Genomic DNA, 60,948 nt, shown 5'->3' on the forward strand with positions numbered 1-60,948 from the left:
TCGAGTATCACCCAGGCTGACAATGGAGCATCGAGTACCACCCGGGCTGACAATGTAAAATCTCGATTAAAATATCTCTCAGTTGTTTTCCAAAAACCGACCGTGACATGAAGAGGGGGCAAAACACTTACCCTCAAACAACGTCTCGTCCACCACATGTAGACAGGCAGATTCTCTCGTATTTGGTATCACAATACTGTTCCAGCATGCTAAAGAGGTTGTTATTCGTGCTGTCAAGTAATATTTCTTTTCTGCAAAATCAATCTGATGCCTTTTCCTTTAATGTACAAATTTTGTAGCCTTTGGCTTCTACTTGCCACATACTTCTGTGTCATTAAACATTTTTATGATGAACCCTCAAATAAAGTCAAAATAATAGACCTCAGTTGGGTACAAATTGCATCGTCAGTTTTTATCCTCACACAACAATACCAAATCTTTTTTACTTTATTTACTTCCATGTCTGGTTGTAGGATGGTTGTAGGATGGTAAGCAGTACATTCTGTGGGGAATCTTTCCTCCCATAAAGAGAACTCCACACTGCTCAGGTCTGGGTTTTCTCTGGTGCTTGCTCTCCAGATTCCACAAACTTAAAAGTGGATGGAATTGTCCCAGGTTACTTACTGGGTTTAGAGCTTTCTCCTCTTGAATTAGCTTTTTGAAAAATCTGTTTGTAGAGTCGAGTCATCCTTATGAGAACACTCTCATAGGACGACAGTGCATATTCGAGAGTGGTGACCTCACCACATAGCCCACAATTGTCTGAAACTGCCAGGTCTCATCGAGAAAAGTTACTTGGAATTAGCAAGAGGTCTTATATTAGTCTTAACTGAAAACTGGTTTTCCATAGCTCATCTCATGTTATATTTCTTTCCTCGACACTCTTGCATCGTTCCAGACTCTTTGTTGTGATTGACTGACTGAAACATTTACACGTTATTAATCTTTCACATGTCCGACCCTCTTAACCATCATCCTTCTCTTCCATTTAAAAATTATCAATGTTTTCTCAACTAAAACTTATACCTAATTGTACCTTCCGTCAGCCATGGCATCATAGTATTTTTGTCAATCTCATTGTTAGTGGATAAATAGTAACCAAATAGTTGGCAGTGGGTGATGTTGATCTACTTCCCTCACTCTTGTCTATCACTTCAAAATTAGGGATGACAAGCGTAGATAGCCCTCGAGTAGCTTTGCACTAAATTCAAAACAAACAACCTAGTCACACACCACTAAATAGCTCCTTGTGGTGAAGCCTTACTTCTGCTTCATCTACGTTCCTCTAGCTACTAGTGCTACATCAATCTGTGAATCTCAAATTACATAGTCAACAGAGTCTCTCAGTTTGAGAAATAACTTGATCTTGTCAAACATGTATTACTTTAGTACAGATTTGATAAATAGCTGTAACTTTGCTGTCAGAGTGTACAAAATCACATTTTTCAGAACCTTTAGAATTCCAATCTATTTCCTAATGAAGGCAATGATCTTTTTTCTATTGTTTTTACTCGTGTGTGAAAAAATCCCGTAGATTTTAAGTGATTATTAAGAGCCAAATATCATGTGAACATGTGAACATGCAGCTGGCATAACATTAATTTGTAATGAGTTGCGCCACTGCAAAATACATGTTCTAATATGAAAATTGGACGATTTATGCAGATCTGAACAATTCTTAAGATAGGTTTTGCTGTTAACAAATAAAGCTTTATACAGGTTTCTATAATTAGTAAAGCAGAACAAGTTGCAATTTGTAAACCTTTGTAGTTTAAAGACTGTAGCCGTTAAAGTAAAAACGTTAACAGTTTGCATTGTAAGAATCATATCAATTGACAGATTCATCACGAATTTCGACCGCAGGCCTCACCAGCTAATCAAGATCTACCCATACTTTTCTATTCGTAATGAAACTGGCGCAGCCTAGAAGCTAGCGTGTTCAGACGGTGCGTGCGCCCAAGGATTTATGGTTATCGACCCGTTGCTTCAACAATACGCTCCACACTTTGAAGCTGTAAACGCATTATAAGTCTTATATTCACATCTCACTATTAGGCTAGAAAAGAGTATTACAACAGTAAGCGGTGGGTGCTTTTAACTGCATGCCTTCCCTCGAATTTTTCAGCTTAAAATTATTTGTAGATAAGATTTGCATAGTGTCGAGTCATCCTGATGATCTCGTAGGACGACAGTGCATATTCGAGAGTGGTAATCTCACCACATAGCCCACAATTGTCTGAAATTGCCAGGTCTTATCGAACACCAGTTCATCTATAGTTATCCTGGAATCCATTACTCTCTCTTGACAGACACTTCAAGACCATTAAATCTCCCACAGACGTCAGAGTTGAGAAAACAGAAACACCACATTTGGGGAAGCCGTTCAACTTGCTATGGAGATAGAATTAATTACAGTTACTGATAAACAGCTTAGCTTAAAATTGCACGTTGCAGAATCATCAGAGCGACTCGTGGTTATTCACTTCTTGATTCGAGGGAATGTCCAGGTAGACCATAAGTACTGTTAATAGTATGCGTCATTCATTTAGTATCCCATGAAAAGCTTCCAAACGTAAACCATATTTCAAGTGCAGGAAAAACAGATCATCGTATTATGTGCTGCAAATAGACATTTCAATACATTTTGTTTTTGGATGGAGCAGTCAATAATAGTATCACATTTGTATTCTGAAATTAATGAAAATATGACCGAAAGCTTAAAGTAATTTTGCCAATCGCGCTGCCCGAAACGTTGTAAACGTCTTGAAGTTTTGTAATGAAAATGGTTAGTCATATCATTTTGATTTATTTGCTATCATTAAATTTCTATTATAAAGCTTAGAAAGCACTGTTTCAGCAGGTGGATACCCTTGCTGTGAATGACACTTCGACCATAAACTAAATATCCTCTCAAAACGCTTCGCCAGCTTGGGAGATTTAAGTTAGTCCTAATTACACATATTAAGCTAACAACATTAGATATTCTATTAATTATACTGATTGCAAAATTGATTTTTAACTTCGCTCTAAGTACTTGGCAGGCTGGCTCTTATGGCTCTCAAAAGTTAAAAGGAATCTGAAAAGTGACGTTAAGATCAGGGCAGATAAACTGACATAAGGACGCATCTGTGTTGGTAAACCAGAGAACAGCTTCTAGGCGCTCAGGTTAAGGATACTAGTTCTGAACATACAGTGAAATATAACGGTGTTTAGACTGTGGATACTAGTTTTGAACATACAATAAATTATGGCCCGGCATGGCCAAGTGGGTTAAGGCGTTGAACTCGTAATCTGAGAGTCGCGGGTTCGAATCCCCATCGTACCAAACATGTTCGCCCTTTCAGCCATAGGAGCGTTATAAAGTGAAGGTCAATCCCACTATACGTTGGTAAAAGAGTAGCTCAAGAATTGGCAGTGGGTGCTGATGACTAGCTGCCTTTCCTCTAGTCTTACACTGCTAAATTAAGGACGGCTAGCGCAGATAGCCCTCGTGTAGCTTTGTGCGAAATTAAAAAACAAACACAATAAATTATAACGGTTGCTTGTTGTTGTTTTGAATTAAGCACAAAGCTACACAATGCTATCTGTGCTCTGCCCACCACAGGTATCGAAACCCGGATTGTAACGTTATAAGTCCGCATACATACGGCTGATCCAGTGGGGGGGGAGGTAATTATAACGGTGCTTAGGCTTTGGATATCAGTATTGAACATACAATGAAATATAACAGTTCTCAGGCCGAGGATACTAGTTTTGAACACACAGTGAAGCCCCAAAGTGGCACAGCGGTATGTTTGCGAACCTACAACGCTATAAACCGGGTTTTGATACTCGTGGTGGGCAGAGCAGAGAGATTCCTTTGCATAACTTTGTGCTTAATAGCAAACAACAATGCATTGAAAATGTGAAATTTAAACGTACCACCATTTTCTTTAATTTTTAGTTGCTGTCAATCAGTTTACTAAAAAAAAAAAGAAAGAGTGAAATCACTTTTTATATGTAAAATAATATAATAATTATTTACTTGAGAATACAAAAAATGGATCATGTTAATAATTAGTGCTGTTAATTAAAGTAGTGTTACTACTTACATTCACACAAAAAGAACTTGGTTTATAATTTGTTTTTTAAACGTGTTTGAAAAACATATGACGGTCGACCCAAATAATAAATAATACTGATATTTTTTTATCTGAGTGTATTATTCATTTATTTTCGGATTTGACATCCTATTAGTAGTTCAATGTCTTTACCTTAATGCAATAAATGAGTAGGCAACATTCGTTGTGGCAGGATTAGTGTTATGCGACTTCTTGCTCTCAGTTCCACGTGAAACACAGATTTTTCTTGAAGCTGGCCCAATTGTTGAATAGTGCTGAATCAACAGGACATTCTAAAAATAACTAACTGACTTGGATTACACTCACCTGAGTGGGCCTCAGTGAGAGATAAAGTTAAGATTACGAGGTTAAACTTTGTCACTTAAAGACAATGACATTGTGTATGAATTGACTAATATACTTCATAAATGATACTTTTGGACATGTAATGTGCACATACACTTTGTACCAACTGAAGAATAAAGTTTCATATAATCTTTGCTATTTTATTACAGAGAAAAAGTACAGAAGTTCCTTACTCGTATTTGACAGTTTCAGGAGTGGCCATCAATGACTCAATCTCTGTTAATTTGAGTGTAATGTTCCATTAATTTTTGTACTTTAAATCGGTGAAGAAAATGGGATACTGATATTTCTGATTACTGCTTTGGAAGGATCGAAGAATTTGCTTATAAATGACGACAGATACTTTTCATAATTTTTTTTTCTAAACTGGGATGATTTGGAAAGCGAGACAATCAGGCATTTATGAGCTGTCTCTGAATGGTCAGGATATTTATGTAAAGATGGAGGTTGACGATCTGACTTACTGTATCAGGATGGTGAGCATATTTATGTAGCAAGAGAGACTGAAAATCTTGACTATTGTCTCAGGATGGTCATGATATTTGCATTGCGGAGGGAGACTGACCATGATCGTTCGCAGATATTTCTTCAAAAGGAAAAATCTAAACCAACAGTATATATTGAATGAATAAATAAATATGTTTCTCATTTATCAGAAGAGCAAATGTCCTCTTCTGTCCTTCTCCCACGAATGCCCGTGAGACTGATAATTCTGATTACTGCTTTAGGATGGTCAGATAATAGGTAAGAGGGTAGAACGCTTCTTATTAAGATTTATAGGTTATTGACCAATGAGGAATTTGTGAAAATGCAATTTACCATGTAGTGTAATTGTATTGGAATAACCAGTGAGTTAAACCATTTCAGTACAATTTGAATTCTACTTTTTCATAGAATTATTTGTTTATTCCAATTTTGATTTTGATTTTAGGTTCCTCAAATGTATCACTCGTGTTAACATGTTTAAATCTGGCCTGTACGAACTTTCGAACTTTTGTCCGCAAGTCTGGTTTATTTGTACCAAAAGAATAAAATCATTTTTGAGAGGTCCACAACGAAGTGACGAAAAAATTAAAGTAAACTTCTCTACTCAGACGTTTTTCATTAGTGTGCAAATAAATAAGTACGTGTTTTATTTTCGTCACGAAAAAATAATCGAAATCGAGCGTTTTCGTTTTGGCTCCCTGGTGAGATTGATTGTAGGGGTTTCGAAAATGGATATCTCAGAGTACTTTGAGCTGGTTTTTGAGCTTTGTTTGTTTTGGAATTTCGCACAAAGCTACTCGAGGGCTATCTGTGCTAGCCGTTCCTAATTTAGTAGTGTAAGACTAGAGGGAAGGCAGTTAGTATTCACCACCCACCGCCAACTCTTGGGCTACTCTTTTACCAACGAATAGTGGGATTGACCGTCACATTATAACGCCCCCACGGCTGGGAGGGCGAGCATGTTTAGCGCGACTCGGGCGCGAACCTGCTACCCTCAGATTACGAAGCGCACACCTTAACGCGCTAGGCCATGCCAGGCCTTAGGTTTTTGAGCTAATTATATAGTTTATATTTCTCTTAGTCTTGGTTCTAAAACAAACTGTTTTGTTGGAACGTGTTTTGATACCAGTTGCTTTGTTTATGTTGTGATAAATTTGAGAAGTATGAATGATTGGTGATCTAGGATAAAAACATTACTTTGATTTATGAAGACAGCTTTAGTGTACCTGACACAGTAGAACCAGCCTGAATTTTGTCTAACTAGTCTATACGTTTTAACTGTATTTGATATTATTCGTGTAAAATGCAGCAACTAATAGTTCTTGGTTTAAGAAGATGATAATCCACACTGATCAGATGCTAGGTGAAGATCTCTGAGTGGTTATTACTCGCTTTAGTCCCGTACTTACTAGTTATGAAACATAATAAGCTATTTCCTGAACAATTACAATAACGTTTTAGCTTTCATGACTGAAACGGCTGAGTAATAACTTTGACTTCGAACTGTTTTAAGAAGAATAATTTCATTTCTTATATTAAACTTATTCCAGTGTCGAACGAAAGGTACTCGCACGTTTCACTTATATATGTAGTGGAACCAGTTTCAACCGCTTTTTCACACATAGACATTAAGCCTTCTTTATATATAACAGAGAATAAAGTTTACAAATTATGTAAAAATCATCAAACTTACAGTTTTGCCAAAGTAATTTTTTTTACACGTATGGGAAATTCTTTAATTCATGAAAAATAATTACAGATGCATGTTTTATGGTGATGTGGCGTTGCAGTAAATTTACCTCTATTATCACTTTTTGTTTTCTTATTTCAGTTGAAGCAATCAAGTATTAACAATAAAATAAAAGAGGTGCACAGAAAGATACAATAATCTAGACGGTTTTGAGGGACGATGGTGAGGTGGCACAGAAAGATACAATAATCTAGACGGTTTTGATGGACGATGGTGAGGTGGCATATAAAGATACAATAATCTAGACGGTTTTGAGGGACGATGGTGAGGTGGCATAGAAAGATACAATAATCTAGACGGTTTTGAGGGACGATGGTGAGGTGGCACAGAAAGATACAATAATCTAGACGGTTTTGAGGGACGATGGTCAGGTGGCATAGAAAGATACAATAATTTAGACGGTTTTGAGGGACGATGGTGAGGTGGCACAGAAAGATACAATAATCTAGACTGTTTTGAGATTCGAACCCGCGACTCTCGGATTACGAGTCGAACGCCCAAAACCAACTGGCCATGCCGAGACTTTTATTTGTAACAGAGAATAAAGTTTACAAATTATGTAGAAATCATCAAACTTAGAGTTTCGCCAAAGTAATTTTATTTACACGTATGGGAAATTCTTTAATTCATTAAAAATAATTACAGATGCATGTTTTATGGTGATGTGGCGTTGCAGTAAATTTACCTCTATTATCACTTTTTGTTTTCTTATTTCAGTTGAAGCAATCAAGTATTAACAAAAAAATAAAAGAGGTGCACAGAAAGATACAATAATCTAGACGGTTTTGAGGGACGATGGTGAGGTGGCACAGAAAGATACAATAATCTAGACTGTTTTGAGAGACGATGGTGAGGTGGCACAGAAAGATACAATAATCTAGACTGTTTTGAGGGACGATGGTGAGGTGGCATAGAAAGATACAATAATCTAGACTGTTTTGATGGACGATGGTGAGGTGGCACAGAAAGATACAATAATCTAGACGGTTTTGAGGGACGATGGTGAGGTGGCACAGAAAGATACAATAATCTAGACGGTTTTGAGGGACGATGGTGAGGTGGCACAGAAAGATACAATAATCTAGACTGTTTTGAGGGACGATGGTGAGGTGGCATATAAAGATACAATAATCTAGACGGTTTTGAGGGACGATGGTGAGGTGGCACAGAAAGATACAATAATCTAGACGGTTTTGAGGGACGATGGTGAGGTGGCACAGAAAGATACAATAATCTAGACGGTTTTGAGGGACGATGGTAAGGTGGCACAGAAAGATACAATAATCTAGACGGTTTTGAGGGACGATGGTGAGGTGGCACAGAAAGATACAATAATCTAGACGGTTTTGAGGGACGATGGTCAGGTGGCATAGAAAGATACAATAATCTAGACGGTTTTGAGGGACGATGGTGAGGTGGCACAGAAAGATACAATAATCTAGACTGTTTTGAGGGACGATGGTGAGGTGGCACAGAAAGATACAATAATCTAGACGGTTTTGAGGGTCGATGGTCAAAATTCTTATTATTAGAATAATTTTTACCTCTAAATCTTAATAATGCTAGACGGTTACTAGAATTATTTAAACTTAATTTGGATACTTTTAATGTATCCAGGTAGAAGTAAAGCGTTTTAAAACTGGCAGAATATAACGGATTAAGATGAGTAACACAACACGCATGGTTTCAATATAATTTTTTTTTAGAACTATGGATAATAAATATTCACTAAGTTGAAAAGCCTGAGTCATGAAGTCACAAATTCCTTAATTTTGACAACCTAAAGGTAATAGAAATTATAATTAAATGGTTTGTTTGTTTGCTTCGGAAGTTCGCGCAAATCTTTAAAGGTTACCTGCGCATAGCCCTTCCTAATTACGAACTGAGAGACTAGGCTGAATAATACGAGTTAGTTTGTTATGTGAGTCCAGTTTATGCTTATGGTTTTTACTTCATTAAGGGTCATTTCTCTTTATTATGCGTCTATTTAAGTAAAATATTATTGTTTAAACATAGCGGTAAAATATTCAGATAAGGTTACTCTCTGCTATAAGAAATCTGCAACAATAACCAATGGGAAATAGACTTGAGTGTGTTTCAACCATCACACTTGCAAGGCCAGGCGTGTCCAGCTGGTTAGGGCGTTCTACTCTCAATCTGAGGGTTGCCGTTTCGAAATTCCGTTACACCAAACATGCTTGCAACGGAAGTTATGGGGCATTCTAATGTTACTGTCAATTCCACTATTCATTGGTAAAATAATAGATCAACAGTTGGCGGTGGGCGGTGATGACTAATTGCCTTCCCTCTACTGTTATACTGCTAAATTAGGAACGGCTAGTGCAAATAGGCCTCGTGTAGCTTTGCGCGAAATTCAAAAAATCAACACATTTACGATACTACACACCAACTCAATATTGTATTCATTACAAGGTCAGTGATATGACAAGCGAAACGAATTAATTACAATAATACCATGTTAAAGATAATATGAAAAAACTCATGAAATTTCCAAAATAAAAAAGTACAGTAAAGTAAAAATTATAAATAAAATCATGTAAACTGTGAGAACTAAACAGCTAAAGAACATGGGTATTAAACCCCAATTTTTGACGTAATAGCTCCTCGAGTTTGGGAGAAAGGAGTATATCAGACTGAAGCGATACTTGCTCGGTACCGAAATAGTTTATTTGTATATTCTCTTGTTATGTCCTAACAATCTGATTAAAAGAAATGTAGCTCGTACGATATAAAATAATGAATGTATTTACTCATCCCTAGACAAAAAAAAAAAAAAAACACCACAAGAAACAGATTCAATTAGCCTTGTCAATGTATACTAGCAGACGTCAATTGTTCTGTACTTGCAATCTTTGTATAACATATTAATACTTGCCGGATATAGGCTCATTGTGAATCATGCTTTAAGAATGAGGAAAGATAAACCAATACACTCTATATTGTTAGTAAACGTATCACGTCCTGTTAGCTAACTATCTTAGATAGATTGGCCCGTCTGGAGCGTGCAGGTTGTGATAAAATCGCAAAAATGTGTTGTTTTTTGTATTTGTAGTCAGCTGAATTGTTCGAAGTATTTAAATATTTGAGGTGTGTATAAGGGCGTAGAGAGGTGTTGTTGATATACTCAGCCAAGCAAGTGTTAATTGAATATCAAGGTTGATAAATAATATCTCTAATGATCCCTTAAAAAAAAGATGTTTATATGTAGTTGAACTATTATTGAGATTCTAGTTTAATTATTACCATTATGAAACAACGTGTAAACAAGGAATCATTTTATTATATGTTTTGTTTTTTTTCAGAATGTGTAAAGTAGATTGTAATATTTTATACATTTTGCAAATAACTGACTGCCACTTGTTTACAACGCTAAAAACCGGGTTTCGATACCCTTGGTGGGCGGAGCACAGATAGCCCATTTAGTAGCTTTGTGCTTAATTCAAAACAACAACAACGACTGCCACCTGTAGGTGAGGAAAAAGAGATATTTATTTCTCGATACTAAATTTACACTCTCGGTTACAAGGAAATTAATAACGTCTTTGTTACTTTGTGGTTATGCACAAAGCTATACAATGGCTATCTATACAGTGCCCACCACGGGTATCGAAGCCTGGTTTCTAGTGTTGTAAGTCCACAGGAAAATCGCTGTACCACTGGAAGGGGCGGCCAGGCATGGTCAGATGGTTAGGGTGCTTGACTCATAATCTGAGGGTTGCGGGTTCGAATCTCCGTCATACCAAACATGTTCGCCCTTTCAGCCGTGGGGGCGTTATAATGTGACGGTAAATCCCACTATTCGTTGATAAAAGAGTAGACCAAGAATTGGCTGTGGGTGGTGATGACTAGCTGCCTTCCCTCTAGTCTTACACTGCTAAATTAGGGATGGTTAACGCTGATAGCCCTCGTGTAGCTTTGCGCGAAATTCAAATACAAAAAACAAACAAACACTGGGAGGGGAGCTTTCCTGGTAAACAGCAGTGTGTGTGTGTAGATCATGTTTTATTCATTCCCGTTTTTTAATAAACCTGCCAGTGACACAACGGTATGTCCGCGGACTTACAACGCTAAAATCCGGGTTTCGATACCTCTAGTTAGCAGAGTAGAGATAGTCCCTTCTGTTGCTTTTTGTTTAACTTTAAATAAAAAAATACAAATTCAAAAATCAACAACTGATACATAAAGTTGGAAGAATTTATTGATTAGTTCTTGACTGAAAATAATAACTGTAATTGGAATTTAAGAGAGTTTGGGATAAAAAACACCACTGTAAGCTATTTTGTCAATTAATTATTTTTATTCAGGACAAAGAAATAACAAGTTTTTAAACTTTACATTGTTAAAGCACTTCAAAGCAGTTATTTGATTAAGACTGTTTCTTTGTTTGTTTGTTTTTAAATTTCGCGCAAAGTTACACGAGGGCTATCAGCGCTAACCGTCCCAAATTTTGCAATGTAAGACTAGAGGGAAGGGAGCTAGTCATCACCACCCTGTGGCCCGGTATGGCAAGGAGAGTTAAAACGTTCGACTCGTAATCTGAGGGTCGCAGGTTCGAATTCCCGTCGCACCAAACATACTCGCTCTTTCAGCCGTGGGGGCATTATAATGTTATGGTCAATCCCACTATTCGTTGGTAGAAGAGCAGCCCAAAAATTGGCGGTGGGCGGTGATGACTAGCTGCCTTCCCTCTAGTTTTACACTGCTAAATTCGGGACGGCTAACGCAGATAGCCCTCGTGTAGCTTTGCGTGAAATTCAAAAACAAAAGAAACATTACCACCCACATATAATTCTTGAGCTACTCTTTTACCAAGAAATAGTGGAACTGACCGTCACTTATAACGTCTCCATGGCTAAAAGAGCGAGTATGTTTGGTGCGACGGAAATTCGAACCCGCAACCCTCAGTCAAACATCTTAACCCGCCTGGCCATGCCGGTCCACAAGGTGGTGATGACTAGCCGCCTTCCCTCGGCTAAAAGGGCGAGTATATTTGATGTGATGGAGATTCGAAATAGCGACCCTCATATTGCGAGTCGAGCATCTTAACCAACTGACCATGCTGGACCATTGATTGAAATGCCTCAGGATATAGACATTATGAATTAGAATAAGCATATTTAGACTTATTTACCATTTATGATACTTCACTAATTAAAGCTAACGTTTAGGGTAACAATGACTTCTAATAAATCCTATGATGGAGCTAGAAATGACCTTAAACGAACGACATTATATGCTAATAAGTACTTTTCACCTATTGTAGTAAAGTTGCAATATTTTGTATTTTTATTTTGAAACGTGAACACGATAATAAAACCATTTTTAATTAAACGAATTTTTTTTTAGCTTCTGAACACTATAATACAATATTTTGTAATTAAACAAATTTTTCTTTTAGCCTAAAACGATACTTTAAATTCTGTGATTACCCGCCCTTGTAGAACCAGATGTCTAACAGTGGAGTTCAAATACATAACTGGTATCTTTTCTCTCATAATTCGTATTCTGACTGCCAAGCTGTTATGAATACATTTCTCACAGCAACTTTTATTTCATTTTCTTTCATCCCTTGTTTCATCGCTTGTGAATAAATCTGAGTTACATTTGCGATCAATCGGATAGGACTCTTTCAAATTGAATATCTAATACTTTCAACATTTTGTTTAACGTGATACACTAATATCAGTTAACGTAAAGGCAAAATACAAAATAATCCTCTGTTTGTTTTCACTTGGTTTATTACACTGTTTTATGGTCATTGACACTTTCATAAATAACGTATGTGTTTACAAGCCTTTTCAGCCAAACCCCTTTAGAAATACATTCTCATTAAGGTTCCTCATCCAACGGATTTATAGATGCTGAGTTCCTTAACAGTATCTTAAGTATTTGCTGCGTCTCCTCTTACACTTTTATGCAGTGGACTCAGCATATAGCCCAATGTGGCTTTGTTATAAAAGAACAAACACACATACACTTTTATGCAACCCCCGCTTCTAAAGAACTTGGCTTACTTAGATTACATAATTTTGAAAAGCTGCTGTTAAATTTTTTTTCACGACTTTATGATGTATTAATTCACTCGAGTTTTTACGCAAGACAGAGAAAAGAGCAAATTTTCTCCCAGCATAGTCCAATAAAAGGCTTAGTGCGCCACGTAAATAGCAAATGTTCAATTTTATATCTTTGCACGCACAGTTTTTTGTTGTTGTTGGTTTTGTTTTACAATCAGTTTAACCTTGAAAAAAATCGCAATATATCCTAAAAATATCACGTACTATTGGAACGAATGGTGTCGCTATATGGAGATCTGAAATGAATGTGTAATTTCTCAAGAACTAACACTAAAAAAAGAACAGAAAGTAGCCATGTTGTTAAATACATTAGTATTTCTTTTATTTAATAACATTATTCCCCTTTTAAATCATGTTTGATACTTACGGGGACTGGTTGGACTAAAGCTCCCAATTGAAGACAACAGTATGCAAAATCTGGGGAGTTATTTGTCATCCATTGTTTTAGTTTTAAACTGTGGGTGTGTTTCTTTTTTTTTTAATTTCATGCAAAGCCACTCGAGGGCTATACCTAATTTAGCAGTGTAAGGCTAGAGGGAAGGCAGCTAGTCATCACCACCCACCGCCAACTATTAGGCTACTCTTTTACCAGCGAATATTGGAATCTACCGTCAAATATTAACACCCCCACGTCTGAGATGACGAGCATGTTTGGTGTAACGGGGATTCGAACGCGTGACCCTCAGTTTACGAGTCGAACGCCTTCACACGCTTGGACATGCCGGGCCGATGTGGATGTGGTTAAGTGTTTGTAAAAATAAACAAAATGATTTGCTGTATACATAACAACAGCTACTTACTCTGTGTAGTGCTAATTGAATATCAGCAGTCATTCTGCCTATCAGTGAGTAAAATGTGAAAGGTAAATAATATTTAGGTACAATAAATTCCTCAGAAAGAATGAGACATGCGGCCCCTTCACTCCCCTTCTACAGACAAGCACATTTCCACTTGAAATAAGTGTCACCAAATCAATGTAAAGAGAGGGGTGGCGCTAGGGGTTTCAGCAGTTTTATTCTCCGTGGATGAAAACTTGTGTGTCCAACCTTTTCCATAGGTGAACTGATTTTCAAAGTATGTCTGGAGGGTCAGGTTTCGGATGTCATTCACTACTATTACCCCCACCCCCATTATAACACAATTTCGATTATGTATTTGACTTTAAAATCCTTTCCTTTTTTATAAACAGCACTCGTTACATCGAAATGCAATGACTCTTGTTCAGAAATTGAATCCCTAAAATCAAACGTGTATTTGTAAAGATGTGTTCTGTAATAAAATTTTATATGCAAATTAAACATCAAAATAATTACGTTCCTAACACATACAGTTGATTTAATGTCCCCATGTGCTACTTACCTGATATCTCAGTTAACTGATATAACACATATGTGCATTCTTTATTTCAAGTTGTTCATTATGGTCGGCAATAAGAGAGATCCAAGACATTCATGTGATCAGTTTTCACAGTTACAAACCGGAATGGCAAACATGAATAAAATATGGCTAGAAGAATCCAAAAATCCAAAATGTAGGATAAGAACCTGTGTACAACTGAGATACTAGAGTCATCATTATAAGTTTTTCTACTTCTAATTGAGGCCCGGCATGGCCAAGCGTGTAAAGGCGTGTGACTCGTAATCTGAGGGTTGCGGGTTCGCATCCCTCTCACGCTAAACATGCTCGCCCTTTCAGCTGTGGGGGCGTTACAATGTGACGGTCAATCCCACTGTTCGTTGGTAAAGGAGTAGCCCAAGAGTTGGCGGTGGGTGGTGATAACTAGCTGCCTTCCCTCTAGTCTTACACTGCTAAATTAGGGACGGCTAGCGCAGATAGCCCTCGAGTAGCTTTGCGCGAAATTAAAAAGAAACAAACAAACAAAACAATTTTATTGTTTGTTTATTACATTACAAAATATAAAGTCAGTAATGTAAATAGTTGTTTCATTATTTTCAACAAGTTTATGATATTCAAAATTATTATTACCTTAAAGTGTTGCAATACATAACACAAAAGTAACAGCATTGTGGTTTGCGGTAAAAATTCGTACACGAAACGTGATAAAATATCTGTACTGAACATGATCAGCCGGAAACTAATCATCTGTAAATACTGTCAACTTTCTGGAATGTAACTGCTCTTTCCGAAAGCGGATCTGGGAATCTATTACCAGTACAGAATTATCTGTACTGAATATAGCCAGTCGGAAGTTAATCAGCTGTAGATAGTGTCAAAGTTCCGGAAATGTAACTTTGATAGAAATTACAATGATGTTCTAAGATTGCAGTGTAATAGTTTATAATTTTAAGATAAATAAAATATATTAGTAGCGTCCATCTGAATTGTCGTGTTTATCGAAGTCCTCGGAATATGGAATAGAAATGATTTAGCTATATGTGAGGAAGAACTAAAAACATATTATATTTTTTTAATGTCGGAGTTCGGAGACTGTTATTTTACACGTTGTTGGTGTTGTATAGAACGTGCCTGATTTATATTGGCATCGATGTTGCAAACAACAAATAAACCAAGTAACTGAGAACTTTGTAACCAGCTTCTAAGCTGGTACTGTCCACGAAAGAAGACATAAATATACTTACACAGTATAATATTAGACATAAAAATAGATATAGAAATAGTTGATTTCTAGTATTAAACAGGGCGATAGATATAAATATATGTTATTATCTAATATTAGACATGCCAAAACAAGTATAATGACACCTTAATCTCGCTTTAAATCTCGAGACCTCCTTAAATTCTCTCGTTCTAGGTACAACCGAGTCTTTCTGAGTTTAAGGAATCTGTCTCAAGAAGTAATAAACATACAATCAGTGATGTCGAGAAACCTGACGATGACCGAAGAAGGTCGAAACGTTGTTCGCTCTTCTATGTAAAATATTTTCTCAACCCAAACGAGCCGTTTTTGCATATATAATGAACATACACTACAAATACTGATATTTATCTGTCTGCTTACATGAAATACTCATATTTATCTGTCTGCCTACATATGTGACTGATGATATTCAGACATGCTTTTTCACATCTTATATAAAATTATTTACCTTTTTTGTAGTAATATATTGTTCAGTCTAAGAACGAAAGGATTTGATTTGGGTTGTTTTGAATTTCGCGTAAAGCTATACGAGCTAGGCATCCCTAATTCAGTAGTGAAGGACTAGAGGGAAGTAACTAGTTCACCACCCGCCGCCAACTCTTAGGCTACTCTTTTACGAACTTGTAGTGATTTTAACCGTTATATTCTAAACACCCCCATGGCTGAAGAGGCGAGTATGTTTAGTTGGACTGAGATTCGAACCCGCGACCCGCAGAATGCGAATCGAGCGACCTAACCAGCTAGTCATGCAAGGCCCAAGAATCAGAGAAAGTTTGATAACTGGAACTAAGGTCAATAGAAGTGAATGGAGTCAGTTGTCAAATAATACAGGTGAATGACTTGTCTGATTTAAGGTTTTAAAAAAAGCTAATGGATAATAAAGTTGCTCAAGGAAAATCATTATTATAATTGTATCTTAAGAGGTTCACAAGTGCTACTGTTTACTTTCATAAGTTGTTCTTAGAGCAAGTTATTATTATATCATCAAATTCTATAGCTAACAAACAGAATATTCAACTTGTACCTTATAAATATATATATATATTTACTCATAAATGAATTACTTGATCTTTACTAAGCATTTCATTAAATCAAGTGAATATAAATGAAATCCCTTATAATCTTTGTTGTTATAATTGTCTTTGTTGTTTAATTTATTTTTACTTCAAACACAATATCTGTCGATAGTTAGGAACTTGCAGGAGAGCCGAGTCAGAATATTCAATAAAACAAAACTTTTATTTACTGCTGTCAGGTTCGATCCTCCATATATATTGATATGTGTGCAGTAACAGGGATCTAGTTTAGAAGCACCTCGTTTTTGTGTAGATTAGTCGTCTCAAAAAATTATTTCATATAGAAATATAATTTCAAGACAGTTTTGAAATACCTTATTACATGATAGATTTTGTGTTTTAACAAAAAAGTCTATAGCATGGACATGTGTGAGCTCTTCAATTTGTGGCAAGTACAAAATCATTACAAATGCTATCGCGTCTAACAGTTCACATAATTAAAAATATTTCTTTCAAAACCACTATCTTATTTGAAAAAAAAAGGTAAGTTTGTTTTAAGTTTGATTGTTGTTAAGAACAAAGCCACACAATGGAGTATTTGCGTTGGGCCCACAACGGGTATCGAAACCCAATTTTTACCGCTGAGCCTCAGAGTTAACCTGAAAATGGCCTAGGAAGGTCGAAACGTTGTTCTCTGCTTATCAATAAAAGTGTTAATACCCATACCGGTCGTTCTGAGATATATTTTTATTTCAAGTGGGTTTCTTGTCATCAAGAAAAAAGTACTGATCTCTGGCGATGAGTAGAACGAATGATGACTGTGTTGGGTGTTACCATTCCGGTCGAGGATTTCAAAAGCCACTTTCTCTGTTCAGACGACTACATTCAATAAACTTATGGATACATTTAGCAAAGCGGAAGACAACGTACACATAGCAGTGAATTGTTCAAAATTGCTTTACTATGATTTGGAAGGTGTCTTTTACACACGAAAACTGCTATATGTGACCAACATGTGCATCTATCACACGACTGGTACATAGTTTTCTACGTAACCACATACAAGTTACCGCATCTTGTCGATAATTTTTGAATCGGCAGTTAGTTTATAAAATATAATAATTCAATAATGCATCTATTTATTTGATTTAAGTAGTTATGTTCTATAACTAATGACAAAATCTTACTTAAGGCTTAATATTTTTTTTCCTTATAGCAAAGCTACATCGGGTTATTTATTATGTCTACTGAGGGGAAACGAATCCCTAATTTTAGCATTGTAAATTCAAAGTATTATCGCTAAGGGGACTTAAGGCTGAGGTGTAGTTTGGTTTGGTTTGTCTGAATTAAGCACAAAGCTACACAATGGGCGATGTGTGCTCTGCCCACCACGGGTATTGAAACCCGGTTTTTAGCAGTGTAATTCCGCAGACATACCACTGTGCCACTAGGGGTCTAAGATGTAGAGACGAAAACAACAACATGAAAATAGGTGGTCATTGAGTTGATTGTACCTGTTATGAATTAAGTGTCTAATTTCTCACTATTACTGTAAAATATAAAATTAATAAATATTTACTTTAAGAATCTTAAGTTTTATTAGATGTTTCACAATTGAATTATTAAAAGTTCACCATTTGAATGTTACTTTATAAACCAAAAGAAATCGCATCCAAGGTATTGAAATTGGAAAACAAAATGACTGAAATATGAGTTTGTATTTGGATTAATATTAAAAAACTTCTGAAGTCAATATTAAAAATAAAGGAAGTAAAGAGTTTAAGTTTGATTTGGTGACGCTCAAAGTAATCACCAATTCGGGTATTTTTGACCCTACCTCTCCTTAGATATTGATAAAATAAGATCAGAAAAAAGAGGAATATTTTAAGACAGCTTATGCTCTCATTTTAGTTATATAACATTAAATATGTATTTGATATCAAAGGATTTTACAGATCCTTTCTACCTGTTGGGATATAGTTGATATCAAAATATTTTACGAACTTTATCTACCTGTTGAGAACTATGTTTGAAATTTGCAGTTTATCGGTGATATTTTTAAAACCTTCACATGAACTGACATCTTTCTATAAAATTTATTTGATGAAGTTCTCAGTGATGTTATGAGAGGGCTCGACTCGCAACCTAAGGTTGGAGGGTTCGAATCTCCATCCCATCAAAGATGCTCTTCCTTTCAGTCGTTGGGCGTTATAATGTTACGGTCAATCCCACTATTCGTTGGTAAAAGAGTAGACCAAGATTTGGCGGTCAGTGGCGATGAATAGTTGCCTTTCCTGTAGTCTTACACTGCTAAATTAGGAGCGACTAGCGCAGATAGCCTTCGTGTACCTTTGCGCAAAATTCAAGACAAGCAAAATAAAAATGCAGAAAATGGCTGATAGTAAATATTTATTATGCATAAAATTATCGATAATATATATAGATATTTATGTTCTGTTTATTCATTTTAACCTTTTCAAGAAACAAACACATATATTTATACAATTATGTGGTTAATAAGGTACTTTTAAAAAATAGGTTATATTGTGTAAATATAATATTCATAATAATACCATGATGATTTTTAAAAATAAATAAGGCTTGTCTTATTATGAATCATACAAGTGGATTATATCTAATTTTCGAAACATACTATAACGAAATGTTAGCTCAACATACATGGGAAACAGCAACGAAACTTCAGCATGACAGATATAGGTCAAAAGAAAAAAAATGGAGCGTTTCAAATTAAGGCATAATTAGTCATGTTAGATACTTTAGAAAAGATTTGTCGCTTGTCCTGTTTTTCAAAACAAGTGTTCTTAATAAACGTTTATTGCCGCTTGTCCAATTTGTTTTAGCTGACTGGTTGAGAAGTCTTTTAGAAACGTTAACCCTGATTTTGATTAGTCGTAAAGTAGCGTCATCTAGTGACAATATAAACTTAGCGTATCTTTTTCTCGCATCTGTAATGTGATAAAAAACACGTTAATGAGATAAGAAGATTAAGAATAACGATATTTTTGAAGCAGTTTATCCAACAAACTAATTATCCATGTTTTATGTTATATTGTAAAAAGTTTTGAAATTAGGAATTCATAGACGAGATCATAATTGTTAAAATCTAAAAGGTATAAAGGATGTATTTCAAGATCGATTCTGTCCCTACCTTAACCTTGAGGGGGAACAGGTGTTTCCGAGAACGCACGATTGTCTTTCGATGTTCCCTTGGAAGGCTCGAATCTAAATACCTACAACTATTTTATTACATATCGAGATCCTAAATGTCACTGCTTGCCTTTTTTTCATATATGATGATCACAGACAGTTTTGCTGTGTCGTCTTTAGCATAACTCTTTGAAAATCAAACAGTCACAACAGAGGGAGGTAGTGTGTTTGGGTGAAAAATTTATATTAATCTCCGCTAACAAGTTATTAACACTTAAGAAGTTTAGGACATATTATTTTAAAGTTATAAAACTTTTTTATTTAATCTCCAAATAAAAATAGATGTTTGTTTATCTTCACTGTTTGTTTGTTTGTTTGTTTTGAATTTCGCGCAAAGCTACACGAGGGCTATCTGCGATAGTTGTTCCTAATTTAGTAGCGTAATACTAGAGAGAAGGCAGCTACCGCCAACTCTCATTCACCGCCAACTCTTGGGCTACTCTTTTACAAACGCCTCCACGGCTGAAAGGGCGATATGTCTGGTGTGACAGGGTTTATCTTTACTGGTCATTAACGCATTAATAAAAGAGATGGCAGAACAATATTCTCTGTCTAACCACTTTCGCTTGCTAAATAAAGCAAATATGTTTGGAAAGTGCTATTTATAAATCAACTAATACTGAAAACGATTTTTTTAGAATACAAATACTAAATACCTTACTCTTTTATTGAGTGAATATTTCATATCCCTGCACAATTTTTAAATTCCTTTATGTTCTACTTTGTAACTTGCTAAATTCGGTTAAGGTTATTTGCTAAATTCGGCATGTGTTACTTACTATAACACTTCCAGTCAAAGAACTCATCTACTGTATCATAAGATAGTTGTATAGTATATAGGACTCAGGCCTGTACGCAGAATGTATTAAAAGAGGTTTCTAATTTTCGAGATCAAAAGCACAAACAGCACATAATTGGTCTGGGAACATGCAACTAGTTCAAAAGAAAACAACTACTCATACTTTATCAAGGAGAACATAGACCATGTATAAAATATTAACTGCTATAAGTAACTGTGCTACAACAATGTAAGCACAAATTTTCCATCACAAAATAGGGGTCTCGGGCGACACTCTCATCCTAGCTAAGTGCGTGGGACTGTCCGTGTTTTTTTGTAGTCAAATTTTGTGGTTGGTTGGACAAATACGGGCGGTGCTCTGTGGATTCAGTCTTGACGGTCAGAGGACAGTTTTTTTTTCTTCGTTTGAGAGGGTTAACTCTCGTTAGAGAAGTTTAGTCTTCGCCTTGGTTTTTTACATCCTGGCTAATGTGAAGTATTCATCAGTTGAAGTAAGTTTTTGTTTTCATGTTTGGCTCATCTCCAGTAATAAACATTTATCCTTAATTACAACTTCATCACTGTTTATTCTCTCTTACTTTAAAATTACTACAGCCGTCATTGCACATTACTATATCCTAGAATATCTAGTTGTTATGGAGATGGGAAAAGAAGGCGTTCGGTTTGTCACTTGAATCACCACACTTTCATTAACAAGTGACGTTAATTTAATTGTCTACATGCGCGCCACAGCCCTAAGCAACACTCGATAATTATTATCCTGGGATAATGTCTTATGATCTTTATATAATTCTGTTGCTTAGTGGCTGTATACACGCAGTCAGGGCTTTTAAAGTTAGTTATTTATAAATCTAAAATAAAAAACACCCAAAAACGTAGTTCTAAAGTTGTAAATTTCAAGTCTATATGTCATGAAACTGAAAGATGGACGCTGTTGTGTAAAAGAAATGTGAGTTTGATGAAATTTGAAAGGAAATATTGGAAAAACTTTCAAGAATATGTAAAAAAAAAAAAAACTTAAAACTGTAGAATATAAAATCCACATTAATTGTCTTGATAAAGTAAATATAACCCACATTAAATAAAGTTATACGATCGCACCAGATGTCCGATTCAACCAGGTTCTTTAGAAACAGTTAAATATGAAAAATTAGAGCAGATGAATGAATACTAACAAATATTTATGGTTTTAATAGGGCTCACAATGATGAGTAATGCTGAACTGGTTTGTCTCACTGTAATAAAGAAGATTGTATATACAAGGCCTGAATAAGGCCTCCATTCTCAAAGCTTAAAACTAACTAAACTAAACTAACGTGGCAGGGGTTCAGTTTAGAGAGAGAGAAATCAGAAGAGTTCTCTCTCCAACTGGGGTGTTCAGGAACTTTGTAGTTCCTCTTCGTCCCCTTACGTGAGAAATGTTTTAAAATATCCATGGAATTTTTATTTTAACTGTTACTTTTTTTAACATTTCAAAAATATTTGTGAGTGAGAGGAAGGACGGGAGAACTGGACGAAAGCAGCGAAAGTGAAGTGAGCCAGACCTTGGCTCGAGGATGGAGATAAAGCTTATCTCAAAGCTTAGGTATAGTCATGACATTTCATCCGATTTGTTAACCAATTTTTTTGTTCTCGAAACTGAAGGCATAACTTCCAGGACTTCATTTATTTATTTTGTTACAGAGTGCTAACCAAAGGTAACGAAACGACATTTCTACGCAAATTTACCTTCAGTATCACAGCAGTATCATTTGTGTAGCAGTGGAACACGTGAAATATTTTATATACGTTACAATAGTGTTGTATACGCATCACAGTGTATTGAATTTTATATGTTGAAACACTGGATATCATTGGTTTGTTATATTTCCATGGACCTATTGCCTTCTCGAATGTTTTAAGAAAAGCAAGGATTATTTGTCCTGCTTTTCGAATTTCGCGCAAAGCTACACAAGAGATATCTGCGTTAGCCGTCCCTAATTCAGCAGTGTAAGACTAGAGGGAAGGCAACTAGTTATCACCACCCACTGCCAACTCTTTTACCAACGAATAGTGGGATTGACCGCACGTTATAACACCCCCACGGTTGAAAGGGCTAGCATGTTTAGGATGAAGGGGATTCGAATCCGCCCCCTCAGATTTTGAGTCGAGTGCCCTAACCACCTGGTCATGCCGGGCCTCAATCAGATTGATATCAGATGACTGACCTGGTCATTCCATAACATTAATTCTCTTATTTTTAAGTTATATTTTAATGACTCCAGAAATACAGAGAAACTTATCTGATCATTTTGAAGCTATATGGAATAAGAGGATATAAGAAACTACAGCAAGTGCACAACACTATTATGATAAAATGTAACTAAAATCATGGATAGTTCAGGTATTTAGGAAACCAGTGTTAAAAGTTTTGTCTACCCATGTATATATAGTATTGTCTGAAGGGTAATTTATAAGTAAAACTCATTTGTTCACCATTAAAACTGTTTCTACAAATCTTAAAGAACAAGAGTTGAAATTGAAATAATAAGTTATTATATCTATAATTTTTCTCATTCATCAATATGACGTTATTAAACACAATTCAAGAGAAAGGAAGACTTGAAGTAGCAAAATATTGTTTTACTGTTTTGTCGTGATTTGGCACTAACACTTGCAAAATCTATTCATCTATTTATGTAAATTTACCACTATAACGACGCGGACGTAAGAGTGTTTGTTTGTTCTATTGTTTTCGCGCAAAGCTACACGAGGGCTATCTGCACTAGCCGTCCTTAGTTTGACAGTGTAAGACTAGAGAGAAAGCAACTAGTCATCACCACTCACCGCCAATTCATGGGTTAATATTTTACCAACGAATAGTGGGATTGACTGTTACTTTATAATGCTACCACGGATGAAAGAGTGAGCATATTTACTGTGACGGGGATTCAAACCTGCGACCTTCAGACTGTGAATTAAAAGACCTATTCACAGGGGTACGAAAGAGTGTCGCAGTTTCTAAAAGGTAATTTTCTTCATATTCCGCACGTGTTGAAATAGTATATACAGTTTCTTCATCAAGGAAAAGTAGTTCGTTCACTGTAACTGTGTGGCCATTGTTCGTTTTATTAATTTAACGACTATAATGAAAAAAACGCTCGTTAGAAGTAAACTTTAATTTCATTACATTTTTTACAGTAAGAAAAAATACTTTTAAAACAAATTCAACGTTTCGATCACCGGTGCGATAATTTTTAAGTATCAAGTGCCGAAATGTCGTATCTCTTACAATTAATGATTTTGGTAAATATTGCTCGTCAAATCCTTGTCGATCTTGGTACGGATACTAGACTTACTTTCAAGTTTCTGTTACTAATTAACACGAAGTAAGTGAGATTTTTAAATGTCATGTAGTTTGTAAATCGCACTTGATATTTACACTGTTGCTATCGCGATTTGTGTATTTTTGGAATTATTATTACATTATACATATAAAGTAATGTAACATAGAAATTATTACCTGTGTTTGAATTTCACAAATTATAAGCTTATAATACATTTTATGAATCTTTACTCAGGAAGTCTGTTTAAGTGTAGGATTCACCAAATATAATGTATGTTATTTTTCATATGTTAATCCACTTATCACATAGTTTGAGTTCATGGTTTATTAATTTGAAATACCATTTTCTTTTTTATTCCAGGTATATTAATTTCCTTATTAGACATCCCTATGTCGTTTTGATCTAAAACAAAACTAGGTTGTACAAATTTATTATATATCCAACGCAAAGATTAAAATCACGTGACAAGTTCCTTTTAACTTTAGTTATGACACTGCTGCTGTCCTTAGTATTTGTAAGAAAGAATCGCACATACATGTATGAAAAGAACTGTCTGTTTGTTGTTGTACAGTTCCTGAGACGTGGCCCAGCATGGCCAAGTGGTTAAGGCACTCGACTCGTAATCTGAGGGTCGCGGGCTCGAATCTCCGTCACACCAAACATGCTCGCCCTTTCAGCCGTGGTGGCGTTATAATGTGACGGCCAATACCACTATTCGTTAGTAAGAGAGTAGCCCAAGAATTGGCGGTGGGTGGTGATAACTAGCTGCCTTCCCTCTAGTGTTTCACTACTAAATTAGGAACGGATAGCGCAGATAGCCCTCCTGAAGCTTTGCGCGAAATTCTAAAACAAACAAACAAAAAGACGTCTAGGGTGACGTTTTGTTTTTCTACAGAGGCAAAATCAGTGAAAGAAAGTCGTATAACCGGTTGGTATGAAGTCTAAGGAGTTAAGAAAGTTGTATAACCGGTTGGTATGAAATCTGAGGAGTTAAGAAAGTTGCATAACTGGTTGGTATGAAGTCTGAGGAGTTAAGAAAGTTGTATAACCGGTTGGTATGAAGTCTGGGGAGTTAAGAAAGTTGCATAACTGGTTGGTATGAAGTCTGAGGAGTTAAGAAAGTTGTATAACCGGTTGGTATGAAGTCTGAGGAGTTAAGAAAGTTGTATAACTGGTTGGTATGAAGTCTGAGGAGTTAAGAAAGTTGTATAACCGGTTGGTATGAAGTCTGAGGAGTTAAGAAAGTTGTATAACCGGTTGGTATGAAGTCTGAGGAGTTAATAAAGTTGCATAACTGGTTGGTATGAAGTCTGAGGAGTTAAGAAAGTTGTATAACCGGTTGGTATGAAGTCTGAGGAGTTAAGAAAGTTGCATAACTGGTTGGTATGAAGTCTGAGGAGTTAAGAAAGTTGCATAACTGGTTGGTATGAAGTCTGAGGAGGTAAGAAAGTTGTATAACCGGTTGGTATGAAGTCTGATGAGTTAAAAAAGTTGCATAACCGGTTGGTATGAAGTCTGAGGAGTTATGTTTAATCACAAAACTGATTCATATCTATATATGAAACACTTTTCAATCAGTGCACATTTTGATTTCAAGAATAAATCACTTTGTTGCGTGACAAAACTAAAAAAACATTTCGTTATAATACATTTTTATTCAAAACTAATATCAACAGAACATTGGAGGAGAAAGACAAATATATTTTACAAAATAGTTGAAACATTACTTTATACATGGAGCAAAATTATTTCGATTCCAGTAACCATTAGAATAATTTACATCTAAACATAAGTTTTATTTTACCAATTATTAAATAAGATCTATTCACTATAAATTAGGCATATTTTAAAATGGAACCAAATAGCTAAAAGTGATACACGTTCAGTAAGATACATATATATACACACAATGTGCACGCAACCTATCGGAGAGAGTTTGCAATTATTTAAGATTAAATCATACTTAATAAAGGTAAACCGATAAGATTGCGACGTGACTTCACAAATTAAAAAAAAATGAAAGATGTATTTCTAAAATTATAAAATAACACTACTTTCATATACACACTTCACAAATCATATCAAAACATCACAGGAGTTCCAAAAATGGAATGTTTTAGTTGGAAGGTTCAAAAGCACTTTATAAACTCTGTTGATTGCATTTTTTTTCCTCTACTAATTATTACATTTTAGGCCTAATGTTTATAATAAAAAACCTTGTAAGACAATAACACAAAATAATTCAGTCGTTATGTTCCTTCTTCAATTGCTTCATTATTGCCTGAATGTTTTGTTTCTTATAATTTATCCAATCGGAAACAGTAGTTGTCGTTATAATATTTAGACAGATTTCGCTGAAGAAAAAAAAAAAGTTAAATGGAGGATTTAACTATTCAGATAAATATTTGCATTGCATAGGTATATTTAACATTACTTGTTTTGATAAATTTAAAAGATTCAACAGTGGTTTTCTCCATCTTGTAAATTAACATCCGGAAGAAAGAAATGTCAGCTACCTTCTGATTGGATGGTGTGAATCAGATCGAACGACTCGGAATTTGATCACGACGACTCATTTGGACATTAGAATAATCAAATAGAAAGTGGTAGAACACAACGACTGATGGATTATTCAGGTTAATAAGAATGAAATCTAACGTGATTTTTTATTATAAATGTCAGGCAGATATATCATTTTGCAATACGCTTCGCCAGCTTTTGACATATAAAACCGAAACTTTAACGACTGATTCCATCACTCATCAAGTAACAAACCATCGACTTCAAAGACAAATTTAGCAACAGTGTCATCAGCTACTTGGAATTCTATTCTATCACAAATATTAGAAATAAACAAAGTTTAACACCTTTGTTGTATATACAATAAAACCCTACGTGACAATATTTGATGACTTTTTATTTCTTTATCCAGCGTAATCAACTCATTGTTTCTTCCAATCAATCAATAAGAGTTTGAACCTATAAAATGTCAATATTTCTTATAAATGGAAGAAATGGTTTATTCACAGCAACCCCAAATAAATTTCTGTGGCATCTCATTTCCCTCAAACTGAAGAGTTTAGAAGAACCTGATATGAAAGTTAAAGAGACAAAGATGGCCTTTTCTTTTTGTCGTTTTTTACAGCCTTCCCAAATACAGTCCCAATTATCTTTGACATTGTCATGGCACCCAACTTTTGCTTAATTGGTAGAGTGTGTCTCGACCTCTGTGAAAATGCCTCACGTAAAACACTCTGAAACGCTACCGTTACGCCCACGTGCGTATCGGCTGCAGAAACCTCATAAAACTGACATTGAAACTGTAAAGACATCTTTTGGCCATCGTCCACGCTCACTTGCCTCGCATGTTCCAAGTCTCTTTTGTTGCCAAGTAGAATAATTGGCACATGCCGGGCTGCTACATGCTGTTGAATACGGCGCAAACTGTCTGTTGCCACCTGGAAACTACGACGATCTGCTGTACTGTATACGACAACAAACGCGTCAGCCCAGTCAGCTTTATCGGCAGGAAAAACGTCATTCTATAGCAAGAAAAATTATATTAGCTCCCCCAATAAGTAATATTTAAATTAATGTATTTATTTACTTAAAACCACAGCATTCAAAGAATAACGACTGTTTACTTCAGTATTAAAGAAATACCTCATACTTTAATATTTAGATTAATCCCCTTTTTGCCCCAAAAATCAGTATTGAAAATCATGTAAAATAACTTAAGACCTTAGTATTAGGAAAAAGCTATTCACTTAACGTTTATTTTCAACTGATCTGTACTTGTTTGGAGTAGAATGTTTTGTCTTTGCACTGTGAGTTGTTCTTGGCAAATACAGCTGATAAAAAAACTATAGGGTGTTCGGAAAGTCACTGTGCAGTTTTGTAATCATATACATATATAAGTGCACAGTGACTTTCCAAACACCCTGTATAAAAACAATGTTCAATCAACTAACTCTTTAGTTTTCAAAACAGGTGTTTACTTGCTTACCAGATGATGAAACTCGAGAAATTCCGCATGTTTATGCCGTTTATAATTTATATTTTAAGGAGGATGATTTACAAAGAAACTAATTCTCCTACCATGAAATTATATGTAAACAAACATGTTGATAAATACCTGGGATCTGGAGGTGTCCAGGATTTCAACTTGGCAGTGACGGCTATCGACGCATACTTCATGTCTGTACAGCAAATCTAACAGAAGAACATTATTCGTAATTATACGAGATTGCTCTAACGAAACATATATTTCAAAGTATTTTTCCACAAAGCTTTCAGCTTAGATTTTATACCTCTTTAAGACTAAATAACTAAACGACAATATAAAGACTATGTGATAAGATTATCGTTAACGATAATGTTATTGGTTAACCGAATGCAGCCAGATTTAAAAGTGGTTTTAAAAAGCAATTTGATTATATATTAACTTAAGGAAGTGCAAAACTTATATAGTTTATTTCAAGCCCAATGATTTACATATTCAGTAATTCTTTAAGTAATTTCGACCTTTAATGTAAAACAAATAATACAGCCTGAAAAGTGAAAGAGTTTGTGACACTTTTGTGGGTGTGCTAAGTTTCAGGTACATGTTTGCTTACCTTTACTTGAACTGTATTCACCAATAAATCTCCTCGTCAGGTAGCGCACCGTCACAGCTAAAAAACAACAAAAATAGAATGAGCTTTCGACAACCGTAACAGAGCACATAACACAAGTTGAGTACATTATATTAAAATGATTTACAGCCATGCTCGATCTGACGATAATACATCTTAACGGCAGCGTAGTTTCCATTGCAAAAGGATCCGTTGTCGTGACGATGCCATGTCTCAAACATATCACTCATCCTTTAAGGCTTTTGATAATCTATCTAGTGTAAGAGGACGATAGTTTCCAAGCGTCCTTTTCAACAGTCCGATTGCAATGAAATCCGTAAGGTACTGTTTTCTGGGTCATGTGAACGACTTTTGCCACTCCCTTTTGTGTTCGCGGATAAGTACCTGTTACAAGACTAAACTTTGCTTACTACGTTTGTGGTACAGGTTTTTGTAGGTTCTTTTTCTTGGTGGTCATGGCGTCCAAAGATGATTCATATTTCTTTGTTTTGCAGTGCTATTAAGTAAGAAGGATATCCTTCCCGCCTAGAAAATTATAAACCATCAATTTGAACCTATCTTTATAATATCTGAATGTATGAATACTTTGCGTTGGAGAAAAAGAACAACAAAAAAAACTGTTACATAACTTTTCCAAAAACAGTTTCCGGTGGCATCATACTACATATGAATCGTTAGATAGTGTGAAAATATAGTTCCGGTACAAGCCGTTACACTGAAACTTCATATCGATTATGATTGTCACATAACTTGCTGATTTTTATATTCAAAATATTTTTATATAATTTACCCAACTCCCTGTAAAATATCATAAAAATCATGGAAAAGAGGCAGGAAAATGCTGTGCAGTGAGGTGCTTGATGCACTTCTATTCTAATATTTTCATCTATAAACTGAAAATATATTTTTGTCACATCAAAAGGTAAAAACAATAAACAATGAATTATTGGAACATATGTCAATAATGATACACTAAACACCATTAAAACAAAGACGATTCTATTTTATCTTAATTTCTAACAGTTATGAAATGCTTATCGGATTTCACAAAATTCTATGAAGGCAGATAAATAATTTTCTCTCTTATTATTATTATAAATTATATTTTATACAAACATATAAAATTCTGCTGTTGTTATAGTTTCTTATTTAGCAATACCATTTCTGTTTATAAGAAATCTAAAACTAAAAACAAAACCTTCAAATAAGTGATTACAGATAGGCTTAAAATGTCTAGTTATCTTGTGAGTAATAGCTCAAAGAGTTGACAAAATTAAACTTTTTACCAATTTCATTTACACATTAAATGTTTAAACTCCCGTTAATTATTTAATTAGACTCACATAGAAAGTATTTTTATCTTATGCCTTGGGAAACAGTTCTTTTAGTGTGGCATAGTTTCATACGTTTTTTTCACTTTTTTTTAATAATTCTTTCCTAATATTTTGGTATACTGCCTAAAATGTAGATTAGTATCCATTAAGAATAAACATTCATCTCTTATCAACGCTTGACCATTTTGGCGTAAAATAAATTGGCAACAGGAAATGCCTCTTTGATAAAACATCCTACACTACTTGTGCTTCTTAGAAAACTTAACGATTCTATACGAAGCACTTGAAACAATCTAAACTCTCTCCCGTATGCTGGTTCAGTTATCTCTGCTGGTAGCCAAGTAACACATAATTCATTCCCACCCGAACGTGCTTAATAACTGTTTGGTAATTACGATGTTTGCCCCCCTTTTTTTGTAAGGAGCGACATCTATATATAATTATTTTTAGTTGCTATGAATAAGACAGTTTTAAATCTGGTGCGAGTTATTGTTACCATCATTTTAAAATTATTAATGTGATTTTAAAAATACATTGCGCAAGAGATATTTCCCGCCTGTTTTTTTTTTTTTTTATGTATGTGTGTCTGATCAACAATTTAAAACTCAAAAGGAACCCATACTGGTGTCTTATGTGGCTGAGAGATGAAGATATATAAAAAAAAATGAGTTTGGATATTTTCAAAGATTTCTTTCCCCATATACCTGCTAATTCTGTACTTGTAACAATGGCAAATTTTAATAGTTTGTTCACGATTCAGTTTTTGTTGTTGTCTTTTTTTATTCTTTTTAACTTGATTTTCACCAAGTTCCCTCTATAAACGCCCCCCAGTGGCTTAGTGGTATGTCTGTGGACTTACAACGTGAAAAACCGGGTTTCGATACCCGTGGTGGGCAGATCACAGATAGCCCTTTGTGTAGCTTTAGGCGTAATTCAAAACAACAACTCTCTATAAATAATTACTTCCTGTAGCGGTATGAGGAACTCTACGCTGTAACATAGCATATTAACACCGCCGTTCTTTCCACATGTGTTGTATTTATTTAACAGCGAAAACTCAATATTTAATCATTTATGTCACTCGTGAAGACTTTAAAAGGGGGCATATTTTATATTTCAAATGTTTTTCCTTTATAGGTAGATATTAGATTTTGACTAATAGAAAGGAGACAAATGAAATATGTCTTTCTCTCGTCAATTCATAGCAAAAATCTAGGACTTATAAGTGCTCAGGAGATTTGTTTTCAAGTAGCAAGTACGCACTTGATTGTTTAGCCACAAAATAAATTTTGAAAATCAGTTTGCAAACAAGGAAAAAACAATGTTTTATTCTGAGAGAGCGAACAAAGGCTATTTCCGGAAATTATAAGGTAACATGAAAAGCTCCCCCTCAGTGACTATTGATTGTTAAGCCTTACACCTCTTAAAAACGCGATGTTTTAAACTAATAAATATAATCAAACAGTCAGGAATATTGGACCGAAGTTCAAAAATATCATAATAAATGTACCCAACAACCTTTTCAGAGATGCTTCTAATATATTGGTAATAAAATACTCACGGAAGTTCTAAATTTCTGTATAACGAATCTATAAGTGTAACGACTATGATAAATGTCAAAGGTTAGATATTATTTCTAAGTTTGTATGATAAATGTCAAAGGTTAGATATTATTTCTAAGTTTGTTGTAGCACTTTCACAAATTTGATTCAAGGAAGAATCACTTACAGTTCACTTGGACTAATCATAAAAATTTATACATTAATGTTAAGCCTTAGAAGAATGACTGGAAGAAAATGGGTTGATGTGTTTATTTTTATCAATCTAAGTCGATGGAATTTCTGTTTCTTTTAGAAATCCTAAGGTGACCTAGTTTTATATAGTCCTTTTCAAAGTAAGACGTACATACATACATTATTTCATAAGCCTATCTGTAGCCTTGCAGCTTTATTTTACGTTTCGTGCTTTGTTTTAAAGTACAGTTGCAGAATGGTCTACCCGCGTTCTGTCCACTGTAGGAAAATCGAACCCTGGATTTTAATGTTTAAGTCCGTAAACTTATGGTTTATCCACCGGTAGCCTTGAAGCTATACATGATTATCGTAATTTTTCTTAAAGCTACTTCATATTCTGGACTTTAAGGAATTTAATATAAAAAAAAACAACAAAAGTACTAATGAAGATATAAGTTACGAAAATATTTCAAAAATTGATAACAAAATGTTTAACTGAGAAACGATTATTTATCCATAACTCTGCATTAGACTCGGCTTAGTAAACTGGGTGATTATACCACAAAATTCTTAAATACGTTTTTATATAAAATTTGACCGGTGAATTAATTAAAAAGGAAACAAGTAACATCTAAACTGCTGAAGTTTAACCGTTAAAAAACACAATGATAATGTGTCATATACATATTTGAAAGAAATCATTACTATATGAAACTACTAAGCTATTGATATTACCCAAGAAAATCTAGGCCAATGTTATATTAGCTACTAGACTTTCATATTTTATTTTTATCGAATATGTTAACATTCTGGAAAGCTTGTATTTTCTTGGATTTTTGTTAACAATATCAATGAGGTAACCTTCAATCACTTTCTTGTTCTACTCTATTTGAAGGGCCCAATTTGGGACGGCTAGCGCAGATAGCCCTCGTGTAGCTTTGTGCAAAATTCAAAAACATTCACTCTGTTTAAAACAATGAAACAAAGCTTTTTCAAACATTAAAATAATCATTATTCGACTAATGTTTTTATCAAAGAAGATTAAATTAAACTTGGTATAGTAAATTAATATTACAATTTACTTTTAACACAATAAAATTATTAACCGGAGTTGCACAGAACTCATGTAACACATATATCTTAGGCTATACAAGTTAAAGGATCGAATGATGGTCAATATTCTGGCGAATTGTCAAGTAGGTCAAAACGAAGCGATTTTTACTTTTTTTCTACCCTTGAACAAAAGAATCAAATTACCAACTCCCACCAAGTGATGGCGACAACACGGAGCCTGTTCAAAATCTTGTTGGAGATTACCCCTAGCGGAAAGTATTAGAAGTTATTTAACTCTGGTGAACGAATCTCGTGCACTCCTACTTGACACAGTTCGTAAATTTAAACAATTTTTGTACTTTCACTTTTGCCCGTTATCACAATTTAATAACTTAATGCTAGAAAAGGGCGCCCAAAAGATAAATAGATAACTTCCAAGATTATTTATAATACCAATATTTATTTAATTTAAAGTTTTGAAAGAATTTCGTTTGTTCTAGCGTAAAGCCACACATTGAAGAGGGAAGCTAATAAACAAATAACTCATATCGACTCTTGGATTTCTCTTCTGTCACCAAATAATGGAATTTAACCATAGTCCGAAAACACGGACCGTACTTTGTTATGAAGTACTTTGTTCTAGCGTAAAGCCACACATTGAAGGGGGAAGCTAATAAACAATAACTCATATCGACTCTTGGACCTCTCTTCTGTCACCAAATAATGGAATTTAACCATAGTCCGAAAACACGGAGCGTACTTTGTCGTGTACCATGAAAGCCTCGGATTCACAATTCGGACATGCTAATCACTAGCTATATCCAGCCCGCATAAAAATATAAGTACAATATTTAAAATAAAAACAACTTGAATTTTAAACCAAGCTTAGTTGAATTATATTCGATAACTTTATGTCTGAATAAAATGGCTGTAATATTTAAAGAATTATTTGAGATATGATCTAAGTTTATACGAATAGTCCTGAAATATTATGATAAACATAGTAGAAAAATAATCATAAAATTTTACGTTACTGATCTTTAATGCGGCTAAGCCTACTTGAAAACAAATATTCATTCACACCTTTTGCTTTCCTTCTTTCGGAAAACTTCTTAGATTACGTTTTATGACTTACCAGATTTTCCAACTTTTCGTCCTCCAAGTACCACAATTCTAACACAAGACGTGGAAGCAACAATCATTATATTACTGATGGCACAGACGTAACACAAACAGTTTTGAAAAGAAGTGTAGGCTATAAATGTGTAACTTCTAAATCGAATGGAGCGTTTAAGTATGAAATAGCACTGTTTTACTTTTATAAATCTTATTTATCGTGCTATGACAAAGCACTGTAGCTTTCAGATGGAGTTCAAGTGTGAGAACACTAAAAATTCCCTCATATAAGTAAAATAATCGCATAAGAGTCACGACAGATTTATTCTTTGCGTGTAAACAATGGCGGGAAACGAAACTTTGAGAGTAAGCGTTGACGTGAACGTGTCACCGGTATAACTGAACGCTACGCGTTCCTCATCAGCAATTTACAACGATCGACCAGCTGCCGCTCGGGTCAAAAGGAACACCCACTCGCGAGTCTGTGGAACACAATGGCGCCAATACGCAGGTGGGAGCTCTGCAACTGGCGGAAAGTTCGTCAACCAATCACTTATGTCCCATGTGCGATTCAAAACTTGCAAGATTCAATCTTGACGTTAGAGGAGACTTCATGGCGGGAGGGAAAGTAATAAAATGCCATACTATTTTCGGGTCACAACTGAAAGAAAATACAAAGACCGATAGTTAAACGCATCTCTGCGCATGAATGAAGCACGTGAACACTTGTCCCTCCCCCCCTCCTGCCTCATATATACAATACTACATTTACCACATGAACGTAAGTGCTATTGGAATATTGGAATAAAACCTAGTAAAATTATCTAAAAAGCACCAAGAGCATCACGTTATATGCAAAATCATTACATCACTAAAGAAAGGAAAAAAGTGAGAACTGATTACTGCTCGAAATGATGGACTAGTAGAAACTATTAGAAACTAAAATCTAAATTGAAATTGGGTAAGAAAAGTATTTTTTATATATCTATTTGTTGTTAAATACAAAGCTACATACATGCTATCTGCGTTACACTCACTTCGGTTAATATTTAAACTCGATTTTTAGTGTTATAAGGAAGCCCTCTTAGAGATTCAGAGAGGTCCGGGTCACTTCTACCTTTTAAGACTCCTTGGTATAATCTTAAAAAAGAATGATAACATATGAAAACAAAACAAGACAATAATTAGCCCAAATGTAAAGGGAAACATAATTTGAAGATTAAATCTGTGTATATAACTTGCAGCTTTAAACCAAATGTGTGTATCATATTTTGGTCTGATTGGAAGGCACATAAAAACATGTTGTGAAATTTTACATATGCAAAAAATAATTGTCTGAATTTGAGACCCCTTTTGAGAAAGAAGCCCGGGCTAAATGGCTGTTTTGCCCTATCACACCCACCCTTATAACTGACCCTAGTTATAAACTCTGAGAGTTATCACTGGGCCACCGTGGGCAAGTTGTTATAACACAAGTATAAGGAAGTTGAAGAAAGAACACATCTACTCCGCACTAGTATTTTCTAACTATGCCAGTCTAAAACTAACGAAACGTCGTGTGTTGTGTGAACTTTGTTTTCTCTCACCTTGTACAGTTGAGTTTCATTTATAGATCAATAGGTAATGTTAATAGATTCCATTCTTCAAGTTACTAAAATTTCGATTTTAAAATCTTTCTTTACTTTATTTTCCTTTTCTTTTTTTTGTTTGTCATGTTCAACAAATATTTGCATAATCTTCAAGTCTCCCTTTATAAACCTTTATTGATATTAGCTATATCTTAGAGTTTCTATATCTTTAAACAATGTTTTTTCCTTCATGGATGGTAAACGTAATTTAGCAAACTTTTTAACAAAAACATAACTCATTTAAATAATGCATCAAATGACAATCCGTGTTCAAAGTATCAAAAACTTGTTTCTATGAATTACAGAGCAAAACCCCTAAACAACTCGATTTATATTATATCGAGAACTTTCAACCTGTACAATCATCTTGTAAAATAAAAATAATTCGAATTTGTAGTGACTATATCATGTTTTATCGCCCATTTTTCACACGAGTAGAGTTAATAATTCCAGACGTTGTGCTGACAGATCTGACTCCAGATGTGGAGACTGGCTGCCTCGCAGGACAGAAGAAAACATCTCTTTTACCAATATTTTCAATGGTTTTCTGTCTGTATATTGCCTTACTGACTCACCATATTTTTATAATACTCTGTTTTCTAATAGCCTCGTTCCCTCTGAATGTTGACGAGAGTCTTCTTTAGTTACCGTTTAGGTCTTGCTAGTGCGGAGGAGGTCAGTTTCTACCAGTAGGTCTGAAGGATATCTCTTGAGAGCAAGAAATGAGCCCTGAATAGATAATTATTAAAATATTACCTACAAACAATGATACAGGAAAACGCTGATGAACTGCGTTTTTCTTGTGTAAGTAATATTATTAGCAAATGACAAAGAAAAACCACTAGAACTTCCACTTTTGAAAACATTTCAAAGGAATTGCTTCCTTTCTTATTTCGAATTTAACCATCTTTCACAGATTCAACTTAGCGAGCATTCACGCCACGCATGTAATTGTATTATTTATATAGTCTTTGTCACAACCAATAAACTTTTATCCTATTCCAGTCGCTTCTTTTACGTAATTCTAAGCTACGTTACCAAAGTGTAGTCTTTTGATAGGACAGCAGTAGGTCTATGGACTTATAATGCTAAAACCCAGGGTTCAGTAGACCTAGTCCAACGTGGCTTTGCTCTGAGACAGGGTTTCCAAACTACAACCCGCGACTTCGGTTTATCCGGCCCGCCAACAGTTTATTGAAGTAATAATATAATATTTTAATATTATAAAAACAAAAAATAAAACGTAATTGAGCAAAAGTCAATCTAGTTGCGATACAGCCCGCCAACAGTTTATTAAAGTAATAAAATGATGTAATGGTATCGTTATTATTTTCATTTTTAATGATATAAAAATAAATAATAAAACATAATTGAGTAAAAGCCAATCTAGATGTGATACATTTTTTATTTGCTGAAAATATCATATTATTTATCGATCCCAGTGCCCTGACGCAGTATGTTTCTTCCCACACCTGCCCTATGTATCTCAGAGTGTGTCAGTGAATGCTGCTGTTTACTTTATGTTCGAGCTCATAGCTATTCCTAGTTATTATGTCAGGACAAGGGAAGAAGAGAAAAGTTGACTCTGAATGCAGTGATTTTAAAGAACAGTGGAATGAATCACGTAGCAAAACATCGTGTTTAATGTGCAACGAGACGATCGCAGTGCTGAAATAATACCACATTCGCAGACATTATCAAACCAAGCACTCATCACACTATTCTCAGTTCACGAGAAAACTACGTTCAAACAAATTCAAAACTTTGAAGCGTAACTTATCGTCACAAGAGTTTGTATTTGAGAGGAATGAAGCCGAGAATGAAGCTGCAACAAGAGCAAGATTCTGAATGGCACCACCTGTTGGCCAAGCGAGGAAAACAATTTATTGATGGTGAGCAAATTAAATTATGTATGACTGAAGTAGGCGAAGAAACGTGACTGGAAAAAGTAGACTTATTAAAGACTATCAGTCTTTTGGCGGATACAGTTGCTCGCAGAGTCGAGAACATTGAAAGCAATATTGTGTCTCCGCTGAAAGACAAGGACAAAGAGTTCAAGTGCTTTTCCATCGCGCTTGACGAGTCAACAAAAGTGTCTAACACTTCACAGTTGCTCTTGTTTATTCGCGGAGTCAATATTAATTTTGAAATGACTGAAGAATTAGCTTCTGTGCACAGTATGCATGGAACAACCACAGGTGACGACATTTTGAAAGAGGTCAAAAAATCACTAACTCGATAGAACTTGAAATGGAAACGACCGAAGAGCATTGCAACAGATGGTGGTAAAAATATGTGTGGTGCAGAAAAAGGTTTAGTTGAGCAACTTTACAAAGCTGTTGATAGTGTGGGTCGCTCTAAGCCTATAATTCTTTACTGCATTATTCATCAGCAGGCACTGTGTGAAAAAATATTTGGATCTATCATGTATCATGGAACCAGTAGTTTCAACAGTGAACTTCATTCACTCTCATGGACTCAACCATCTTCATTTCTATGAAATGTTTGGCAGAAATAGAAGCAACATATCTCGACTTGCCTACCACACTTGAGTTTGATGGCTTAGCTGTGACAAGGTTATGTCGCGACTTTTTTAGCTTAAAATTGAGAATGAGATTTGCTTAGATGAAAAGAATCCCCCTCAACCGTTATTCACAAAAAAGACTGGCTCTGGAAATTAGCTTTTACTTTAGACTTGACCATGTACCTGAATGAATTCAATGTTAAATTACAAGGCAAAACCGCGCTTATCTGCGATATGTACCCGAGGTGAAAGCATTTCAACAAAAACTAGTTGTTGTTGTTTTTTGAGTCCCATTTAATGAGGAGTTGCTTTACACACTTTTCATGTTGTGAAAAGTTCAAGCAAGAAGCAAGATCTACATTCCCACTAAGGTTTCCATAAGATATCCTTTCTGACTTGAAGTTACAGTTCAAGGAGCGTTTTTCTGATCTTGATGCGAGTGCAACAGAAATAAGGATCTTCTAAAACCCATTTGATTGTGTTATTGATGAATTGCCACCTGAAGCTCAAATGGAAGTGATTCATCTGCAATCCAATGATGTTTTGAAGGACAAATACAAAGAATGGAAACTGATAAAGTTCTATAAATGTCTTACAAGTGATCAATGCGTTCATTTAAAAAAACCTTTGCTCATGGATTCATTTCAGTTTTTGACACTATCTATTTCTATGAGAAGACATTTTCAAGGACAAAGTATGTGAAATCTGGTTACAGATCAGACATATCTGATGAACATTTGCAATCACTTGATAATAGGGAACACTAACTTTGAACCTCAATTGCCAAAAAAGCACCAGTTTTATGATTCTCACTAATGCTGAAAAAAGACAATTGTGCATCTCAAATATTTTCAATATGTGCTCTTATGAGAAATATATTAGTGGTGATGTATTCTGATCATGTATGTACCCCTACTTAATGTTGCCACAACCCTCCAGCCCTTGAAGCCTAAAAAGATCTACCTCCTGGTTCTTGCCCAAAAAGGTTTGGAGACCCCAGCTCTAAAACAAACAAACCTAAATGAAAATATTCGTTGCTTTTTTGTGTGTCAAAAATCATTGAAAACAACAGAATCTAACGAATTTTAGTTTTGACTGAATTATGTAGAATACAAAATTAGATTCGTGTATCACAGTGTACGAAATTATTTTATAGGTTGATAGGTTGCTAACACTTTGAACTTATAACTGTAGTCCTGAGACTCAATGAATTAGTCTTTCTGGTTGTCAGTTTTAGTAACATCTGCTTGGAAAAAAAAAAAAAAAACCCAGGTTTCAAGCCGTTGACTGCTTCTTCATCACGCTCAACCTTTTGAAACCCCTTTAAAACCCCATTAAATCGTTGAATGTTCATGAACCCCATACACTAGAAAGAAACCTTAAATTCATTACTTCACACAACAAATGTAAATATTGTAATGTTTGACTTTACTATTAAACATAAACCAAGAAAGACAAAAATCTATATTGGTATCACACGACCCAGCCGCTAAGATACGGATGTTTATTACTAAAACATGACAGCTGGTTACTTTAAAACACAAAATGTGTCAGGATGATTGAAAATTGAATATAATAGTAATATTTTATATCATTCAAGAACAAATGATTCTTTTCTTTAACATCGTTGCATTGATGGTGAAATAAAGTTAACCATTAAGTTATCTCAACTGGTTTAAAGTCTTTTTCATTAGCTAACTTACTGTTTTATGTAATCTTATGTAAAAGGGGTAATTTATTTGTAGTTAAGCGCAAAGCTACACAATGGGCTGTATGTGCTCTGCCTAACACGACGGGTATCGAAACCCGGTTTCTAGCGTTTAAAGTCATCGCTTCCATTTGAAGGAATGGGTGGGAGGGGATAATTCATCAGTTCAACTACTCTTCCATCTTGTCAATCAGTTCTATAACTATGGATCACTAATTCTGATAGCTTGTAAGTAGCTTGAACAAGTAACCATACTTGTTTGCTATTGTCGTGTTTTTTTAATAGGAAAGATAAAATGGGGTTAATCTAGTTATAACAGTGGTTTGGGTACCTAGCCTGTATGTATAATTCAGTGATAATTTATGTCAATTTATGTATTCACTTCATTCTTAAATTACACCTATTATATAAACGTATCGATTCACTCATTCACATCACAAGGCTTGAGTATCGACTTGATATTTATAGAAATTTTGTCTTCTTTTCTTCCTTATTTTAATTGTTTTAAGCCAATATTAGAAGCACTATACAAGATTTCTAGCCATCTACACTTAAGAACGCCATCAAACACAGTCAGTTAGACCCATATAAGAAGCATTACATATCGTATTTAGCCAGCTTTATATAATAATGGCAACACATACGTTCAGAACTCTTTTAAAAAAGATCCTGTATGTGGCGCTATACGATATCTATAAAAGTAAAAACTCTCACACTTGTCACTCAAGCCTGGGTAGCTGGCTGTGGTTAGTGTTTTGTCTCCAATCGCAGCGTCACGATAACCTTCAACGTTAGCACGTGGAGCCGTCTGTTAAGAGTTAACCACATTCAGTTTTTAACAAACTACCAATCCTTGCATTCGGCCGAGTCAATACGGCGCCTGTAGTTAACGTGAATTAATGCTGAGGAAAGCACAGACGGACCTGAAATACGATACGGCGTTATGGTGAGTGATCAAAACGTCACAAAGAGTTCTGTTCTGAATCCTGACCAACATGGCTTCGCTGATTTATTAATATATAACTAGGGAAATATGAGAATCTTTTAACTGTTGATGATGTCAAAACTTGAACCTTGGCTTCCAGTTAGGGATCATATTGTTTACCTACAATTTGTTCTGAATCACAATGCTTTCCAGGTCAGAAACTTAAATCAATTAGGCTTAGAATTTCAATAAAGTACAGTTACACTTGAAGGTGCAACAATACTTAAATATTCAAAAAGAAATTCACAAATATTTATGCAAGCGATATGAACTTCCAGGAGTTCCCCTTATCGTCTAAGTGTGTAAACAATTCATCTTCCGAAGACTGAGTTCGAAGAATTTAACTCATCAAACAAAGATCGTTTTCGTTCCAAATTTATAACGTCTCCACACAGAAAAAAGACAGGTTTTGGTCGAGCGTACTTCCTGTCTTCATAAAACAATCAACTTCAAGCACGTGTGGGCCTAACCAGACAAACTTTCCCATGCAATTTAATAACGTACACAAAAGACATTGTTACAGCAAGACTTATTTTTAGCATATTGTAGTAATAAATGGTGCAATTATAGAACAGCCTACAGTTTGTTTGCTTATATTATCAACTGAAGTTCACAGTGTATTTTACCAGTAGGAAAAACAAAACATTTTTATAATGGCTACATGGAGTACGTGATTTTAAATTATATCTTTGTTTATTACGTGATAAACACGCTTGTACGAACCAGTTACAGTACTACATTCAATTCATAAGATTTGTTTTTTATGGTTAGGGCGATGACAGAGGCTTAATTAAAGTTTTTGCGTATTGTATTCTCGCACGTAACGTTTGGATAATACGTATTTATGCTATGATTTACACGAGCAGTAACGAAAATGAAATAATGGAGCGTAGTTCAAGTCAAATGACAATTGTCTGCGAAAAGTGTGATATGAGAGTTATGGGTAATGAGAACAAAGATATGATCATATATATCAACATGAACAAATAAGCATAGCTATTTCTAAGTTTCATTTAAATGAAAAATATATATGTGATATTAATTATGAAACCTGAATTATGTCAAAATATAAGACGTAAATTATCGATATTAATATTGTTTCCAATTTCGCGCAAAGCTACACGAAGGCTATCTTCGCTAGCCGTCCCTAATTTAACAGTGTTAGACTAGAGGGAAGGCAGCTAGTCATCAACACCCACCGACAACTCTTGGGCTACTCTTTCACCAACAAATAGTGGGATTGACCGTCACATTTTAACGCCCACACGGCTGAAAGGGCAAGCATGTTTAGCGCGACAGAGATGGGAACCTGTGACGCTCGGATTACGAGTCGAGCGCCCTAACCACGTGGCTAAGATGGGCCCTTCATCAATATAAAACAATAAATAAGCCTGATTTGTAGTTATTCGTTCCCAATCGGGTCCGACGTGGTCAAACGTGTTAAGGCATAGGCATGCGACTCCTAATCTGAAGGTTGCGGGTTCGCATCCCCGTCGCGCCAAATATGCTCGCCCTCTCAGCCGTGGGGACGTTATAATGTGACGGTCAATCCCACTATTCGTTGGTAAAAGAGTAGCCCAAAATTGACGGTGGCTAGTGATGACTAGCTGCCTTCCCTCTAGTCGTACACTGCTAAATTAGGGACGGCTAGCACAGATAGCTCTCGAGTAGCTTTGTGCGAGATTCAAAACAAACAAACAAACGTTACCAATCGTTCACTTCGTGACGAATCTAAATAATAGAAATCAAGTTTTCCTATGGAATTAGATATTTTGTCTTATATATAATGTTTGTTATTTGAAGTAAACTGAAAACTAAAGTTTGGAATAATTTAAGATCAAAACATAAATTCAACACTTATTCTTGCCTTGTTATCACTAGAATACAGATACTTTGGTTCTAGCGAATCGACGATTTTTATAAATAATAAACTATTATTTAAAAAGAAATAAATATGATAAATAATTGAATACATCTAGTCATAAGTAAAAAACACAACATTAAGCATATTAAGCGGGTATTTATGGGTGGGAACAATAACTTGATTATCTCATTGGATGGATTGTTCTTAGAATTGTCTAGAATGCATCACACATTAGTTACCAGACTGGCCACTCGTATCACATAAGTGAAGTATAAATGTAAAAGTATAAACCTGTGATAAATGGTTAATGGCAAACCTAATCTGATTTAGTTTGTATTCAAAAGTTGCCTTCATGTAGTTCTGACCTTTCGAGAAATACTATTTCTCAAGCTAGCTTGCTCCTTAACCTGAAGTAGAGTTAAGTGTAGTTTTTGTTTGTTTGTTTTTTGAAGAGGAGAATGGGGACTGGAGACTTAACCCTTTCATGGCTCCAAGGACTGACATATCACATGATAAATGTACAGAAGTCAAAGCATTGGCTGGTCAACAATATTTCATCCGAAACATTGATGGGATTCTTCATTTCAGTAGGAGTTGAAGGAATGCTCGACTCACAACCTGTGGATCACAGGTTCGAATTCCTTCTTAGAATCTGCCATTCATTGATAAAAGAGTAGCTACACTACTAAATGAAGGGAGGCTAGAACTGATAGCCTTGGAGTAGTTTTACTCGAAATTCGAAACAAACCAAACAATGAAACGCATAGATGGCACTGCTAGTAATAGAAATGGTCGAAAACTGAAGAACTCAAGAACAGTGAGACACATTTGAATGAAGTAGTCTCATTGAACGTAAAGCTGTTCGAAAACGCTAAAGAAAAAGAGGTAACCAAACCAAAAGCTTGGGTGGGCATCGGACCACAAAAAGTGAATGAGAAAGATTTATTTTTACAGGAATATCGAATTGCAAGTACAGACAACGACAGTTTGTCTGATAGTGAAGAGGTGAAGGATAAGATGAACCTTTCTTTTCCAGGGTTAAACTGGGAGTGTCTGTCTACATAACTGTCTTTGGACGATTGTGTATGGCTACGCAGCGAACTTGGTAAATCTCAGTGACGACAGACATTCAATAAATATGTTGTTGTTGTCTCATAAAACAGCTAAGCCAAGAAATAATGTTTTAAATCTCGTTATCCGGAAAACACTCAGTTTGTTTTGGTTTTGGTTGAGTTAAGCACATAGTTACACGATACTATCAGTGGTCTGCCAACCACTAGTATCGAAACCAAGTTTCTAGAGTTGTAAGTATGCATACTGCTGTGCCACTGAGGGGGGTACATGAAACCACTCAGCAAAAACCAATGAAATACAGCAATGTGTACAGAAAAAGAACATGAGATTTTACAAGTCAAAACACTAAAAAAACAAAATAACATGAATGCGTTGTCAAGAAGCTTTCATCGAACCTTCAGAGACAAAATGATCTGGTATTTCCAACTGTAAAGGTCATAAGGCGATACCTGGTCACTTTTGTATCCCTCTCGATATCCTACGCGTTTTTTATTTTTCTACTAAAAAAAAACACTTAAAATGTATGAAAACTAACGCAGGACATCAATGCAGCCAACAATTCCAGTTCGAGATATAGAAGCTAGTTCGAACAGCAATGTTTTCATTACTCATTAATTTGGGTTATTTATTTGTGTTGTTGGAAAGACTTATTGCCGAAACAAATAAACAACATTCCGACACGGGCAGAACTTCAAGCAGTTCTTAAATAGCAAGATTATATGTATTAATAACAAATAAGTGAAAAATAGATTAGGAAAAAGCGTGAGACAAACAAAACTGACATTGTACAAAGCAACAAAACTGGCAAAAGAAATTTAAGCCTTGGATGAACGCTGGGATCACTCAGTGAGTATGACTGGACGCTTTATTAAAACATGTGATCTTTACGTTAAACTACTTTTTTTCGTGAACACATTTCCAGAATACACTATTATATTATTCCCGTTAAGTTTGGTTTCCTTTTACCATGAAATATAAACACATCAACATTGGTACTTGTACTTACACGGTAGTACATAATGGCTTGAGTATCAATAAACTGAAGTCCTCAAATATATTACAGTCAGTACAACCCAACAATTGATGTACAGATGACGTCAGGATACTTTGTTAACAACGTACACAAATCTTATACGGTTTCTTAGAAACTAAACTATTATTGTTGTTGTATTTGTGCGTGTGTGATTGATTGATTTTGTCTTTTTTTTACTGATGTACGGCGTGATGTGTCTAATCTGAGTTTACCGACTCGTACCAGTCAAATATAAACGCTTTTCTGCAATTATAAGCAAAAAAGTACTTTTTTTGAAATTATATGTGTGAAGTGAAGACCAATCATCAGTGCAAAATGAATCAGAAGTCACAAACCAAAAACTAATGCATAAAAATTTCACATTCACGTTCCTCAACATGACATGTTGGTGGCATGTATAATAATAACTCTATTGTTAATCCACTGTTATTTATTGTTTTCGTTTTTAATTTTGTATTTGGTCTGAGTCATAATTACTTCAAAAGTCTTTGATATCATTTTACATAAAGTAATATTTTTTAATTAATACGAGGTTCATAAGATTACCCGTTTTCATCCGTATGTTGGGTAACTTTTCAAAACTTCATTTGCAGTCCAACGGTGGGACAGCAGTAAACGCATGAACGTACAGCCCTAATATCTAGAGTTCAAGGGTCCGGCATGGCCAGGTGGTTAAGGCACTCGACTCGTAATCCGAGGGTTGCGGGTTTGAATCCCCGTCGCGCCAAACATGCTCGCCCTTTCAGCCGTGGAGGCGTTATAATGTTACGGTCAATCCCACTATTCGTTGGTAAAAGAGTAGCCCAAGAGTTGGCGGTGGGTGGTGATCACTAGCTGCCTTCCGTCTAGTCTTACACTGCTAAATTATGGGCGGCTAGCGCAGATAGCCCTCGTATAACTTTGCGCGAAATTAAAACAAAAAACAAAGTAGGGTTCAATTCCTTACGGTGAGTAGAACGCATACATATTGCGCAGCTTTACGTTAAAACAAGCAACCGTTGTGTATTAGTTTATATATTAGTATCATTGTCGACTTTTAATTTATATTATATAATACTAAGATTTTATTATATTTGCATATGTACATAAAATATGGTTGACTAATATTTTTGTGTACTTCCTTATAGCAAAGCCACATCGGAATATCTGCTGTGTCCACCGAGAGGAATCGAACCCCTGATTTTAGCATTGTAAATCAGAAGACTTATCGTGGTCACAGCGGAAGACTTTGTAAATCTACAAAATGTTCTGAAACATCTGGGTTTCAAATGTTTACCTACGAACAGAAAGACCCGGTGGGACAGCGTTATGTCTCCGGACATACCCAACTAAAATCCTGGGTTCGATTCCTCGTGATGAATAAAGCAGATAGTCTAGTGTGACTTTGATCTTAAATGAGAAAACAAACCAAGCGTAAAGAAATATAAACAAACCTTGTAGGTAGGTTTTAGTTAGTTTATTCTGTACTTGAAGAATAACATAATATGAAAAACGTAATAAAAATAGAAAAACATAAAACTTATTTTTTAACACTCCTACGAAAAAAATATTTACATCCACTAAAGTGATTTTGGGGCCTATCAGGCCCCATGTATTTTTCCAATAGAAACACAGTGATTTAGCAACATTCATTACAAACAACTTTAGAATGGCTCTGACAAACATTTTTTTTACAATTTGAGCAAACAATTTTCGACTGTCTATCTTTTGATCTGCCGCACAAATGGCATGGTCCTCTTTTTGCCCTCTTTGCAGGCGGTTCACATGAGGTTGTTTTGTCATTATCTTTGCAGTAAATTTCTTTGATTTCAAGCACCAATTGCCGTATAAATTCTCTTCTGGCTCTTGATTTATGTTGACGAAGAAATTCTGGATATTTTGTCGAGTATAGAACGAAAGCATTGTACGCAGCAAGATCTAGAATGTTATAGAATATGCAGACTGACCAGCGCTTTGATCGCCTCTTTGTTGTATAATATCTCACCAGTTGATCGAGAGTGTCGACACCTGCCTTCGTTGCATTGTAAAGATTGACGATTTCGGGCTTTCCATTCTCTTCTACTTCACCAGACTGATGCTGAGAACTCAGTAGTAGCACATATTTTCCTGGTTTGTCTGAGTGCCTGAGAAGAGTGATGTCGTCATGGTAGAAAAACTTTGGTGATAACTCTCTAGATTTTGCATTTATTTCAGGAGGCAGGAAGGTTCTTGATTTTCGTATGGTTCCAACAAGTCCTGTTCTTTTTGTTCGTAGGTACTTGGCAAGTGTCATTGTTGTGAAGAAATTATCTGTCGTTATTGTCCTTCCTTTTCCAAGAAATGGCTGACTCAGTTCTCTGACTATTCTTTCTCCTTGATTTGTTTCTGTTGTATTTCCAACCTTTCCAGTATAAATTTGAGCGTTGAGGAGGTAACTTGTCTTTGCATCTGTTAGGCACCAAATCTTTATTCCGTATTTGCCTGGCTTTGTCGGAATGTATGTTCTGAAGCCAACTCTTCCTTTGAAGTTACATAGTTGTTCATCCACTGTCAGGTATTCGTTTGGGTTGTAACTGTTTTTGCAATTTTCAATGAAAAAATTCCAGACTCCAGAGACGGCGGCATCTTTGATTTCTCTATTTCTTTGAGAGTGGATGTCAAATCTGATTTTTGAGCACGTTTTTTTGAATTTGTCTTGTGTAATCAGTTTTCGCAAAAATGGCAAACCGAATTCGGTTGAAAACATTTCGTCTATCGATGCATTTTTGGATTTGCTTATTCCAAGGAAAAGATTAGCTGCGATCCATTTCCAGAGGTCTTCTTCAAAAATTGGTTCTTTCATGACGGTGTTTGTTGAGTGAATGATCTGTTCCATCATATTATCAGAGATGAAAATTTTGAATGTTTCGAATGGTGTAGAGACTCTTGGAGCAGCTTGCCTTGTAATGCCTGGGTTCCCATTGAATATATTGAGAGCTGCGGTTCTCCTGTTGATCCTTGAAGGTGTTGTTGAATAACTAAAATTCTTATCTTTGGACAAAAGTTCGTTCACTGGCATCGTAGTAAGATCTTCTTGATTACTTTCTTCACTTTCAGAAGGGTACGGCGCGATTTCTTCATCATTTTCGGCTTCAGAAGGATCATCATCACAACGTTCAGAGTAGTCTTCGACATTATCATGTTCACTTTCATCGTTGGATGGTTTTGTTAGTAAATGTACAGTTTCATCAAGAGATATCATTTTTAACACGGTTTGAAGATTTCAGCTCCTATATATATATAGGATTTGTGGATTCTTCTAGAATATTCTAGATTATTCTAAATACTTCTGTAAAGTTTCTAGAATGTTCTAGAACAGGCGTGGGCAAACTAGGCAATAATCAGGACCGTCTAAAATTATTGTTGGAGTAGAGTTATTATCCTAAATATCCATCTTTTGAAAAGAAGTTGTAAAATTAATATATTTTTATTATAATTTGCTTTTTTCGGTTGCCCAGGCCTGTTCTAGAATTATTCAGGAAATAAATAAAGTCATTTTTATGTTTTTTGATCTGGGGCCTATTAGGCCCCAAAATACCCTTAGTGGATGTTTAAAAAATTTTTTTTAAATATTATTTCGCAAATATCTGAAAAGTCAAAATATTATTGCTCCTTAAAATATATAGGGATAGGGTCAGTTAATGGCAATTTCATTTAAATACAAAATTATTAGCCTAATATTAATAACCTTTCAAGTTGCTCTGGGGCCTATTAGGCCACAATTTTCGTAGGAGTGTTAAAAATAACCGTTTTAACCAGAACTGCCCCTGTTCAGCGGCTAGTCTAGGTTTTAAAATATAGTCACAAGCAGCTCATTACAGACTTTCGCCTGGCTGTGATTTGTCAATCCGAGTATGACGTTCCCGATAGCTTTACATTCAAAGCGTTATTGGCATATCTATCGTAGTTCATTTCCTAACGTTAAAAATGAATAAGTTATTTTTGATAATTATTCATCATTTTTATATCATATAAACTTGAAAAACTATTTTAAACTAAAGAGGAAGAATATCTACGTTAGCCGTCCATAACTCATCAGTAAACATCACCAACCAAACCGCCAATTCTTGGGCTAGTCTTTTGTTAATAAAAAGTGGGATTGAACGTCTCATTATAACGCCACCACATTTTCATAGCCCGTTAGTGGGGAAATTGCCAAAACTCTTTTTGCGGTCGTTTCAGAAGGTTTAATATAACAGGATTATGTGTTGGTCTTATCTAATTAAATAATCTTAATACGTCAGTTTATACTGTATTATTTCGTTTATGTACTCCAACATCTGAAATATCTGTGTATTTGATGGAGAGTGGAATTGTAATAAAGTTTTCAAAGAACATGAGGTTAGACTTAAAGTGAACTAAACCTAAAAGTAATAACGATGTTATTTGTTTGTTTGGTAAGCTACACAATGAGCTATCTGTGCTCTGTCCACCACAGGTATCGAAACCCGGTTTCTAGCGGTCTGAGTCCGCAGGCATACCTCTCTGTTACTGGGAGGACAATAATATAAGAGGTATATGTGCATATAGATCAGTAATTACATATAACAAACAACAGTTGATGCCATATTAAGAACTGATCTTAAATTCTTAAAAACTAATTGTAAAAAAAATACAAAATACAATGGTACTGAATTGGAAAACAGGAACAATAATAGCCTAAAGTTCAGTTGTTCTAGAAGTAGAATTATTGATTAAATGTACTTTGTCATTTTTTTAAAATGCTTCTCATTTTAGGTCTCCAGATAAAATGTTTGTCTTTCGTCAGTTATTGAGTAATTGGTAACATTAAAAGTTTCGTCTCGAGTTTCCTTGCTGTGAAAACTGTAATTTGTAATAAAACAAATAATGAAATACACAATACTGTTTACTCACTTTTATCAGCAACCATAACGTATCCGATTCACCACGGCTTTTTCTTTCTTTGTTTATTGTATAACGAGTTAAAACAAGAACAGTAATTGTTTTTCTATAAATGATAGTGTTGACCAGACGACGAGTTTATGTGTGTATTCGTTAACACTTATTTCTGGCTCGTACACTGAACAAATATTTACAGAAGATTGAAATATATTACCAATTATAACTGACCTGCTTCCTTTTGAAATTATTCATGACTGTTTTTAAACGTTTCGTCAACCCCCCGATTCCCCATATATATATGTGAGGCATAGTCGGCGAGGGAAAGGGGAAGGAGTTCACAACGACCATCCAAATATTACAAAAAGTCCACTGTCTTCTGAGTTAAAAAAACGGAAAAACTTAATATTCACATGAAATAAAATACTTTGTGTAGAAGAAAAAGCCCCATTTTACCCCCTAAAAATACTCTTGTATACACACTCACACCCTGTAGTGCTGGAAACGACCCTGTTGTATATTAATGATCTTCACAGGCACAACAAATAACAGATGATAACCATCTGTTCGTTAGGCTGTGTTGCCCCCCAGTGGCTCAGCGGTAAGTCTGTGGACTTACAACGCTAAAAACCGGGTTTCGATACCCGTGGTGGGCAAAGCACAGATAGCCCATTGTGTAGCTTTGTGTTTAATTCAAAACAACAACAACATCGTTAGGCTGTGTGACTCTTCTGTTGTCCAAGCTTTATACGTCCTCCGCTAATACAGCGGTAAGGATATGGATTTACAACGCTAACATCAGGGGTTCGATTCCCATAGGTGGGCTCAGCAGATAGCCTGATGTGGCCTTGTTATGAAAAACACACGTATACATGCACACCAAGCTTTATATATACATATAAAGTGTGAACCTGAGTTACTTAATCACGTTTTCTGTATATTTCTCGCTCTTTTTTTCATATCTGATCATATTTCCAGTCGTTCCACTGATGTTCTTCAGTTTACCTTGTTTATATTCTATCATCCTGTATAAACAGACACAAAATAATTATAACAAAGATTCTCAAACTTTGACAACATACTAGACTTCTTTTTGCTAAGAAAAAGAAAACAACACACCTACTTTACAATGTGAGAGATTGCGCGGGATAAACAACTTTGGGTAAGTTTAAAGTGTCACGGTTGCTAAGAAGTGCCACCTGGCAAGATAAACAAAAGTTATTTACAATATTTTTCTTTACTTTTTATATTTCAATTTTTTTCTAGCAGATTTTTTTTTAAATCACAAAATCTTAGGGGGGGGGAATGACGTGCAGCTGGCGCCTTCCTAGGGAAGTGCGCCCCATAGCTTGAGAACAATATGTGTGAAAATTCCTTACTGAAACCGAAAGTTAAGTAAATATAAACAGTTAACAGCGACACGTTGTCTAGTCTAACGTGTTAATCTTGGTACTTCATATAATACTGACTTAAAACAGACAAATTCTCATGCATGCTCCACATTTTATTATATTTTTATGTATTTCTTTTGCTGGCTAAAAAAGGCTATTAAATAATCAACCATTTCCACTAAAAATGTATCTCAAGACGGCTGGTACGGATATTAAAACTTTTATTAAAATAGAGATAAACTTTTACTTTAAGTGGGTTTCTCGTCATCACGAATTCCCATCAAAAGTTAAGTTAGATATCTATGCACTTTATAGCTCGTTTTGATTACGTAAATATTTATAGTTATCTTTACGAAGAAATGTTAATGTTTTAAAATCTAGACCTATGTTTAGGGTGCTGTGTTGGGCCTCTTTATAAAAGATACTCCTAATAATTATTGTCCTAATGTTGTGTATAGCACTATCCATGGCGAAAGTGTTTTGCTTTTTTTTTTTTCTAATTTCGCGCAAAGCTACATGAGGGCTATCTACGCTGTACAAAGTGTCCATTTCGATTCTGTGAATCATGCTCTTAGCACCATCTGTGGACAAATTAACTGTTGTTCTTCTGTGAAGCGTGCTCTTACATCTGGCAGGTGCTTGGTGTAATTTGTTCCCGTTTTTGTTTCAAAACCATTATTGGTTGATGATGTCTAGGGGACGGTGGTCTAACCTTATAAATTAACCTTTCCACTTGATTCCAAAGAAGTTATAGGGGGTTACGTCCTGGCTATCGGCCGACTCTGAAATGTTGGTATGGTTAGTTTTTTTTTTATTTGTGCGTGTAGTACATGTGCATTGTTAATTATCTCTTTTGTACTTGTAGCACGTGTGTTTGTTAGATTTTCATAGTTGTAGTACATGTGCATTGTTAATTTTCACATTTATATTGTTGTATCTGTACATTATTCGTCTTATAATTTATATTTATAGCTCGAGTGTTTGATAGGAGTCATTATGTCGATGTATTGTTTGTTTGAATTTCGCTCAAAGCTACACGAGTGCTATCTGCGCTAGCCGTCCCTAATTTAGCAGTGTAAAATTAGAGAGAAGGCAGCTAGTCATCACCACCCACCGCCCACACCTTGGCTACTCTTTTACCAACGAATAGTTCGATTGACCGTCATATTATAACGCCCCCACGCCTGAAGGGGCGGTCGTACTTGGTGCGACGGTTATCCGAACCCACAACCCTTAGATTATGAGTCGAGTGCCTTAACCACCTGGCCATGGCGGGCCAACACCGATGCGGAATAAAATGTTCACAACTACACAGATGCGTAGAACATTACAAAGTGATTTATTTATTGGGTAGGTGTTTCCTTCTGTCGTCTGATTCAAACATATGTAGTGTCAGTGTCTGTTGATGAAAGGCTATTATCAGTGTAATCCAATATGTTGCAGTCTCTAATATGCATGCGACACCATTACTTCCGATATCCACATTTATAATAGCAAATCATTTACTAAACATTGTTGCCAGGTATATTCTCCATCATTCAATCAAAAAACCTTTTAAAAAATAAAGATATACATATAGATACCTATTACGATCTTTATTAATTTTAATTTGTACAGAGCTGTCTGCATAAAAAAATCTTATTAAGTACTGAACTAAGTAGAAACTAAACAATAGCATCTAGTATACAGAGTCAGACTAAAGAACATTGTTTAATAATGAACTGGAAATTAGTGTTGGAACATTACCTAACACTAAATGAAAGACTTTGGGGCCGTAAAAAAAAGTATATAATACGAACCGGAGACATATGGCAGCTAAATTAAGTTAGAGAACAGTTTCTGAACTGGTTTAGAGACGTATCAGTAACAGTTGCAATCCGGCTTATATAAAACCGTAGTAAGTTGACTAGGTTAGCGTATCAATAGTCGAGATACGGGTAACACGATAGATAATAACCCTCTATCTTATTGCTGTTGAGTGTTTCCAGGAATTAAACATCACCCAACAAAACACATATTACGATTATAAGTTTTGAGAAATATCAGCTTTCCTCAGCTCAATTAGATTGACAACATGAGACATTACTCTCTGAAATTGAACACGTTTGAAGTGGGCAATCGATCTGGCATATATTTTTTCGCTTACGTTGTTCCACCCATATTTAACCTTATTCTTTCTCAAAGCGTTTATGACTGATAACAATGTTGGTTCTCTTCAAACGCCATCTCGCGGTCAAAGGTTACTGCAACAGAAAAAAAAAACACTGAAATGTGTTTTGTGTGAGAAAGTAAACATTGATACCGTTAGTTTGTTTTTTGAATTTCGTTCAAAGTTCTTCCTGGGATATATATAGACTAGATGGAAGGAAGGTACTGAATATCACCGACCGCCAACTCTTGGGCTACTCTTTTATTAACGAATAGTGGGATTCATCATCACATTATAACGTCTCCACAGCTGGAAGAGAGTGCATGTTCGGAAATGGGATTCGAATCCACGACCTTCAGATTGCGAGTCGAGTGTCCTAAACACCTGGACATATCAGGCCCTAGAAACCACTGGAAATAAATACTAATCAGGAGTCATATTTAGGGCACACCAGAACATTCGTTTGACACAGAATTACAAAAGAAGTCAAGAATGTCCAAAATATTCAATGCCACAGCTTATTTAGAAATTTTAGGAATACAAACCACAAAATAATAAATTTTAATGTAACATTTGTTGTTTGAAGTTAAGTACAAAGCTACTCAATGGGTGATCTATGTTGTGTTTACCACGAGTATGGAAACCCAGGTTTTAGCCACTGGGGGTCTTTATGTAGCAAAAACATTTCGATTGCACACAGCAACACAAACTTATTTTTGTAAATGTATGTCTCATTGCAAAGAGACATGGTGAGAAATAACTAGGTTTGTATGTTGTATATACAGTGGAACCCCTCTAGAGCAGCCATCTTCGGGACTGAGACAAACTGGCCTGATTAGAGGGGTTCCACTGTACATAATTAGGGATTATGTAAACAAAAAAAGGGACTGTGGTTGACCGAAAAGGTTGACTTTTAAGGGGTGACCGAATCTGAGGGGTGGCGGCTTAGAGGAATCCACTTTAATTGTAAAAAATTCGTGGTCAGAAAGAATTTGGTTTTATTTTTATATATAATTTTAAAACGTCTGTTTGTTTTTTTGTTTTGAAGTTCGCACAAAGCTACTCGAGGGCTATCTGTGCTAGCCATCCCTAATTTAGTAGTGTAAGACTAGAGGGAAGGAAGCTAGTCATCACCACCCACCGCCAACTCTTGGGCTACTCTTTTACCAACGAATAGTGGGATTGACCGTCACATTATAACGCCCCCACGGCTGAAAGAACGAGTATGTTTAAAACGTCATGGTCAAAAATAACTAGGTTTGTATTTTTTAACAAGTTCAAAAAGTAACATTGTATACATGAAACTGATTTCATTAGCAACCACTAGGGAAATTGAGAAGTTTGTGCACAGTTAATAAGAGAAAATACTGGCCAGCATGACCAGGTGGTTTGGGCGCTTGATTCGTAATCTGATGATCGCTGGATCGACTCCACATCACACCAAACATACTTGACCTTTCAGCCGTGAGGGGTGTCATAATGTGACGGTCAGTCCCAGTATTCGTTGGTTAAAGAATAGTTCAAGAGTTTGCGGTGGGTGGTAACGGCTAGCTACATTCCATTTAGGCTTACACTGTTAAATTAGGGACAGCTGGCACAGATAGCCCTCGTGTAGCTTTGCGCAAAATTCAAAACAAACATACAAACAAAACAGAAAGAAAATACCGAAGATGAAACAGCCGAATCTAGTGAACCAGCTAGTTGTCAAAATGTTTAAAAGCATTACGTGTAAACACAACGACAACTTAACTCGAGGAACAATAGCCATGTATCTTATTAAATATTAAGCACCTCTGTAAAAACACATTTAAATTCTCACTTTACAATGGATAACCGTAGTTCAAAGCAATTATTCTTAAAATAGCCGTTGGGAGGCGCCTTTACTACAAATTGTTTTTTTTTTTTAATTTCACGCAACTCTACGCGAGGGCTATCTGCGCTAGCCGTTCCTAGTTTAGCAATGTATGACTAGAGGGAAGGTAGCTAGTCATCACCACCCACCGTAAACTCTTGGGCTACTCTTTTAGCAAATAATAGTGAGATTGACTGTCACATTATAATGTCCCCACGGCTGAAAGGGCGAGTATGTTTGGTGTGACGTAATCAGGTTAACTTGAATTAAATTAAATGGAACGAGTTCGTTCGATTCTGTACTTTATGAAGCTGATAATAGAGCTCACCTTTGTTGTGCTAGAAATGTTTTGAAAATATACTTCCTAATTTGGGGTAATTTTGTAACTCCTAATAGTATATAGTATTATCACACATAGAAAAATGTTTGTTTTTCGCGATTGCTTTCAAAAACATGTCAGTGAATGTATCTCAAGACGGTTGTTATGGGTATTAAAACTTTTATTATAATAAAGTAGGCCCGGCATGGCCAAGCATGTTAAGGCGTGCGACTCGTAATCTGAGGGTCGCGGGTTCGCATCCCAGTCACGCCAAACATGCTCACCTTTTCAGCCGTGGGGGCGTTATAATGTTACGGTCAATCCCACTATTCGTTGGTAAAAAAGTAGCCCAAGAGTTGGCGGTGGGTGGTGATGACTAGCTGCATTTCCTCTAGTCTTACACTGCTAAATTAAGGACGGCTAGCGCAGATAGCCCTCGAGTAGCTTTGTGCGAAATTAAAAACAAAACAAAAACAAACAATAAAGTTGAGAACAACGTCTCAACCTTCGTGTTAATATGAAGATGACCTAAGAAGGTCGAAAGGTTGTTCTCTACTTTATTGTAATAAAAGTTTTAATACCCATACCAGCTGTCTTGAGAAATATGTTTACTTCAAGTGGGTTTCTCGTCATCACGAATGTCAATGAACGTCTTAATCGTCCAGAGCATGGTGTACATTTTATGCCCCAACGTGCATAAATACTGGAGCCAACAGGTCAGAGTATAAACTTTGTAAAGCGACACCAAGTGATGGAAACTTTTAACACATTTTCATTAAGTCACTGCTGTTCCTTTTTTAGTCTTGGCTTTTTACTTTAACTACACATTTTATCTCCGCCAGATAACAAGGTCCGCAGACGTTAAGGGTGATGATTCACTGGTGGAAACGTCTAAATCTCTCACTGTCTATGTGGCGTCCTCTAGCGTTTTAATTACACAAATATTTGTGTCAAGGAACCTTTGGCGCCAACGTTTCGGAGCAAGATCTTCGTAAAGTTTGTTAAACAGTATTTTATACTGTTCTCTCAGATTTAACTGGAAATGTTTAAAAGAGTCTTTTACTTTAACCGAAACATTATCAACGATATTGGACATTTCAGTGAGCATGAACTTCGTGGTTTACTGTAAGCTCTAGTTAAAGAAACATAGGCAAAATGTTGTTTTCTAAATGAGGGCTTTGATAATAGTTGGCTCTACTGGATTTGAAGTTTTATAGATTGAATTTACCACGAGTGGAAGGATGAATGATGTTCCTCTCTTTGTGAGGAAGGCCTCGGCACTGAACACAGTGCACTTTCAGTTATGCCCACGTTATTCTGATAATCAGTTCAAAGAACTGGACAAAGAAAGTCGTAAATGGTGCAGGTGCTGCTGGCTTGATGCTTTCTTTCTGGTTAACAGTCCGAAATTATGTACAGACAAATCCGAATCATAAAGGTCTCCGACCTTACTGTTCAGCAAAGGCAGATGTAGTCAAATCTAGTACAAAGTAAGATGTTCGCATTCGTTGAAGGTCATTCCCTCTATGAATGTTATTTATACACCAAAACAGATTAAGTTCAATGCATTAGAACATTTTTAAAATACGTGACACAGAAGTGTCTGGTTTTTTTTTTTTTTTGTTATTGTCGTCTTTGTTCCTGTGCCGCTGGCGACTTAAGAGACACACTGTCACAGTTACAGTGGGTTACGGGAAGAACGGTCTGAGACCCAGAAAAAAACAAAACACGTAATATTGATAACTTAATTTCAAAAGTAAATCAACTTTCTAAACAAACAATCAAACGTTAAGGAGATAAAATGCTGAAATTGAACAGATTAAGTTTGTGTTTTTTCATAAGAAGAATATAATAATTTGTATCAAGTGCCTAAAACTCCATGAATTTCATAACGGTTATCACACTAATAAATAAACGACCTACGTTTACAACCCTCCAGTGAGACTACGTTACGTTTGATGACGCTAAAATCCAGGAGTCGATCCTCCGCGGTGGGCAGAGTAGATAATCCAATGTGGCTTTGCTCCAAAACACACACACACACCTACGTTTATAACAATAATAATACTTAACATATGAAAAATAAAAGATATCGACTTAAAAAATCACTGTTTGTTATACATAAATATACTTTTAATTAGATTATTGGTAGAACTAAATAACCTAGTGATCTTTATTGTTGTTTTACTATAGTTTTTAGATCTGCACAACGGTTACCTCGTCGAGCATATATTCAGAGTTATTACAAATGGAGCTCAGTCAAAATGGTAAAACAAACATTATTTTGATTAGTAGTATGTACAGATTAACACAAGTAGCACAACCTTAGTTCTCAGGATTATATTTTTAAATATATTCAACCACAGTTAAGAGACCAAGCACATGAACATTTTATGAGAGGCTGAATAGAAGAAATCAAAGGGTTGTTATAAATAGAAGTTCAGTCATACTGGATTAATGTCACAAGTGGAGTATCTCAGGGCCAAGTCTTCAGACATTTTTTAATTTACATCAATGACATACATGAAGGAGTGGTCAATAAATTAATTAAATTTCGTGATGATATTAAGGATTTTGGTGTTGATAGCTGTGAAGAGGATGCTACTGCTTTACAAAAGGATTTAGATCGTTCATTGAGTTGGACAAATAAATGGCTGATGCTGATGGTTTTAATTATGACAAATGTAAGATATTACGTGGGTTATCTTAATTCGAATTATAATTATAATATGGGTGAGAATAACAGTGTCATGAAAGAAATGGATCTTGGTGTAACAGTTAATCAGTATCTGAAGTCACCAGAGCAGTGTGCTGTTTTTAGAGGCAGGATAGATAGGATTTTAGGTTTATCAACAGATGTATTTAACTTAAGTTTAAATAGGTTATAATTTTTCGTATAGGTCACTGGTTGGGCCACATTTAGAATATTATGTTCAATGTAGCTTCTTACCCTTAGGAAGAACACTGAACTGTTAGAAATGTTTCAGTTATTGGTTATTTTGAATTTCGCGCAAAGCTACACGAGGGCTATCTGCGCTAGCTGTCCCTAATTTTGCAGTATAAGACTAGAGGGAAAGCAGCTAGTCATCACCACCCACCGCCAACCCTTGAGCTACTTTTTTACCAACGAATAGTGGGATTGAGGATCACATCATAACGTCCCCACGGCTGAAAGGGCGAGCATGTTTGTTGCGACCGGGATTCGAAACCGCGACCCTCGGATTACGAGTCGAACGTCTTAACCCACCTGCCGGGCCGAAATGTTTCAGAGGAGGGTTATTAGAATGACTGAAAAGGAGGGATTGTCATATGAGGAGAGGGTAAGATTTATTGAATTGTTTTTTCCTTTTGCAAAAGAAGAGTTAGAAGGGATCTGATTAAAATGTTAAAGAAATTCATAGTGTTGATGTATCGTCTTTATTAATACTTAAAAGGACAACAGTAGGATTATGGGACACAAATATAAATTTTGGCAGAGACAGATTTATTTTTCAAATAAGATGGTTCGCCTTTATAATGAAATGTTGTGGAGCCAGTAAATTTAAGGGAGCTTGACAACTATATGAATCATAATTGATGGCTTTAAGATTTAAAAAAGTATTTATTAATAATTTTAGTTCAGTTTAGAAGACAGAATAGCCAAGATAGACCAATACGTCCCACGTTGTCCCAAAACGTTATGTTGTGTTAAGTTATGAAATCTGCAATAATGTATGATACTCAATAATTGTGTGTTTTCTTTGGGCTATCTGCTGAGCCCACCGAGAGGAATCGAACCCCTACTTTAGCGTTGTAAATCCAGAGATATACCGCTGTACTAGCGGGGGACGATACTCAATAACTTGGAAATGCTTGAAATGTATACAATATTTCAATATTCAGTTATACAGTATGAGTTAATTTATTACAAAAAATCAAATGAGTCGAACATTTAAATTGATTACGTTTCATTTTGTTACTGTACCATATGTTATAAGACCACGAGGTACGTTATCCGAAGACTCACGCGCCCGCGTGAACACATTTTGCCTAGAATTACGAATAATGATAACATGTCAACGTTATCTTGAAATAATACTTGGTGACAAGAAGTGACCAAAAACTTGTATGAAATCGTTCACATTTGTGTAAGAAACAAGAGACGCCCCACAGTAATAACAGAAACTTATTTTTATATTGATGGTATTTTGGTTTATGTTTTTCTTGTGTGTGTGTATGGCTCGTGAGTGTTGTTAGGGGATAGGGTGTGCTGCCTGAGATGTCAAGGTCAGGGAACTGTTTCAGAAACTTTATTCTTGGAAGAAAATAGGACCGTAATTCATGACAAGCTATCTTATTCACGAATTAAGAGTTGTCCTCTGTGTTAACAGGGATCATGTAACCAAAAAAATAAGGTTTTCACGAGGAACTTAGTGCTTAAATAGTTTAGAGAAGATACGGAAACTGTGCATATGTTAATCTTATGGTTGCAGTTTGATATCTACTTGTTGTTATTGTAACAATTAGAGAAGTAATTGAAATATAAATAAAAATAATTACCTTCGAGAATGGCTACGATTATCTCCTTGAAGTTAGGAATTCAAATTTCCAATACAATAATGCGCCATCTAGTAGCAAAATGAAAAAGCTTATCTCACGGCAACAGCTTATTCAGAGCAAAATTTTTCATTTTTATGTTTTTGAAGAATTTCTTTTTTTAAATGTGTTTTATTTTCGATTACAGCACAAATTATTCGGTGAATCTTTGTCATAATAAATAACCACTACTTTAAATATGGTATTTACATGCAAATTAAATACCACATGAAAATTTATATATACACATATTTTTGAAAAAATCTGATTTAGAATAAAGTTACACAAGATTGTGGAAGGTCATCGTTTCGAGTTATAAAGCTCAAGCACAATTTCAAATATTTTGAATAGTGTTTACGTTTGTTGTTGTGACGTTCATTTTGGAATACAGTCTTCAAACTGCTCGGTCAGTTTCCCATGCTTTTGAAGAAGAACGAAACCTTAAGAACCCACTGAATCTTTTCTTTTTCGACTTTCCCTAGGCTTTGCCATGGCCTGGTGGTTAAAGTATTCGATTCGCAATCTGTATACGTCGCAGATTTGAATACCATCACCTTTCCATCCATTTGAACGTTAGAATGTACGATCAGTCTCACGTGAGTAAAGAACAGCCCAAGAATTGGCAGCGAGTGGTGTTGTTTGTTTGTGTGCAGCTTAGGTATGAAGCTACACAATGGGTTTCTAGCATTGTAAGTATGCAGACACGCAGCTGTGCCACGAGAGGAAGTTGTTGTCCAGCCGCCTTTCCTCTTGTCACAGTCTAGTGTATCACTTCTAAGTTATGGACAACTAGCACAAATAGCTCTCGAGTGGTTTTACGCAAAATTAAATAACAAGCTGTTATTTAGTACTTGCGAAACAATTTGAAATAATTATGATAAAAAAAAAGATTAGCAATTGAAAAAAGACCAATTTATCGAAAATTCATAGTGTTTTATATTGCGTCTGTTACAGCAACTAACTGAGACTTTTCAAGAAACTGAACTTTCCAGTTTACTAAATTCTACCATCAAAGCTTTATATAATTTTATTTGACCAATTCGTGACAGGGTAAAACAACTTAACTAGATGGCTATCCAGTGCTGACATTATTTATTACGTACGTTATACATATAGACGCTTATGACAAATGTTTACTTTTTCTAAATATATATAAGTATTGCAGTTTTATTGTTTCTATTTGAATTTCATGCAAAGCTACTCACGGGCTATCTGCGCTAGCCGTTCCTAATTTTGCAGTGTAAGACTAGAGGGAAGGCAGCTAGTCATCACCACCCACCGCTAACTCTTGGGCTACTCTTTTACCAACGAA

The 60,948-nt window shown here is 35.5% G+C and overlaps 1 protein-coding gene across 2 annotated transcripts; it reads right to left on the reverse strand.

Annotated features, from left to right (window-relative positions):
• Positions 1–25,421: 25,421 nt before the first annotated feature.
• Positions 25,422–55,891, reverse strand: LOC143235193 (ras-related and estrogen-regulated growth inhibitor-like protein). 2 transcript variants are annotated; one of them, XM_076473121.1, is made up of 4 exons: positions 55,649–55,891; positions 28,403–28,459; positions 27,922–27,998; positions 25,422–27,328 (listed from the first exon to the last, which is right to left on the reverse strand). In XM_076473121.1, exons 1-4 carry the CDS (start codon positions 55,692–55,694, stop codon positions 26,888–26,890), a joined length of 621 nt encoding a protein of 206 aa, XP_076329236.1. In that variant the 5' UTR covers positions 55,695–55,891; the 3' UTR covers positions 25,422–26,887. The 2 variants fall into 2 exon arrangements, with proteins under 2 accessions (XP_076329236.1, XP_076329235.1); XM_076473120.1 differs by lacking the exon at positions 55,649–55,891 and adding an exon at positions 33,676–34,292.
• Between the last annotated feature and the right edge of the window lie 5,057 nt (positions 55,892–60,948).

This window comes from Tachypleus tridentatus, chromosome 12, assembly GCF_004210375.1.
Source record: "Tachypleus tridentatus isolate NWPU-2018 chromosome 12, ASM421037v1, whole genome shotgun sequence".
NCBI classification, from domain to species: domain Eukaryota; kingdom Metazoa; phylum Arthropoda; class Merostomata; order Xiphosura; family Limulidae; genus Tachypleus; species Tachypleus tridentatus.

Excerpts from the sequence above, each read along its gene's own strand:
- LOC143235193 (XM_076473120.1), bottom strand. The coding sequence starts at position 33,742 with ATGATTGTTGCTTCCACGTCTTGTGTTAGAATTGTGGTACTTGGAGGA. Across the intron at positions 28,460-33,675 it reads ACGAAAAGTTGGAAAATCTG|CTGTGACGGTGCGCTACCTG; the intron begins GTAAGTCATAAA and ends GTTGTTTTTTAG. Across the intron at positions 27,329-27,921 it reads TGGACACCTCCAGATCCCAG|AATGACGTTTTTCCTGCCGA; the intron begins GTATTTATCAAC and ends TTCTTGCTATAG.